The following is a 72,089-nucleotide window of genomic DNA, read 5'->3' on the forward strand; positions in this document are numbered from 1 at the left end:
CAGGAAAATACAAAAAATAGAGAAAGAGTGATCCCTCGGAAGCATTAATCACAACAAAGTTGCATGGAAAATGCTGATATTGTTCTATTGAGGCTATTTATGCGGTTTTCCTGTTGAATATATCTGATTTAAGTATGTCTGATTTTGTTATATACTAACGTATACAATTTCTTCCGTGCTCAACACTTAAAACATTACCGATAGAACTTTATTAGACCTTCACAAAGTGATTGCCACTAAGTACCCTGGTGCATCATGGTGCAATTTGTTATTACAAAATTGTGGCCAATTAAAGCTCACATCATATACAAATTGGCGGAATGCATGTTATGTGGCAATTTTCTTTATTTTTTGTCAATTATTTTTCATATTTTTATATAAAAATGTATTTGAAATATTGTAAAGAGCATTGTCTATCACATTACTGTACCAGGGCATGACAAGACATGATACAATTGAAGATGAGACTGGTAAGAAACTACCGGCAATAAAGGTTTTCAAGCTATCTATTGATTGCTTAGTGAAAGATGTTCTTGATACTCTAAACAATCATGTTGACTCTCGTATATACGTCTCTGATATACACTGGGTTCTTACTGTTCCTGCAATATGGAACGATGCAGCTAAACAGTTTATGAGAGAGGCAGCAGAGAAGGTATTAATATTATTAGAGTTAATATATTGTATATGTGGTTATGTGCTGTGATTAAATTGATTAAATTGAAAAATTATTGTACAATATTATTATAATAGTCCAGCATTTATCTATACAAGGTGTCTTATTAAATTTCATTCTTTTTAATAATAAAAGTAGGGTGTAGCACTTTATCTTTAAATCTTTGAACAACCATTACCTTGACTTACACCTCTTCCATTTTAGTTAAATGTTATAGCACTAGATCTTTACGCAATTTTTGATTAAACACAATTTACATATTTTTGCCATACGTATTTGACATTAGAAACTATATAACTATTTTTCCTGCTCAAAATATTTGCTTCAAGCGGTATAATCATATTTTTCTTTTAAAAGGCAAGGATTCCAGGAAAGAACCTTTCCATATGTCTTGAACCAGAAGCAGCCTCGGTTTATTGTCGTCATCTTCCAGTTTCTAAAGAAGTAGCATCGCTTGGCCAGTTTTCATCAGGAACGAAGTATCTTGTTCTGGATGCAGGAGGTAATGTTCTAAAATGAACTACTGTAAGCTGTAATGTTAAACGTATTTCCAGATTTAGAAAAATATTTTGTTAATGAAATTATTCCATTTCGAAAGAAATTCCGTTTTGATTATCTCTCGAATGAGCGAAACACGTTGTTCCTAATCTTGAAATGCATTTCAATGATCTATTACAGGAGGTACAGTTGATATAACTGTACATGAAGTGACAGACCAGGGAAACTTAAAGGAACTTCATAAAGCAAGCGGAGGTGATTGGGGAGGAACTAAAGTAGACGAAGCATATGAAGCGTTCCTTACAAGTATTGTTGGTAAGCTCAAAAAGTTGATAGATAGAAATCATTTCTTCAAAGAATTCATCTTGTAACTTACCATTCGTAAAGAAATTAGAGGTATATTCATCAAATTATGCTTTATAGAATTTATACACTATAGGATTTATAAAATATGCATATATTGATACTTAATCAATTTAAAGTTGATACAGGTACTTTTCTACTATATTTTAAACATTTTGTTGTGTACGAACTATTCAATAATTCGGACATGTCACATGCATAATTTGTATTATATACAATGAAATGTCGATGAGGAAAATTTGCTACTACTTATAACAATAACATGAATTTCAGGTCCTAGTATTATTTCAACATTCAAAACGAAACATTTGGAAGACTACATCGAACTTTGCCGTAACTTTGAAAAAGACAAACGACAAATTTCTCCGACGAAACGAGACGGAAAGGTGACGATGCGTGTAATACCATCCCTTTCTAAACTTTGCAAAGACTTGGCAGGACTTGACTTTACAGAATTATTTCTTCAGTCAAAATTCAGTAGCAACAGCAAAGTTGTGGGTGACAAGTTGAGAATAAATGCTGAAGTCTTCGCTGAGTTTTTCAAACCAACCGTTAGCAAAATAATCAGTCATATTGCAGATTTACTGACCAAACCTGCTGTTCAGGGCTGTGCTGCCATACTCATGGTTGGTGGGTTTTCCGAATCACCTATGTTGCAAGAGAATGTAAAGTCCTCCTTTAGAAATATGAATGTTATCGTTCCAGACGATGCAGGATTAGCAGTTTTAAAAGGAGCTGTCATCTTTGGTCATGAGCCTACAACAATAATTGAGAGGATATGTAAGTATACATATGGGTATGCAACAAGTCATAGGTACAATGATAGATGCAATCATCCAAAAGGAAGAGTTGAAAAGGATAGAAATGGTGATCTACGATGTTATGATATCTTTGCTATTCATGTAAAAGCTGGACAGTCTGTCAAAGTGGATGAAGAACAACCAGAAAGCATCGGCACTCTTGTTACCGATGATCAAACTTCTTTCGTCGTCAATGTATATGCATCCTCTTCAACAAATCCGCGGCTTACTACAGAAGATGGATGCAGTCTCATTGGAAAATTAACGGTACCTATTTCTGACACAAGCTCTGGAAGAAAACATGAATTTGGAATACGTTTTATTTTTGGTGGTACAGAAATTTTTGTTAAAGTCGTTGATAAGGAATCCGGTGAAATTATGCTAAAATCTGTCGATTTTCTTGGATAGAATTATACCCAACTAAATCAGAACACATGACAGACATTAATATGTTTCATTGTTTAATTTGTTTGCTAGCATGAAAAAATATTATTCTTCTGCGTTCATATCACAAGCTTTACATCATATTGGTAAAGATTGCTATTTATATATTATATAACTTAACTCTGTAAAGCATTCCATTTTCTGTCGTGAGACGGCATTTGAATGCATTTGATATTGCAGCATCCATTAGTCTTACTAACTATTGCATGATTTTCTTATTATCATACTTGTAAGTTAGAAAATGCACTGAAACATGTGTACCAAATGATAATACAAACTTCTGAAATCATTTAAACTCTTAAATTGCTACTTATATACTAGTGAAATGCAATAGATAAGAATTTGTTTCTGAATAATTTTTCCATTAGTATGATTGAATTGTATTCAACATTTCCTTTTGTGCTAGAATATATGTTTATTTTAAGTCTTACATACATGTATTAATCAGAAGAAAGAAACTAACAAAAAATTATAAACTATTATATTATAAAAAAAGTATATTGTATAAAAGCAAAATAAAACAAAACAATTGTTTCTGTTGTACCTGCTTCGTAATGAATTTTAATTAAATTTTACCTGAATGTTTTCAAAGGATTTGCTCTGCAGTCCATTTCAATACCAAGGGGATTTCATTATCAAAATATAAAATTGAGCTACCAACAGTAAAGAGTCTGTTCAAACTGCACGAATGTGTAGCTAATTTGGCTCTTTAATATGGAAAAGGCTTTAAAGTTATCAATTTCAGTTCCAGTTGGTTATGTCGTTAACATTCATACCTTTGAAAGTAATCCATAGAGCGACCTTAGAACCGCTTCTTGTACGTTTATATATTTGTAATGTACACGGTCGTTTCGTAAACATTTCTGTAATATGACATTTTAATGATACTTTTAGCATTGACTTTTTTTTTATTCCTTTTTTTTGATTCAAACATAAACACGAAGCAAATAATCAACATACACACAGGATATTATTGAATAAGTAAATAGTATTTTGCGAACAAACTGGTAAATACTTCTTCATTACCCATGAAAGCTGGTTAGGTGGATTGACTGCCTAGATACGGCAATCTGCGTAAACACATTTTGAAAACATGGACCTACTTATCGACGACTTAATACTGTTGGAAGGTGTTTTTTTTTTTTTTTGGGGGGGGGGGGGGATTTAGATAATAACATCCTTTAATTCTTAAAACCATTCCAATCGCACAAAATTGCATCTAACGCCAAGGCCCCTTTGTAAAGGGGTCAGTGATAATCTCTAGAGTATCTTACAATTGCAATGCATTATATACGGTATGCAAAAAATTATGAATCATTAATATAAATACTTCTTAAACAAGATGTTTTTAAGTTTATAAACACCTGTAGTTCATAAACACCTGTTGAAAAATGTTCTTATTGATCATTATGTCATTTTTTACCCATAGACAGCATGTCTCCAGACTGACAGAAATCTTTTGCAAACTTTACGTACATGTTCAAATTGTTGTTGATTGTACAAAATAGTGTGGTTTTCGAGAAGTGAACACAATTTGCATTTAAGTATGAATATAAGCACTCTCTCTCTCTCTCTCTCTCTCTCTCTCTCTCTCTCTCTCTCTCTCTCTCTCTCTCACTCTCCCTCTCTCTCTCTCTCTCTCTCTCTCTCTCTCTCTCTCTCTCTCTCTCTCTCTTACACAATAACTAGAGTTTGGAATGAGATATTGTAGTAAAATTTAGTATATAGCAAGCTTATCTGAAGACTCTAGTTTGGATTGTATTTGGATTCCCTTGGATCAAGGGTCACTGTTACTTATATAGCAAAATGGTTTCAGGACAATGATAAGAGATAGGAATGAGACTTTTAATCAAACCTTTAATACAACAAGTTTATATGAAGAGCCTAGTTGAGATTACTTTTGGACCCCCTAGGGTCAAAGTCAATATCACTGTTTCTAAAAATAGAAAATTAGTTTCGGGACGATAATATTTGTTAAGAATGAGTTATTGTCATCAAACATAGAATATAGCAAGCTTATGTGGACCCCCTGACGACAAAGGTCACTGTAACTAGAAATAGAAAAATGGTTTTCGGACAATAACTAGAGTTAGGAATGTCATATTATAATCAAATTTAATATAAAGCTGGCCTTTTTGAAGATCATGGTTTGAATGGTAAGTAATACTAAATAGCTCTTTTTACACAGTTCAAACTTCATAAATTAAAGGTTGAGTTCAAATTTTGCTTCAGACCAATTCTTTTTCAAAAAGTCAAGGTTGCTGGTTGGGGTATTTTTCACGTTTAGTGATAGTTCTAGTTTGTATGTTGGTTTTTTTCTTGTGTTTTTTTTTCCTTCTTGGGATTTTTCTCGACAATTTCTAGTGTAAATGTAACAAACAGAAAATATCAATATTGCTGTCTGATGGTAATAATCTAACTTCATGTTACATTTTCTCTCATGAGCAAACTCAATCAATTGTTGTTGTTATTATTTCTTCCGATACATCACTCTTTTTCAGATATGTATACGATTAAATAGTTCTCGGGTATTTAAGATAAGCCATCACCTTTCATGACCAATTGATATACATGTATCAATACCTACTTTTTGTTATTTTGTTACATTGTATGTTCTTGTGCTACTTAATGAAATATTTACATTTGTTTTCCTCACAATTGTCGAGAGAGAGAGAGAGTGTGTGTGTGTGCTTGTTTTCATATTTTAATGCAAATTATGTGAGCTTCTCAAAAACAACTCTATGTTGTACAAAAAAAACAGTTTGAATATTTACTTAAATTTTGCAAGAAATTTTCTGACAGACTAATAACATTTTGTTTTATAGGTAAAAATAGAAAATATTGATCAATAGGAAAAGTTTTCAATAGGTGTTAATGAGCTTAATAATATCTTGTTTATTAGTGCTTTGCATCTATGTGTCATATACTCACACAACTTATATTTATGCATATCCTATATACTAACACTGCGAGTGTTAGGTACATGAGGGATTATCACAAACCCCTTTACAAAGGGAAGCTACGCCACTCGTGAGAATACTGTTTTTAATAAAATAAAATTTCATCTTAGTCACAAACAAACAAATATCATCTATGCAAATACACATTATTGTTCGAAAAATTATTTTGCATATATGTGTGACACCGAACTTTGAATTACACAAGTGTTCTTAATGCCAGATACATCGGTCCTTATTCAAAATAACATTGTTATATTTCACTTTTTTCTTTAGACAAATGTTGTTCTTATTTCCCGTTTCACAATTTTGAACAATCATCCTGTCAAGCATAATTTGAACGGACGTAGTAATGCATCCGTTATATGTCTTTTAACATGCATAACTCTTCCATTATAAAAAACTATGTCAAGTTAATCACAAGAATACTCACCGAGATAAAAAAAAAAATATTTGTGTATTGATTCAGAACGAATTGTTATGAAAAAATACCCTAACAATGGCTAAACATATCATACTTCTTTAGCTATTGTTCAGTATACTTACAACAACAGTAAAAACACTTCTCCTGTTCATGCCTGTATGAGAACGCTCATCCAAAGTATGTTGTACCTAAATCAATGGCCACAACAACTTGTTTGTCCATCGCCTGTTTATACATAAAATTATCATGTAGTATAAGTTTAAATTGAGGAATGAGTATCTCAAAGAAATAGTGATTTTATATCAAGGTAGATATTTTACAAAATTAAATCATGATGCGAAATGTGAGTAAAAAGGCATGTAATGAACAAGTCATGAAGAATTAATACTCTGAGCATTATTTGTACTTTCGTTATTATTTGCATCTACATTTATCATATTGACATAGTCTCATTATATAACCATAGTATTTTTATCAAAATCATGTTTACGTATATATATTTTAAGCTAGCATCACCACTACTGTTTGTGATGACAAACGCATCGCATTGAGTAATAGAACTGAATTGAATGAAGAGTCTCACTGCAAAGAGGCGTTCAGTACGAATAATCATTTATGCGTATTGTATTACAAAGAAATGATATTGGTACTAATATTGTTCATTGTCTTTTTAAAACCTAAAACACGTACTGAAATATATTGGACGAGTGCCTCTCTTGGTTCGATTTTAAGTTGCATCAACACTGTAGAGATCATATGACGACTTTCCTGCCTTATTGATGAAGGAAGACGTCAGATGCAGTGGTAAGGGGAAAATGGTTTGAAGTCAATGACATTAACCACTCGGCCACGGACGCTCACGGACAAGTACACAGTTGCACATCTTAAACTTTTTTAGACGAGGCACTTGGCTATTTGTATTTGATGTTGTGTACGAGAATACGAAATTACTAAACATCAAATAACGACTGATATTCTAACATCAATACTAGTAGCCATTGGTTACATTAATTTATATAATTTGTGAAATAAATGATATATCAATCGATAATTTTAAAATTTAGAATTCTATTTAAAATCACACTTATATTCAATGGTCTTACAAAGCAACTGTTTTTAGCTGCTTGAATCGCAAAAGTTTACTTGCTTCAAATTTGTGACAAGTGTATGTGTAACAATTTATAGAAGACAAAGCGTATTTCAAAATAACAAATACATGTTTTCTTATTTTTAGTTTGTTGCAGATTATCTCGGATATCTATCCCGACAAATTCACAATGTCAGGACTCAACAAAAAACCAACAACAGTATGTGAAGAATATTAAATCATCGAAACAAAATTTGGATTATTTATATTCAACATGTATCATCTTATTTGAAAAGTACAGATCAACGTTAGCGCAAATTATCAGATAACGTTAGTGCAAATTATCAGATAACGCATTGTATTTATTGTCTGCACTTAAATATGCTGATAAAGACAAAGTTCAACTTCCTTTCTTGGTATTTTGCATCACGCTGATGTAAGATAATTTGAAGGTCAAAACCATTTGAGATATGATAAAATAAGGGCAAAAATATCAGCATGTCTCGTTTGAAATGATCGTGATCATATCGTATCCAAACACTTTATACTAATGATAACATATCGCTTAGTAATAATTTTATACCAAATCTGAAATTGTATAGATTTTCAAATGGGTCAATGTATTATTTCTATAGTTTCACTAAGATCCTACGTAGGCAAAATTATCGGTTATCATGTTCGAAGATTACAGCTAATAATTAATACGTATCGTCTCATCAAGTGACCTTTCACTTGAACCTAAATATGGACAAGAAAAGAAAATTTTAGCACCATGTGCTGTGTGTTATTTTCTTAAAACAGGGTAAATGGAAGTGTTTTTTTTTTCCCAAGTATTGCGTTTCTAAAATTAGTCGTTGCAAAAGAGAATTTAAGCGTTTGCAAAATGTCCACAAATATAACTTACTAAAGTATGACTATATTAAAAATCCTTGATAAATATTAATGAAATTTACGTTGAAATTATTAAATATAATTTCCACAGTAGCTGAAATATGTTTGAACGCTAAAGAAAGGAATGTAACGTAAACAAGAGAAAATATCGGCAGAAATACACGCCGTCCTGAGTAAAATGTTTTTGATGACGAGAAGCACATAATATTTTAAAACTGTAAAGTTTACAGGATTATTTTTTGACAAAAACAATGTGACGTCATGATTGATGACGTCATTTATGAGGGCGCAGATTTTTATTAAGATCAAATCATATTTCACTCGTAAAAATGTTGTATCTGCTATTCACTCTGTGAAATATATTTCAATCTAACATGATAAACAAACAAATATCCTCTATACATTTGTTTGCTATTTCTCTGTTTACAATAATTATGACGCTATTGTTGCTATAAATCGAATAATATATCAAATATTGTATTTAGAATCCCCGAACAACAAATTTAAATGCACAAAAAATATATGACTGTAAATAATAATAATATTTTTTTGTTCTTTTTTAATTTACTTAGGTTATTTCTACAACTATATACATGTAGAAATATATAATATAATATATAATATATAAATATATTTTATAATATGCATCGTAGAAAGTCATTTAATAAACTTGAGGATCTTATACTAGTTTCTTTTCATTTTTCCTAGTTTAAAAGATACAAGGCAAATGTATGTAACTTAAAAGGGATAAAAAAAATGAGTGTAGATTTATTGGCGTCCGCGCCGAAGCGCGGCGCCCTTATGGAATGAAATCAGATTTTGTGAAAGGGGCGACAGCAACTTCTCGAGCCTTATAGTCGGTCATGATAAAAGCCGATCATTCCGATCGGTATGAGGGCGCTTGATTAAAAAAATGTCTCGATATGTACAATGAATAGCGAACTGGAGAATTTCGCAATGCATGAAATAACCTTTTCCGTCTCTTCGGTTTTTTTATTTATCATTTTGTAGTACACAGTGGGTTATTATGGTATGTTAAAATAGAATGATGAGTTGATGACCTAAACATTCTGAAAATCTATTTATAGAGGGATGCACTGCTATCGGTAATTCCCGGTCTCTTCCGGTCTATTTTGACCGGGATTTACTAGTGACCGGCGAATAGTATCACACGTTTATTGTCCGGTCTCTCCCGGTTTTGGAGTAGATGTTTGATATCGTTACAGAACAGAACAAATATTTTACAGATAAATAAGTTTTTTTCCAAAATGAATGTTTGTCACTTAGTTTGGTTACAATAATTAATAAACATAGATTAACTCTCAAATTTATTGATTATTATTATTATACATAAACATACAATTCGAAAAAGCCCCAACAACAACAACAATAGCATGTTTCATTTTATCTATATGAGATAAAAACAATAAATATGTACAATAATTGAGAAAAAGGTACATTGTTATGGTATAAATATGACACTATCAACTTTGAAACATTTTATTTAATTTGTTATTCGTGTTTAGTAAAGATGCCCAGGAATTATTCAAAGTTACAAATTAGATTTTATGAATTATTCAATTGATTGATAATTTAAAAAAAATGATAAAGAAAAATACAAATGTACATGTACATGGTTTAAGAATAAGCAATATTATATATTGAAAGATTAAGCATAATTTACTGACTTTTTCCAGTTAAGTTTTGACTTATAATAGTCGGTCAATATGACAATTGAATTCTTAAAATTTATTTTACAATTTTAATAAAAAAAAGAGTAGTAAACGTGAAAACTTAGTATTAAAATAGCACATAAAACACGAAAAAAGAGAGGAAAACAATATTAATAAAATCTGTATTTTTTATATTAAAATAGATATTACAATTATTGTATAATAAACAATTATGCTCAACATGATCAACATGGTAATATAACCAGTGTCATATTTTTGGGAGCGATAACATAATAAGAGACAATTCCACAAGTGTGGTGTTGATCATGCGTTACACATGTATATGGATTATAAATGATTGCATACATGTATATCCGTTGCTATTAATAATCAAGATCATAAAGAAATAACAAGTAATATTCTAATCTCTAGCATGCCAATCAAAGTTCATAATGAACAATGTCTTTCGTCCGTTCATTCTGGTAAAAACCAATTAACCATTGAAAAGTTTATAAAAATATCTTGTCATCATATGTCTACTAGTTCATCTTCACTTTCTGCATTTCTTGCTTGGACGCCCTTTGATGCTTTGCATCAATGCTTTTCTTGTATATTTTAGTTGTACGGGTCGCTAGTGAGATAAGATAGACGTTTAAACATATAGAATGTAAAGTGATTCTTATAGGTTGATGTATAAATCAACTAAGAAATAATGCTTATAAACAAATCATAAAGTGATATAGTATTTCCCATTGGTTGTGTTATAAATAGAAGACATTGACTCGATAAAGTAAACTGTTTGAGTTATATTGAACATCGTATCTTTATTAATTCCCATTAATTTTACTGTTATTTAAATCATTTGAGAATCATTTATACCAATCATAACGCAAACTAGCCTGAGGAAAATTATATATATTATAATAGTCAAAGCTATAATTTTGCATAGTTCAAACGCTACCTGAATTATAAGACAGAAGCTCGGACACGTTAAATATCTGCCGAACAATGTCACTGAAAAACATTCAGCACGAAGTTAACGCATTTCTTTATATTTTTTGGGTTTGTACTTATTTAACGTTAAGGCTTAAATCACCGTTAAATAATGTGTATAACTAAATTTAGGATTCGTTATCTTTAATCGTAGAAACTCAAAATAAAACTGATAAAAATACGTTGACAATTTTGAAAGATTGAAAAACTTATACATGAATCTATTATTTAAATGACAACCCAAATGTTTAAAATACGTAAAAAGGTTAGCAAAAGTCTTAATATTTTACATTCAAATGACAGCACGAACGGTCATTCAAAATTCTACCAAATTACTTTTTTCGACATGTTCGAATGGGCTATTTTTTCATATTCTGACATGTCGTGTGTAACTTTGGATAGTAAATGGATCACACTTGGTGATCATTTCTTTTGATAATCAAATTTGTTCCGTAAAATTGCGAGACGAATTAAAGCAGAGAAGAAAAAAAAGTTTAAAGAAAAAAAAGTGGTTTTTTATCAAGATAATTAAAGGTACATTTACCCTGTTAAAACTGCATGTGTAATAATTTATTATGAAAGTAGCAACATGTAAATAAATTATATATACATTGTATTTACTTTCAGACAAAATATTTTAAATCCCTATAACTGTACTAAATTTAAAAACGCTAAATTTGATGGAGTTACTTTTTTTAAAAACTGTAATATGAAACAAAGGCTTTTAAAAATTAAACTAATATGTTTTTTGTGGGGGAGGGGGAATTTGGACTTTTGGCAACAAAAATCAATGGTAAATTTTATTAACATTAATCAATGCTTCTAAATAATGTGTATTCATACATTAGTCAGTCATATTTGTGCATACTATGCATACGCTTAAATTCCAAAAATCCATAACTATTTTGCAACGACATTTAATATACACGCAATTCTTGGAAAGGAAGTAAAACTTACGTTTGACCTATTTTCTGAAAGTAATCTCCAAGTACATGTAGCTGAAATTATCAGTAATTGTCAATATTCAGTTTCAATGGAAGGTCACTGGATTGGACGATACTGATAACTGTATTAACTGTAATCTTCAAACATGATAACCGACATCTCTGCCAACGTAAGATCTTGGTCAAAGTATATAAATAATTAATAATGAAGTTTTTGATTTTTGCTTTAAATCTGAGAAAAGAGAAAACCTTATTAAGCAATGCAATTAATGTAACGACAGTTGTCGGTAGGACAGTGCACCAGACCATTTACAGTATTGATAGTAAAACAAAAACTAAGATAACGAAGGACTTAACCAAAAAGGAAGATGACTTTAAAAAATAAATGACAAGTTTTTATGACATTGACCGAAGACTGTCTATGTTTATAAAAGGGCCGTTGACAGTGAAGTTATGACGTATGACATATTATGATCCGACAAAAAAATGTATTACGTTAATTGTAGATATCTCAGTAGTTTTAAAGTTGATGTTGCATGTAATTGTATAAAGAACTTTAAAAATGACCACAATTTTGTAAAGCTCCGTGTCAGAGTAATTGGCCTTGGAGTGTGACTTCTTTTAGTTTTATTGTGTAATGATGATGCCGTTTGAATTTCGTTATGACAATAGTGTTGATGTAAATGTTACACTAGTCTGCTTGCCTTTTACAAACAGTATAATGTCTCAATATTTGTAGATATGTATATCAAAGCAATCAATTAAAGGGTAAAAAGGACAAATTAAAAGTATGCGTGCTTGTTATCCAGTTTGACTTAGATTGATAAATTAAATATTTACTGAAATATGATCAACAAGAAGTCAGTTTAAAAACAAGACCAAAGTAGCACGCTACTTATAATTATGAAATTTATATCGATTGGTATTTTTGACATAACCTCAGTATATGGTTTGCAGCCGTAAATATTTCACGTTCAAAAAACGAGAATGAGTGAGGGTGGGGGGGGGTATTATGATTCGCGTGAGGGATCGACCATAATTTCACTACAAAAGAAACTACAAATAACTTCATGTCTGGTTCTCAATCATTTTATTAAGTCGAAATCAAACTAGGTTTTACTTCCTTTCTGAGTATCACTCGATAAAAAATTATCTTAGGAACACATTTATCAATTTTAAAGTGGCTCATGGCAAAACAAAATTAATAAGATAACAAGTTTATGTTGCTAATTACCAATAAGATATGAGTCCTATTCAGCGATCTAAACTTTTTCAGAAGAAACTGCTTTAAACTCTTAAAGTAATTCCATCATAGGGGGACTGAATGGCAAAGAAGACAAGGTTGTCTAAATGAAAGTCCGCGTAAGAATCTACACTTACAACAACAAATTGGTTGCAACCATATTGTCATTCCAAAACCAAATCAGACTTAAAAGTACAAAAACTGCTTATGTAAACCAAATTTGTATACACGTCTCTAAATCTATGTACATATTTGATCCTGATCGTGAAAGCGTTTATGCTCACAATACTATGCAATTGCAATAAAGCGTGTCGTTTAAGTTAAATTTCGTAACATCTACTAAAGCGTAAGCACGTATCTTATTGTAACGATCAGATACATTTCGTCTCGTTTGAAAATGATCGTGATCATATTGCATACAAACTCTACATACCTATTGATAAGGTATCGCTTAGTATTATAATTATGAACAAAAGATGACATTTCCTCGATGGTCAAAAGGATCAGTCGTGTCCTTAAAGGATCAGATTAAAGTGGTAAACTAGTTGTTTTGAGATCCGTCTAAATTTTATAAAGGTTAGCATCTAGTACAGGATGTTCAGTCAAAAAATGAATTGTCATCTAAACGTTTATGCAAAATAGTGTGCTATAAAAGTCTGATTCAATTTCGCGTATTTGTCATTTTCAAGTTTTTGTTAGCTTACTCATTACTAGCCGATATTTTTGCAGGCGATTTTAGTATCTCTCGAAGGTTTTCGACCTTCAAATTATCTTACGACAACATTCCAAGAAAGGAAGTTTAACCTTGTTTTGTCCCTCTTTATCAACATAGACGAATATCACCTGAGTCGTTATCGTTATCCATTGCTTAAGCCACTTGATACGGTGTATAAGTTCGATATCGGCCTAATACATCGTTCTGAAATACCTGGTCACCAATATAGTGAAACACCTTGTGCGTAACGTGCTTTTGATATAACATGAAATAAATAACCAAGTTTTTCCTGAACTAAAAGTATTCGGTCGATATCCTTTGCATACATGGTGTATGTAAAGGTTAAAAGCATTTGTTTTATTTGTAGACAAAGTATTTAATTTAAAAAGAATAAGTAAATGACAATGAGTAAAAAAGTTTGATAAGATATAGAATATAGTATATTCCAAACAACCAAAGAAGATTTCTAAGATATAATTTAAAAAAGGCTGCGCCCTATGTCCTTCCACTTTATAAGTGTTGTTCCTAATATACCTGTCTGCATAAGCTTTATGTGTATAACATTAAGACCAATATGCCATGAAAATAGTGGACAGTATTGGAAATTGCTCTTAAAAAGAATAAAATATTATTTTTCTCAATTTGACTCGCTGTTTGTACATTGATTTCAAGAAAGCGCTATTAAAAACACGATATAGTTGAGTTTAATTCCATCAAATATGAGAGTGACGTCTTGAACGGAAAGAATCAAATACAACATTCGACAGTATGCATACATCTGATCAGGCTCAATAAAATGGCATCCTTTTGGTACTGTACGTAAACGGGGCAAACGGGCAAAGCAAACAGCACCAAAAGGAAAGCTGAATATGGTATTTTCAGTTGAATCAAAGTTATTCCTGTAAACTGATGATTACTGATGTTATTGCAATTCAAAAGTGACAGCTAGCAAGCCAATCCGCACTTCTGAACTTAGATGGTTTCAAGCCTTTTGGCCTTCGTATTATCAACATCCTATGATTACAATACCAAGAAAGAAAGATAACAAGATATGCTCTTACAAGTACAGACAAAAGTTTTCGAACTGCGCCATTTGATAATTTGGGCATAGACAGTGCGGATCGATCGTTAAGTAAGTAAACTTTATTACACGTTAAGATAACTTTTAAACTTTTGAAATTTGAAAATAATATGTTATATTTGAACGTTATCCTCTTAGGTGTACGTATTTCCTAAATGTATATGGTTTGCTTTCTTAAATAGTAAATATATTGTGAGAAATGTGAGAGCAAATCTTAAGTATACAACTGCGATGTAAGAGGATTGAAATTAAATGGCATAAAGTCATTTCTGTCTTCTTTTAAAACTTGCTGGGAAAAGAAATGGATTTCAAATGAAAGCAATCGGCTCTGTGAAGTGTTTTTCAGACTATTTAAACTTAAAGACCAATTGGTGGTAAATTAATTTTTGAATGAAATTTAAGTTTCCAGGGTGTTTCAAAAATTTGTAAAACAGAAACATTTTAAAGCGATATTTTTATTTCATGGTTTTACGTAGAAGTTGTTTTAGATAAAATTGAAGTTAGAAAACATTTCATATAAAACAATACTGAGATAAAATTACAACAAAATACAATAAACTGGAAAAGATGGCTTGGAAAGGCATACATTTTATTGACCAACTCTTTGATTTTCGTACAAAGCCCTTTATGAAAAACAAATTCTTAATCTTGAGACACAAGATAAAAAACTATTTCTTAGCAATTTTTTTCTTTAGAAATAAAAAAAAATGTTCTCACAGAAGAACTTGAAAAAAACAAAGTCACCAAATCAATCCTTGTATAAACTTCATAGGAATGCAAGAATTGTTGAAAAACTAACCGGGAAAACATTTTAGTGACAATGAAATTGATTGGAAATCAATATTAGATATACCTTTTAAGTCTATAATAGACACTAATCTTCGTAGTTTTCAATTCAAATTTCTAATGCGTTTAGTCCCAATAGACAAGTAGGAAATTTTGAAATAAAAAGAGGGTCTTTATTTATTTTTTAAACACCCCTAAACTATATCATGTGACCATTAACTGTTAATTCAACTTGTCATCTGTTTGGAGTATATGTTAGTCAACATTAAAATATAAAGAAAGTTAACACTTGAATTGCTGTTGAGTTTTCAATGGATTTTTTATGCATGTTAATCATTAGTAGCCATACAGAATCGTCCGGATTTCGGAATTCAAAGGTCCGTTATTGAGAGGATTTTTCAAAGAACTTATCAGGAGGATATACAGGACTTTTAAAATCGTCCAGTTTTCAGAGGATTCTGGTTTTCAGAGTTTTTACGTTACTATCAAATTTAACAGACAACTATTTAAATTAAAAGGATGCCTTTATGTCACATGATACAGTTTTACTTTTGTTTTACAGTTATACTTTGAGTGCAATCAATTATCAATTAATTTCTCCCTTACAGTTAAAGTTTATGTAATTTAACTGATTACAGAGGTAAGTCTGAGTAATTAATTATAATCAATTACAATAAAATCTGAATGTAATTAAATCAATTACTGTGTAATATATAATCATCCCTAGATCTGCTCATAATTCATGCATCTTTCCTCTCTTTCCGTACGTTTGTCTTTTCTCTCTCCTACGTATTATGCACTAGCACTCCTCACTCCTTTTCGTCTTGCAAAAACGTTTTACTGGAAAATCTTAACATACAAATATACTTGTCATAATTAAGATATTATCCTTTTATTTATCAAGTTATGTACTATGATATGAATATTTGAATATTATAATTGAAAATTAAAAGAGGGAGAACATTCCTATGATAGGTTATTACATTTTTATGTCATAGTAATTCTATTGCGACAGATTAAAGAGTCTAATGGATTTGTAAATATATTGTGACAGATGCACTGAATTACCTAAACACGTATGCCTTGAAATAGGTTCACTTTGAAAAAATGTTTTTGAAACAACACGAAGCAAGTCAAGTTAAATATTTCAAGCAATAATGTTTATTGAATATTTTTTCTACTGTATTATAAACAGTTTGTTTTTTAAGAAGATCTGTTTCATTATGAAACAATTGTCAATTTCAATTGCCTGAATTATTATTGACATGTCTTTCTCAATACTTGCTATTGAAATGTTATATTTTGCAATGCTTATATCTCAAATTTAAGATAGATTTAACATTTTATTTTTTAACAACAGGCAATGAATCGATTAGTTGTTGTTGCCATTGATTTCGGGACAACTTACTCGGGATGGGCGTTTTCATACAGGCATGAGTATGAACGAGATCCCCTCAAAATATCAGCAAAGATGTTTCAGGGAAATACTTTATCACTTAAAGGTATCCTACTGTTACTGTCAGTTAACACAAATTTAAGAACTAGGATGTGTACATCATAACCTGATGTTACTTTTTAACAACATTTTCTGCTCGATGTGATATTCAAGCCAAGTGAAAATGGGTGAAGACAAATATCAACCTATCATTGGTTAATATGATGTTATTATAAAAAATCTAAAACGTTTTAATTACTAATAATTTGTTCCTTTATTCATTAATTTGTTTGTGTTTAACGCTGCACCAACACTGTAAAGGTCATATGTCGACTTTCCAGCTTTACTGGTGAATGAAGACCTCATATGCCCCTCTTTGCACGGATACTTTACAGCGATGAGCAACATTCATTTGAAGTCAACGACCACGGGCGCCCTTACAATGTTCATCGTAGTGTTTCAGTTTTTTTTTGTTGTTTTGTATATTTGTAACTATATGGCTTCTATGTATGGCAAAAATGCTTATAGATATCATATGATATGTGATTTTAACAACGTTTATCCATAAAATAAAGCTTATGCATTAATTTGGAAGATCAGGGTCCAACTTGGAAATCAAAAACTGTAATTTTTATTCATTGAGGAATTCTGAATAACAATTAGGTTTACTATTATCATCATGTCAAATTCGATCTGCAACAAATTGTTTCGATCATAATCAAAGGATTACTATGATAAAACGGTTTTTTACAAATTTGTACGTACAATCAAAAAGATTGTTTTCCAGTTCCAACCTGCATTCTAATCAAATCTGACGGAAAAACAACAGACTCATTTGGTTATAATGCTGAAGATAAATATGCAGAAATATGTGAAGAGAAAGAACAACATCAATGGTTTTTCTTTAAAAGATTTAAAATGATGCTTTTTAAAGATGAGGTTAGTGTGAGGTAACATAGATTGAAACATTTACCTACCTTTATTTCATGCTTTCCAGTGTTTTACTGAGTGTAATGTATCAGATGATTATATTCTGATAAACCACTAGTGAAATTTATAAAATATAATTTTCACTGTAGCCGAACTATATCTGAATGCGGATGAAAAGAATATTATAGCTAAATGGAATAACAGAAAACATGAATGCCGTCATACGTAAATGTTCTTTCTTTAAGAAAGAAAATCGATGTCATCATTTATCATGCTTAAATGTAACAAAATTTGAGAGATTTATCAGAACTATATTTTAAAATTGATGATGTGACGTCATGATGTTATGACGTCTTAAAGGAGAATGCGCGACGTTGCGCGGCGAAATCAGTAAAAAAATCACTAAAAAAGCATGAAATAAAAAGAAAATTTATATGTTTTACATATAAGATTGAAATATATTTCATTCATAAACACCTGCTATTCTATTTTTACTCATGGCTACGCCACTCATTTAAATATTGCATCTGGTGTTCGCTCACTTAAATATATTTTCATCTTACATTCAAAACAAAGAAATATAATAATGTGGTGTGTATGTGCATAAAATATGAAAGAAAATATCAACAAGGAAAAGGTACGTTCTTTGTACGTAGCCCCTACGCTAGTCAGACAGGACAATATGGAACATTTCTGAAGAAAGAGTGATCCCTCGGAAGCATTAATCACAACATAATTACATGCAAATTACAGATTATGTTTGATTGGGGCTGTACTTCCTGCGAAAACTTCATTGTTTTCCTATGGATATATCTGGTTTCAATCTTGGTATATGCTTACGTCAACAAATTATTCCGTGCTCAAGTCCTCAAACATGTCTCATAGTGCTGGAATTAGACTTTCACAAAGTGATTGTCACTAAGTACCCTGGTGCATCATGTTGAAATTTTAATTTGAACATTTGTTTTCATTTATTGCTTACAGCATGAAACATTAGCGGAATGCCCCGGAGGTGACAATTTCTTCACTTTTTAAAGTTAATTAGACTAACCATTTTTTACATAAAAATGTATTTGAAATCTTGTAAAGTACAATGTTTACATTTACCTCACAGGGCATGACAAGACGTGATACAATCGAAGATGAGACTGGTAAGAAGCTACCGGCACTACAGGTTTTCTCGTTATCTATTGAGTACTTGATGAAGGATGTTCTTGATACTCTAAACAATCAGGTTAGCACGCGTATCGATGTTTCTGATGTACAATGGGTTCTTACTGTTCCTGCAATATGGAACGATGCAGCTAAACAGTTTATGAGAGAGGCAGCACAGAAGGTATTTTATTAGTGTAAATGTATTGTACATGTGCTATTTGTTATGAGTTAATTAATATAAATGATTATGCAACAGATTGAAAGTACAGCATGTATCTGTACAAGTTGTCTTGATAAAATCTCATTATTTTAGATACTAAAAGTAAGGTGTGGTACTTTAACTTGAACACTTTGAAAAACCCTTACCTTGTTTTAACACGATTGGTTTATATATTAACCCCACATATCAATTATATGCTATACCGTTTTTTTTTAACCATTTACATATTTTTGCAATATTCTAGACATTGGAAATTATATAACTATTGTACCTGCTTCCAACATTTGCTCCAGACGGTCTAATGATATTTCTGCTTTAAAAGGCGTTGATTCCAGAAGAGAACCTTACCATATGTCTTGAACCAGAAGCAGCCTCGGTGTATTGTCGTCATCTTCCAGTATCCAAAGAAGAAACATCACTTGGTCAATTTTCATCAGGAACAAAGTATCTTGTTTTGGATGCAGGAGGTAATTTTGTGAATTATACTTCTGTAAGCTCTGTCGTTTAACACATTTCCAGATTAAGACAATATGTTTTTATAAATGAAATTATTCAATTTGGAAAGAAATACCATTTGGGATATTCTATCGAATGAGAGTTGTATTTCAATGGCTATTACAGGTGGTACAGTTGACATAACTGTTCATGAAGTGAACGACCAGGGAAACTTGAAGGAACTTCATCAACCAAGCGGAGGTGCTTGGGGCGGAACTAAAGTAGACGAAGCATATGAAGCGTTCCTTACAAGTATTGTTGGTAAGCTCAAATATTTTATTGATAGAAATCAGTTCCCCCAAATAATTCATCTTGTAATAAAAAATCTCTACAGAACTTAGAGGTGAAATTATAAAATAATGCTAAATAGAATTTGTAGAATATATGATTTATAACATGTATAAAATATTCATAAATGCTACTTTTGATACAAAATCAAAACAATTAAAAGTTGTTACAGGTACTATTCTACTATATTTTATAGTTTTTGTCGTGTAAGACCTATTTAATATTTCGGACATGCCACTCTCATAATAGGTGCTACATATGAAATGTCAAAAGACATATTTGATACCACATAAAATTAAATTAAAAAACATGTATTTCAGGTGCTAGAATTTTTGCAAAATTCAAAACAGATCATTTGGATGATTACTTCGAACTGTATCGTAACTTTGAAAAAGACAAACGACAAATTTCTCCGACCAAACTAGATGGAAAAGTGACGATGCGTATAATACCTTCCCTTTCTAAACTTTGTAAAGATATGGCTGGACTTGACTTAAAAGAATTATTTCAACAGTCAAAATTCAGCAGCAACATCAAAGTTGTGGGCGAAAAGCTGAGAATTAATGCTGAAGTATTCGCTGAATTTTTCAAACCAACCGTTCGCAGAATAATCAGCCATGTTGCATATTTACTTACCAAACCTGTTGTTCAGGGCTGTGCTGCCATCCTAATGGTTGGTGGGTTTTCCGAATCACCTATGCTGCAAGAGAATGTGAAGACTTCCTTTAAAGATATGAGAGTTATCGTTCCAGGCGATGCAGGATTAGCAGTTTTAAAAGGAGCTGTCATCTTTGGTCATGAGCCTACAACAATAATGGAGAGGATATGCAAGTATACATATGGGTATAAAACAACTCATACGTACAAAGATAGTTGCAATCATCCTAAAGGAAGGGTTGAAAAGGATAATAATGGTGAATTACGATGTTATGATATCTTTAGCATTTATGTAAAAGCAGGGCAGTCAGTCAAGGTGGATGAGGAACAACCAGAAGAAATATGCAATCCTATAAACGCTGATCAAACTGTCATTGCTTTCGATGTATATGCATCCTCCTCAAGAAACCCGAAGCTTACTACAGAAGATGGATGCAGTTTGGTTGGAAAATTAAAGGTGCCTATTTCTGACACAAGCTCTGGAAGAAAACATAAATTTGGAATAAGTTTGATTTTTGGAGGTACCGAGATTGTTGTAAAAGTCGTTGACAAGGAGTCCGGCGAAATTATGCTAAAATCTGTCGATTTTCTTGGTTAGAATATAACCAAACTAAATCAGAACACAAAACAGACATATATACTTTTTTTATTGTTTAATTTGTTTGGGAGTTAGAGTAATCATATATACAGAATGCATGTAACATAATTATTGTTTTGTTTTATTGCTTGAAGCTCATTGCGTTAATATCACAATCCTTTCATAATATTGCTAAAGATTGCTTTTGTATATTATATATCTTAATTTTGTAAAGCATTCCGTTCATTTTCTGTCGTGGACAATCAACATTTTGATGGCATTTGAATGCAATTGATATTGCAACATCCATTAGTCTTACTCACTATTATATAATAACTCTTATTATCATACTTAAAAGTTAGAAAATGTACTGAATCGTTGAAAAATTATGTATGTTCTTAATGATTACATAAACTTCTACAATTATTTTAACTCTTTAATTATCTAGTTAAAGCAAAAGATCAGAATTTGTGTCTGAATGATTTTTCCATTAGTATGATTGAATTGTATTCAACATTTCCTTATGTACTAGAGTATATGCTTTCATTTTAAGTATTATATCATGTATTGATCAGGAGTGTAAACTAACTCAAATTATCTATTAATTTATCATGTGTAGTGAATAAAAGCAAAATAACACCGAAAAACGAGCGTTTCTGTTGTACTTGCTTTAAAATAATGTTTAGTTAAATTATCCTGTTGAATTTGTGTAAAAGATTTCCCTGCTTTGTATAAATAACTGTCCATTTGAATACCAAGGGAGTTTCCTTATCAAAATACGAAACTGAGGAACCAGCAGTGTAGAGTCTGTTCAACTTGCACGGATGTGTAGCTTGTTTGGCTAAATGCTTTTCATTTTCCGTTCCAGCAGGATGGTGGTTAAAATTATGACCTTTGAAAAAGTAATATTATCTTTAGCCATTAGTCTGTCGAACTCCGAACCGCTACCCATACGTTTATATAGATGTAATTTACTCGTTCGATACGTAAAACTTAAAGTAATTAGTGAACTCAAAATTGGTACGATTCCCTATTATGAGAGTTTAACAATACGTTAAGTTTCGGTAGTGTTTATCATTCTTAAAAAGCATAAAATCAATCTTAAATGATCAACATTGACAGAGAATGTTATCGAATTAGGAAATGGTCGTTGGTGGAGGAATTTGTGAATACTGGTTCATTATCCAGTTAAGCTATTTAGACGGATCGACTGCCCTGATACGGCCAAAATATTTAGTACAATCGGCGATAATTCAACTGACAAAAATCCAAATGGGACCTTCTTATCGACGGCTTTATACTGTTTGAAGATCTTTTTTTATTAAGATATTAAGATCCTATGACTTTTAATTTGATTTCAATTTAATTCCAAAAACAACTAAAATATATCTAACGCTTAGGCCCCAAAGTCGTTCAACAGTGCTTTTTGCTACTTCATCTCGGCGCACTTTGAAATTTTGTATCAATAGGTTTCTTGCTTTCTTTTGTAAAGGAGACGGAGATAATCCCAAGTGTACTTTTATGCCCTAAATTTTGTTTCACTAAGGTTGGATTGAATCACTAACACGATGTCGCGTTTTAGTTAAATGGTCGTTCCTTTATGGAATATCACAAATAATATATAACATATGCGCATAACTTTTACAAATAGGCATTATAAACAGTAACAAATATTTTAGTGGAAAGTCACAATGTTATCTCTTGGAAATCCAAAGTCTATCTGTCCAATTTTTCTATCTTTACAAAAATTCTAAAAATGGTTTCGTTTTACACTGACCAATAGAATGTTAACTTTTTGTTCCATAAATAACAAAATGATCAATCAGGTTTCTATACAAAATAATGTAACATAGCAACATGGAATTGATAACAACAATCATCACTTGCATATTTTATCAGTCATAAGATTTAACAATTTAAGTACAGACAGCTTATTTGACATTATAACCTACTTAAATTATAATAAAACTTTTAGCATAATTAACTAGACAAAGAGAAAAAGTCACATTTATTCTGCCGGTAATGACATCTGTTAATATTAAAAAATTAGACATTTGTAACTTTAACATATTTGATATTTCACACATTCTTTTGAAAATATGGTCTTTTAGATAATAATAACAATTTTCAATTAAAGCGTGCATATTCATTTGTTATTGTTGTAAAAGAATTTCGCTGATTTTCTGCTGCACAAAACTTCTCCCTCAGTAGTTCATAAACACCTGTTGAAAACTTATTGATCATTATCCATAAAACAGCATAGTTTTAGAATGACAGACAATTGCTTGCAAATTTTAAACAGGCTCAAATAAATGTTGATTGTACAAAATAGATGATTTTAGAGAAGTTTACACAATTTGCATAAAGGTATAAAAAAATTCACTATATATATCGATAATTGGCTAGAAACATTGTTTTAATAGTTCACACGGATGATTTATCAAAATTAAATCATTCAGTTCAATTGTATTTCTAAAATTGGTATGTAGGCAGCCATCTTATTCTGCAGACTGTATGCTTTAATCAACTTTTTAACACAAGTATCACTCAAAGATAATTTCAAATGAATTTAAACAAAATTTACCCAACGGTCCAGAAAATGTTGATTAAAGTTCATTTCTGTTTTAAGATATAGCAGCCATCTTGATCAGCAGTCCTGAATATATCTTTTTTGTTTTTGTAAAAAAAAAACACCAATAAATGATATTACCTATCCATGTATTTTTCAGTGTTTTTATAAGTCAAAAATCAAAATGCTTGCAACTTCTTGTCTCCCTTTATTCTACATTAAAATTGAAGCAAATTTACAAAAAGGTACGGATATATAATTCAAAACTATGATAAGTGGGGTGTGCATTCTTTTGAAACAGTCACAATGAATTTTCATTCCGAATAAGTTTCAGATCAAGTCTTGCAGACCAGAATAAATAAATCAATGTGTTAATAATATTTCATTCTGCATACATACTTTTTTTTCTGACATAAACTTTCTTAAGAACTTCAAAGATATTCAAATTATATGAAATCGATTCTTTTTTCTCCTGGAGATATCATGCTATAGGTTAAACCTACCAAAGTAAAAAAAATAATTTTTTTGACTCGCATTTTCAATACGTATTCTTTTCAAGCGCTATTCTTTTTATAGAAAAAAATTAGGCGATTAATTGTACAGTATTATCATTCACTTTTTTACGCTGTAAAAACAGCTGCTGTCAATTGGAGAGTCAACAAAAACATTTGCGAACCCGTCAAAATAGTTTAGTTGTCCGGCAAGTGATAATCAATCAGAAATACAAACATCAATAGTTCTCTAGTGAATGTAAAAATGGTCTTTCCGAGTGGGTCGCGCAATCGGCACACAACTATCTCGGTTCTATGACACTATTTATTATAATGATCAATACGGGCCATTCAGGCTTTACCTGAGATATGCAAACATTTGATATCGTAATTGTTCCTCAACTGTTTATACAGAATCGACACCCTGGAAACTTATCATCAAACCTGTTATGAAAGTGAATTTAACCCTTCCGCCACTTAATATCTTAAATGGACTTGTCTATCTTTTAGTATTGGCAAAACCACTCATCATTTTTAGGGAAAAATTCCAAAATATGTCCTGACTAAATTTAAAGAAAACAGTGCAGACTGGATGTGCCATCATTGCTGATATTGGTCTGCACTGGTTGCATGGGTAGATTAAATCACTGCTTAGAGATTAAAAGTTAACAGATGAATTATCTTAGGCCCGTTGACTACGGGAAGAATTTAGAATCGATAACTCCCTTTCACTCCCATCATTGTAAACGACTGAAATAACAAGCAATTATCATAGTATTGCAAGCAATCCATAAGTCCCCTACCGGTTAGAACCCCATAAACATTCTGAAGGGCCATTGGCCATTCACTAATGTTTCAATTTTTCTATATATTAAGTAAATTTGTTGGAAAAGTTCTTTAAAAATGTTCACAGGAGAAAAGCCCAAATTTGGAAAAAAGACTTATTTAAATAGTAAAATTTTTAAGTAAAAAAGTTTATGTTTTTCCTTTTGAAGGGCATGTAATTGTTTAAGATAATATTCTCCTTTTTGGGTCATAGTAATTTTTTTAAGGGTTTAAATTTTCCCTCTAAAAACCCCTTTATGAATATTTTTAATTTAAATAATTGTTCTCCCTTTTTGGTCATATTTTATAGTTTAGTTCCCCTAATTGATCATTTTTTAATTTTTTAAAAGATAATATTCTCCTATTGATCATAGTAATTGTTTAAGATTATATTATTCTATTGATCATAGTAATTGTTTAAGATTTTATTATATACTTATAAATGAAATATTGAGAAATACTGATGAAATAAAATTGGTATTTTCATTGCTGTATTTTCACTGTAAAAATTCTATTTTCCCCGCAGTGAAACATATTTTCCGTTATTTCACTGGTGTCTTGCCGGACTACTTTCTTTTAAATTCTACCAGTACACAAAATTTAAGGGAAAGTTTTTCAAATTTTATCGCAAAAAAGAGAAAATGTACATAATAAACAGAAAATTCAAGTTTTTTTTTCTATAAATACATGATTTATTTTTTTCATCTTGTGGCATGAAAAAAATTACCATATTTCACTCGTGGCTACCGCCACTCAGGAAATATTTTTATTTTCATACCACATCGATGAAAATAAATCATGTATTTATAGAAAAAACTTGAATATCCTCTATTATTATTTCTATAAAATCATATGAATAGTTTTAAGTTATTGTTCTCCTATTGATCATAGTTATAGTTTTTGTTCCCCTATTGATCATATTAATTGTTTAAGATAATATTCTCCTATTGATCATAGTAATTGTTTAAAATTATATTACTTCTATAAATCATATGAATTTAGTTTAATTATTGTTCTCCTTTTCCATTTCATGTATGACTATAAACAAAAGTTTCTTAATGCTATTTAATATTTACATTATATACATTATATACACAAAGGATTTCCAGCTCATCAACAGTCATCATTTTAACACACTTTTAGTTACTGTCACTTCACTTTATCATATTTTAGCATTGCACTTTAGCATCGTAAGTTCATGAAACCGTCTATCAGTCAGACAGCATCTATCAGGACGGAAAATTTTACCCGCAACACTAAACAAACGCTCTACAAGGGCCAATGATGCAGGAATGGTCCTCAGTCTTCTTGGTGTAGGTTTCATAATGAACTCTCTGCAACAGAAATTTTTAAAAGTGTCAATTGTACAGTATGCTGTATACAGGTGTAAAACAGGTGTGAAAACAATAATTTTTTATACGGGAATTCAAAGAGACAATAGACTTTACAAAGAAATTATCAGTTTTTTTACAAACACTTAAATGGTACAACAGTATTATAATATAGACACATTGTCTATCACCTTACAAAAGAACTGTTGCATATAATTAAAATATGGTTATATGCATCTGACATAAACTCTAGAATATACAAAGTAAAGAAGTTATCCACATTGTTTGAAACTTTTTAAAACAGGGTTTTTCCCCAAAAAAAGTAAAACAAAATTTAAAAATTCCCCCTTTAATTTTGGGAAAACAAAATTTTGGGAATGTGATTTGGGGTTTCCATAAATCTTAAATGGGGAACAATTTGCACTGTGCTGTAAAATTTCCAGATCTTTTTAAAGGAAAATTAAAAAACTCAAAAAATAAATAAATTCAAATTTTTTTGGTTTAAAATCCACCCAAAAAAATGATGTCTATTTTTTCATTAAAATTTTGGTTAACTGTATGGTTTAAAAACTTTTTTTTCATTGTGGTGATGTTTAAAAAATGTCTCACTTGATTTTTTAACTCCCTTTAGTTAAACTGTAAACATGTGTAAATAATAAATTATTTGAATTTTTAAATATTTTTCAATGTCAAATCTGATAGAAATTTCATCATAAAATCTAATTCTAATCAAAATTTAAACTGGAACTAAATTTAAAGCTGTAATTGATTAATTACAATTAATGTAATCAATTTTGAGCAAGGTAATCAATTACATGATGATTACAGTGTAATCATGTAATCAATTAAAAAATCGATGATTACGATTAGTGATTACCCCAGGTCTGGATGAGGGGGACTACCGCCCCCCATTCTAACCCCCAAAACAGAAGGGGGCACATCATAAGTAAGTGTTTAAGATAATATTTTTCTAGTGATCAAATGAATAGTTTAAGATAATATTTCCCTATTGATCATAGCAACTGTTTTAAATAATATTCTCTTATTGATCATAGGAATAGTTTTAGATAATATTCTTCTATTTCTCATAGTAACTGTTTAAGATAATATTCTCCTGTTGACCATAAGAATAGTTTAAGATAATATTCTTCTAATGATCATTGTTAAGTTTATGTCCTCCTCTTGATCAAAATAATAGTTTTAGATAATGTTCCTCTGTTGATCATAGTTATTGTATGAATCAATCTTACCCTATGGATTATAGTAATAGTTTAAAATAGATTTCTCATATTGATCATAGTCAATGTTTAAGTTATCGCTCCCCTATTGATCATAGTAATTGTTCAAGTTAATGTTCCCCTATTGATCATAGTACTAGTTTTAGTTAAGTTTCCCTCTTGATCATAGGAATATTTGAAGATAATGTTCTCCGTTTGATCATAGTTATTGTTTACGTACATGTTCCCTTATTGATTTAGTAAATGTTCCCATATTGGTCATAGTAGTAGTTTAAGATAATTTTTCCCTTTTGATCATAGTAATAATTTAAGTTAATGTTTCCCCATGGATCGAAGTTATAGTTTAAGTCAATGTTCTCCCATTGATCATGTTTTTGAGTCAATCATGAATCCCATGAATAGCTTTAGAGTTATACCTTGACCAAGAAAAAAAGGATATAATTAAAACCTCCAGATAAGCCGAAATATACTTTTTTTTAAAACTTGACAAAAATGTAGTACAATTTTAAGAAAAGTAAAATGGTTCTAGATTTAACTGATAATTTACGTGTTATGTGCAATTAATGACTGACTTTGCAGTATTTGTCACCACATTTATACTGCTTGACTGACCCAGTAAGGGCTAGTTTTGCATATTTTGACCCCTCCAAAAAAGATTTTTCCCTTAAACAAATGTTGTTTTTTTGTACATTTCAATTAACCATAAAGTGAAGTGTACGTACAGACAAAGAAGAATGCTGTCACAGGAGAAGAAATTATGCTGTGAGATTATAAGGGATCACGGTGTTCCTGTTGCAGAGATTGCACGCCAGCTTAGAAGGTCAAGGTATGTCATTCTAAGTTTTTTAATATACGTTTTTGTCTTAAATTAAAGTGTCTGTTATTGTTGCATTGTTGTTTCAGGCAAACAAAAGTAAGAATTTTCCCATTTTTAAGACTCTCATGGATTTTGTATTTCAGGTCAACAGGTCAGGTCTACGAGACCCTACAACGTCTACAAGAGACCGGTTCCCGTGCTCCTAAACCAAAATCTGGACGCTCCCAGGTCTCCAACGTAAGGACTTACAGGCTACTTGCGCGAACCTACCCCCAGAACCGAAAATTAACTGTTCCTGCCCCGAGGCTGGTCCGGCAGGAAGCTGGAGTGAATGCTTCAAATTCTACTGTGAGACGCTGACTTCTACTGAGTGCCGCTGGCCTCAATGGACATTTAGCAGTTAAGAAGCCACTTGTAACTGCCAGACATAGCCAACTGCGTCTGGAGTTTGCTAGACGTTATGAACACTGGTCTTGGGTTGACTGGTCATGCGTGTTATTCGCAGATGAGTCAAAATTTAACATGTTTCAAAATGATGGCCTATTTACATCCGTAGGCGTCAAGGTAAAAAGTTCAGGGATAATTGTGTGATTCCAACTGTGAAGTTTGAAGGTGGTGGGGTGATGGTGTGGGGTGCCATGACATACAAGGGGACATGCTTGCTAGAGTTGATAGACGGTTAAATTGAACAGGATATGTGAACATTCTGGAAAATTTTGTAGTGCCATCAGCCCATCTCCTTGAATATGGGGACAATAACTTGCTACAGGATGACAATGCATCAAGTCATATAGCTAGATGAATTCATGACTGGAAGGAGAACAATTGCATAAGGTGTCTTCAATGGTCCTCACAATCACCAGACATCAATCCCATAGAAAACTTGTGGTGGAATGTCAAATGTTGACTTAAGAATCGATTAAGTCGCAACATGGTTGAATTGGAGGCAAATGCAGTGGCATCATGGGAGGCCATACCCAGAGAAAGGTTTTCTCGTCGGCTTGTGAGAGGCATGTCTAACAGAATACAGGATGTCATTGAAACCCACGTAGGGCATACCAAATATTATGACGCACAAACTGTAATGTATGAACGAGGACGTTTTGGGGACAATTAAACTGCTACCGATACTTTTGACTGATTATTTACATGTATGGCCTGAAGATGTTGACAAGTGTTGTTTTTGCTGATGTTTGATGTTATTGTTGAAGATAGTTTTAAAGAGATAATTTATTCCCTTAACTGTTAATTTATTGATATTTCTTTCATTGTATATGATTTGTAAATATGTCCAGAAACTTTTGGAGGGGACTGTATTGTAAGTGCTGTTTACAATGTGTGAATTACTTTCTTGGTTTTCTTCATAATATTTTACTTTTAAACACATTTTCAAAATCGCCATGAAAACTAGAATGAATTTGGAGGCATGCCGCTTTAAACAAGAGTTGTCACTGTAATGTGACCATTAATCATGAGATGTTCTTTTGAATTTAAGTTGGCATAAATATTTCCTTGAATATGCTCTAGAATATTTATATGGAAGAGCTTGCTCAACTTTTATTGGTGTAATAACAGCTTCAAAGGGTCCATCACCAAATTCAAGATACGATGAAATAACATTTCATCTGCTGTATGATTATTTTGCATCAACCTATTTACATTTTACCTTTTGGAAAAATAAACAGTCCACAAATTTAAGTATCCATGAAAATGATATTTATCAAAGAAAACACAAAATTTCATATTAATGACACTAAGTTGATTCACAGTTATTATTTGCATATTCTTCTTAAACAACCATGTTCTTCTCATTGAATTAAGAATAGTTCTTAGCCCTTTGACATACGAAAGAATTATCACTAAAATTGCATATTACTGGAAGTAAAAAAAAAGAGCGCCATGATGGCCCTGGGTCGCTCACCAGAAACAACTGTGTTTCAGTGTAAATGAACTTACCTAAAGGCAAGTCCAGCTAAACTTTAACTTCCCCCTTTATCTATATACTTTCACAACACTAACTGATTTTTTCTTCTTCTTCATTATTAAAAATAGGGCCAAGATGGCCCTTGATCACTCATCTGACTCGTCATTTCATTGTTCACTATATAAATTTAAATATTGTGTCAAACTTTGTTAAAATTATCTATGTTGCAAGAGTGTTCCTATGAGACTACATATATGTAGAATAAATGCAGAATAAATGACCAGGGTATATTTTGATGGTAAAGTGTTAATGTTTTAAACTTTTTATACATTCTATATGGTATCATAACTGTACCTCAAAATAATGACAATAGGTTAAGCAATGTACAAAATATCAAAAGAAGGCCAGTTGATATAAATATTCAATTAAGCACCAGAAATTACAGCCTTGGTCCGAATTTCATGTCTGTATGTCAAAAAGCAAGAAATAAAGTCATGTGGTATCAAAAGAACAAGAGGTTGGTCCACTGCTTTCAAAAATCAATTTGGCATCACAAATAACACCAAAGATTCAAGTATGTATGTCAAAAATCAAAAACGTAGGTCAAGCGATATCAAAAATATCAACAGTATATCAGATTATATCAAAATTTGATTTGACATCATAAGTTACACCCTAAGTCCAAATTCTGTGGTGTCCGTACGTCAAAAAGCAAGAACGTAGGTCGACTAAGATCAATAATATCAAAAGTAGGTCAGCTGAGATCAAAATTCAATTTTGGCATCAGATATTACACCCCTGGTCTCACTTGAAAATCTGTATATCAAAAAAACAAGAAATACCTACAAGAAAAGTGTAACCTTAACCTTTAATCTAGACACATGATTAATGCACGTGACACTGCTTCTCAAAGTGGTGATTATTTCTATGAAGTTTCATAAGAATCCACTATGCGTAGAGGATATATTCTCTGGAAAAAAAAACAATATTTTGTCTTCATCTTGAGTGACCTTGACCGTGCAAATATTAACCTTAATTATTTGTTTCACAACAGTAGTCATGATAATGACCATTTGTGTTCAATCCCCCAATAAATGATTAGTAAATGGTCCGAATATACATTTCATATTTTAATCTGAACTTTGACCCTATTTGTGGTTTGATCTTGGCTGCAGGGACCTAAATTTTACATGCAACATTCCACCTTTCAGAGGTGAACATTTGTGCTTATTATATTAAAATCCCTTTATGCATGTAGAGGTATTGCTCCGGCAAGTGTTTTTATGACCTCTAAGTTTGACCTTGACCTTTCACCTAAAACTCTAGTTTATGCACATGACACTGCTTCTTATAGTTGCAAACATTTCAATGAAGTTTTATATGAATCCCTAAAAATTTGTAAGAGATATACTCTGGACAAAATCTCTATAATTTATCATCTTGAGTAACCTTGACTATCATATTTAATGACCTTGATCTTGCATATATTAACTGAAATCACATGTTTTACACCAGTAGTCATAATAATGACAATTGTGTTTCAATCCCTCAATAAATGATGACTATATGGTCCAAATACACATTTTCATATTTTTATCTGAACTTTGACCCCATATGTGTGACCTTGACCTTCGCCGCAGGGACCTTAATTTTGCTCGCAACTTTGCGGCTGACAATTGTGAGCATATGTGCCAAGTTATATTGAAATCCCTTTATGCATGTAGAAGGTCTGCTCAGGACAGTCAAGCGTTTTTCAATGACATCTTAGTGTGACCTTAACCATTTACCTGGAGATATGGCGAGCGTTCACTAACATTCCGTCAATCTTGCGTACCTTTTTACGTAAATTTGGACTTACGCAAAACGTAAATTTACGTTTGTTGCGTTTCACTTATCAAAACGTGCAATTTACGCTAATAATAAGTGAGCATGACTTTACGTTTAAACTTATGCAAATGCGACTTAATGCGTAGCTAAGAAAGTTCAGTGAAACGAAAATAAATACGTAAGTTTTTCTTTCACAAAAGTAACGATCAAACTCGAGTTACGATAACGTAAGTACGTTTGTGGAACGCACCCCTGATTTATGTGCGCGAAACAGATTCTCATATTGGTGAACATTGCTATGAAGTGTCATTGGAATTCCTCCTTGCGTGTAGGATATATGTTCCGGACAAAATTTGACAACGTCCGCCCGCCTGCCAGGGGAGGAATTAAAATTTGACCCATGTTTGAAACGGACGTATGAAAAGAAATAACACATCTACCCTAAATAAGATATTGAACTGATTTGTGAATATGTGATATAAAATTACCATCAATGTAGTTAATATAACATTATAAAATCTAATAAAGTCAATGTAAATGTATTTTTCAGTTATTTAAAGATGGACATATAGCATTAACTGTTTTCAAATGCTTTTTTAATTTGTAAACAGTCTCACATGTACATATCTTGTCTTTATAGTAATATTTTGTTCTTTATTCAAATGTTGTTTTTTTTGTAATAATAAGATATTTTCATCGATTTGCCGCCATTTAACATTTTACTAGGCTCCTTCCTTATGTAAAACATGATTTTCGTCAAGGGAAAGGTATTGGTTAAACAGGGACTTATGATTGGTATATATACATATCATTTTGGATTTCACTGTGCTTAAAGTATAAATTTTAAACTGTGTCAATAATAATGCATTTTGTTTTTCACCTTAATATCCATGCATGAACGTTCATGATCCTTTTATATTAAATTAATTATAAATAGTCTTAAAATAACGATTTCACGGGCATTAAAATTCAAACATTATTATGAATGACAAATTATTTTATTTCATACAATGTTAATTAAAAGGGTCACGTTGAAGAGTCAACTCTTTCTGTGTTGGCCGTCGCATATAATATTGGTTGACACCGAGTTTTGCAAAACGTATATAATAGTTTAGTGTATGCTTTAAAAAGCTAGTGTCCTTATAAATGCCAGAGACATAGTTTGTTGAAATACACATGATTTAAATTATTTAGACAAATAACGATTTGTACGTTTGCAAATGAATTATCTATGACAAAAAAACTAAAAATCGATATGGCTTTGTGTATGCTACCTTATGCTGAGTGATAACTATTGAGTACCGTGGTTAAATTGTGGAATAAAACTTGATCCCAAGGAAAGTCTCTTAGTTACCAACAAGATTAAACTCGCCTAATTGAGCAATCTACATTGTACCAGTGCACATCTCGAGGGTTAAAAGGAAAACTGTCGTAAGTCACTTTTATACAAGTGTTGCTTTGCTACGTTTTTTGTACGTTTTAAAGTCATAAACAGGTATTTTAATATTCTTTGTTTAATAATTTTATAGCTGACATCCAGAAAAAAGTATATATTTTGAATTTTAAATATAAATCACATCATATTCACCAAATTATTGGAAATTTAGAAACTGCAACAAAAAGTTCATTATTTTACAGAGTTGAACAGTATTCTAGAGTCAAAGTTTAAGTGACCTAAAATAATTATGATCCTGAGGAATTGTTTTCAAAATCTTAAACTCTAGAATACTTTTCGCCTCAGTGAATACATTGTGTTTGCAAAGAAAGACCTTGCGCACATCTTAAACAGAAACATTCAAAGTTCACAAAGTGGTATTATTTGAGTCCATACTACTTTAGTTATTGGTTTTAGGGTAGTGAACTGTAATTGTGATTATAATTTTAAGTTCAAATGAAAATGCCTATAAATTTCAAATGTGTATATGTCAGTCAAAAACCATGCTTTAGTTATGGATATTGGACATTGACCCGGAACGTATTTGTGAAATTTTGAATGACTACCATCAATGACTGAGGATATGGAGCCAAGGGGCTCAAAATATTTAACCAAGAAATCCTTAATACAGAAAAGGGTATTTTAGTAAAAATTCATTCTAGAAATAAAGTTTTTTTTTGACAGTCACCTAAAAAAATGATTTTAGAGACAAAATAATTATGAATTTTTGGTGAGTATGTTAAATGGTTGAAGAAATATGACTATAAGTGCCAATGCATACAGGGTATGGTATCCTCTCCATTCTCAACATCATAAATCTTTTGATAATTGAAAAACATTAATTGGACCTTAATCAATTTATTTCTTATTGCACATCTCATAATTGCAGCCTACCGTCACCTGGTGATAACAATTGTTAATACTGGTCAATATTAGTTGCATGCACGCTTTCACTGGTAAGATGATAAACCGCTTCCTGATGTATCGCTAGTTTTCTTTGCTATGCCCAAAAACAGCAATAACTATAACATGATAAATAGGGGGTAGATGTTTGACTTTGTAGTTTTGCAATACTTAAGTCTTTTAACACATAAGTGTGATGAAATTCACTAATAATTGTTAATGAATGATCTTGCTATCCAAAGATTAATCAGTATATATAAATATTTCCATGCAAAACTTTAATGTATAACTATCCTAATGCAGTAGTTCTACAACGTGGTTTCAGATGTAAACAGAAATAGTGATAATGTAAAACAAATGTATATATTTGACATCTAATTTCCCGGTACTTTTATGCTTGAAAATATGTCTGACAGCAATTTGTTATTTAAATATGCCCATTGATGTTCAATTTTAAACAAATCCGACTAAATGCCAACAGGTTGTTTTTTTTGTACTTTCGGTTTCTAAAACCATAATAATAAATATATAAATAATGTATTGTTTGATTTTGTACCTGTGAATTCACTTATTTTAGGTGGACTTTTACTACATATATTTGAAAAAAACTTGTCAACAACTCCCAGCATTAAATTACTTTTTGTTTAAATGTTTAGTTTATTAACTAGGTTAGACCGAAATACCGCATCCGTTCTGTGTATTCAAACTATTGTGTTCGAGGTCCTTATCCGAAGACTGACGGAAAGGGCCGAGTAGTTGCAATTGCATCCTAATGCATTACCTCCACTTTGAAGAGTATTCAAATAGGCTAGAACTACTGTTAACTACATTGAAAATGAGGGCCGTGGCTTCAATCCGCAGAAGGGTCAACTTTTTTTCTTTCTTTTTTTTCTTTTAACATTATTTATGTATCTCTCATGTCCCATGGTTTTTTTAATTTATATAGGTATTTATTAGCTAAATTATGCTAAATCTAGTAATTTATATGGTACATGATATTTTCAACATAACTAGAAGGTAAAAGTATTTCATATTTTACAAGATCAACCAATATACTTCTTTAAAAGTTTAGGGAAACTTTGAAAACAGGCACTCATCTGGGTAAATTTTAAAGATTATTCAACTACGGCTCCCTAAGTAGACACGTGGTAAAAATGGGCGGGGTAGGGTAACATTTTTATACAGATTTCATAAATTTCAAATAGAAAACCATAGTTTTGCTTATGTGGATTGTAAGCTGAATGGTACATTTTGTTTCTTACCAAAAATTAATGGGAAACATTTTTCATTAGAATGTTATTGCAGATTATTTAAAGGTTCCTTATTTCTAAAAAAAGGGGCCCTCATAACATATCCTAGCTTGAGTTCAGAAAAGTGGCCATAACTTGATTTCCGTACGGTAAACCTTTTTAAATTTTGCATACAGGTGTACCACCTAAGGGTTCTGAATGAAGGAAGGTAAATTATTGTCCATTACCAGCCCAGCAAGTTTCTTCAACAGAAATAGGAGTATGAGTTCAAAAATACTACCAGTCAGCAGAATCCAATACAGCAAAGATAAGGTAGAAAACAATTTGAATGTGAGGCATAATAAATATATATATTTCATCACTGTCAACCTGTAAACATGTTTTGGCTTTAATAAAGTGAAGATCTCGAGAGAAAATTAAATGCATTGTCAGTTTTGGTCTTTCTATGTCCGCCGCTAAATTCCATTTTATGACTCCGTTTATTTGTATGCAATATGTCGGGACATTCCTATTAGGCCTCACATCTATTTTAAACAATTTTAATTGCACTGTGCCGCTATGATAATGTGAGAGTGATGAAGCATTTTTTGTGTACACAAAAGTTTACAATCTTTGTCTGAATAGGTAAAGCAGGTTTTTAGAAGAGAATATAGTACAAGATAAAAAATAGAATTTTAAATGTCCGGATTGGCAAAGTTGGTAAAGTCAGTGATATGCAATACAACTTTTTTGTTTCCCTATTTTTTCTGTTTTACTAAAGATGCAAATGAATTTGAAAATAAAGGTAGTTTTGTTATAATATCTAATAATGTTAATATACCAGTAAAAATATCTTTTATCCTGTGTAGTGTGTAGTATGCAGTAGTCATAGTACTTGTGCAGTGCTAGAGTATTTCGTGCTATCTGAAAGATAGTTGAAATAATTTGTGTATATGTAATCATTCCATCTTGTATTCAGTATAATGTTGCACCAAAACAAACAAAAATGTGAAGTGAGAAGTTAATAGAAATTACAAACTTTATACTTCTTTACGTCAAGATGATATAATTCTATTTGATTGTTTATAATAATATAAAACTTATTTTAAATTTGCGAAAAAAAGTACAATACTCACTAGTCTTGCATTGATATTTAATTACAAGATTATCTGACAAGCTTACCTACTGCATTACGCTGACAGTTGATTAATTTGTCGATTTTTTAAATTTTTATCGCAAGCCTGCGTGCCTAAAGATAATATACACAATATGATAACACCGTTTAACACCGTAAAAGTGGACTTGACCACCACGTCACGTACTAAATTATTATCCTAAACGTACAGTAATGTACCTCAATCATAATTGTCATCAGTTGTATCATCGCATCACGTTGTTTATTTCATTATCACAAAGAAGAAGAAGAGACTTAGAATGTTTTATTTAACTCGTTATACATAAAACTAATATAGAAAAAGTTAGTCTCACAATTTAACAAAATTAATTATTATCTGGAGAATAAGCTCTAATGAATATGAAATTAGTGTTGAATACAAGATTCTATGTCATTAATGAAGTATTTAACAGTGAATATATTAAAGACTGTTATAGTCTTGCATATAAATTCAATAAATCTTTTATTCTTTTTTTTCACGTGGCGCAATAGATAAAAGTGTACGTTTTTTAATTGATCTATTATTTAACTAAGCATTTATATACAATTCTACATACTAGGTTTATAATTGAAATGAAGTAATAAGTAGTCGAACTCTTAAATCACGGTCAGCATTGCTTATAAGAATAAAACTATTTTCTTCTTCTGTCTCGGTGTATTGACAGAGTTCGCATAATATTATTCAAGTAATTAGTTTAATTGATATTTGTACTTATTATAAAATACATTTGACAACTATGATTGGTTCGGTGTAATAACTTATAATAAGAAACTAAGCATAAGTAAGTCATTGTGATAGAAATATTAAGGACGTGGGTACTTTTGCTGCAGGTTTTAAAGTTTGATGCTATTAAAACTAAGCGGCTATTACCTGTAACTTGTTCTTATAGTTACTTTTAACTAACAATTCACCGTGTTGATAAAATACATTTTGACAGATTTAAAACCATGATCTCACAAAGTTTGCAGAATTCTCAAGTTTATATATGGAACGCCGTGACTGTCTTATGTTATTAATGTTTTTGCTATCTTGTGAAACGATAATATTATTTTGTCGTTTGAGCATGTTAACATGTGCAAATTACATCACGTCTTGTCAAAGGAACATGCTGACTTGTACAAACAGCATGTTAACTTGTCAAATTATTATGATGACATGTGCAGACAACATGCTAACTTGTCAAAGTATTGTGATGACATGTGCAAACGACATGTTAACTTGTCAAAATATCATGATGACTTGTGCAAACGACATGTTAACTTGTCAAGATTTCATGATGACATGTGCAAACAGCATGTTAACTTGTCGAATTATCGTGATGACATGCTCATAATACCTTAACATGTAAACATGTGTTTTGCACAAGTCATCACGATTCTTTGCAAATTAACATGTTGTCTGCACAAGTCATCATGATACGTTGACAAGTTAACATGGCATTTGCACAAGTCATCATGATACATTGACAAGTTAACATGCTGTTCGCACATGTCATCATGAAATGTTGACAAGTTAACATGTCGCTTTCACAAGTCACCATGATACTTGGACAAGATAGCATGTTGTTTGCACATGTTATCACGATGATCTGACAAGTTAACATACTGTTTTTACATGTCATCATGAAATTTTGACAAGTTAGTATAGCATTTGCACAAGTCATAATTATACTTGGACAAGTTTACATGTCGTTTGCACAAGATGTCATGATACTTGAACAAGTTAACATGCTGTATGCACATGTCATAACGATAATTCGACAAGTTAACATGCTGTTTACACATGTCATCATGGAATTTTTACATGTTAGCATGGTATTTGCACAAGTCATCATGATACTTTGACAAGTTAACAGTACGTTTTGACATGTCAGTATGTCATTTGCACAAGTCATCACGATTCTTTGACAAGTTCACATGTTGTCTTCACAAGTCATCATGGTTATTTGACATGTTAACATGCTGTTTGCACAAGTCATCATGATACTTGGACAAGTTAACATGCTGTATGCACATGTCATCACGATAATTCGACAAGTTAACATGTCGTTTTCACAAGTCATCATTAAACTTTGACAAGTTAACATGCTGTTTGCACATGTCATCACAATATTTCGACAAGTTAACATGTCGTTTGCACAAGTCATCATAATACTTTGACAAGTTAACAGTACGGTTTGACATGTCAGTATGATACAAGATAACATGTCATTTGCACAAGTCATCACGATTCTTTGACAAGTTCACATGTTGTCTTCACAAGTCATCATGGTTATTTGACATGTTAACATGCTGTTTGCACAAGTCATCATGATACTTTGACAAGTTAACATGCTGTTTGCACATGTCATCACGATAATTCGACAAGTTAACATGTCGTTTTCACAAGTCATCATTAAACTTTGACAAGTTAACATGGCGTTTGCACAAGTCATCATGACACTTTGACAAGTTAACATGCTGTTTGCACATGTCATCACAATAATTCGACAAGTTAACATGTCGTTTGCACAAGTCATCATTACATTTTGACAAGTTACCGTGTCATTTGCACAAGTCATCATTATACTTTGACAAGTTAACATGTTGTTTGCACAAGTCATCACGATACTTTGACAAGTTAGCATGTTGTCTGCACATGTCATCATAATAATTTGACAAGTTAACATGCTGTTTGTACAAGTCAGCATGTTCCTTTGACAAGACGTGATGTAATTTGCACATGTTAACATGCTCAAACGACAAAATAATATTATCGTTTCACAAGATAGCAAAAATATTAATAACATAAGACAGTCACGGCGTTCCATATTTATACATAAAATTTATACAGAAGGAATTAATGAACTTTTTTTTCATAATTGTTTAATAATAGTGAGTTATCATCTGCAAATAATGTGTAATTTCGTTTTCATCACTATTTATAAGTAAGTGTATCCCTTTAACACCATTACATTGTTATATTTTCATAGCTAATATAACTGCAAATTAAATGAAAATGTAACAGTCAAATAGGATCACCTTGTCTACAGTCTTGTTTACTTTGTAGAATGTAGATAGATAAACATTAAATTTCCATACCATAGATTTCCGTATTGTATCATAGCTCTTGGTTATTTGATGAATCATAACTCACTTAACTCATTCTGAAAATTATGAAGTCTGTTGTCAGATTATGCTTTGTAAACAAACTTTCATTCCTCACCCACTTTTTTTTAAAAAAAACTTGTATTTCTTAATATATGTTTCTTAACAAAGTTCATTATAAATAATACGTTAATGTGTTTATTTCTAAACAAATACGTAATCAATATTACATACTGGAAAACAATAGTGTATTTTTTAATTTACTCAATTTTTGTTCTTCCTCGAGATTGATTCTTGAAAGATCCCACGCTATTAATAAAGTTCTTTCTCATTATATAAACGTGTTTGATCGAGAACGAATATCACTTGTGGTAAACCAATCAATCGCGACAATCTTATAAAAATAACACATGGCCGTCGGTGTGATGGAGGATATTGTCAACCCGAGAATTGGTATATTACCCCGAAGCGCAGCCAACCTATAAATATAAGAAATAAAAATGTAGACAGGAGAGATATTGTCTGCTTACTAATTTAACAACCCTCTTTTAGGGTTATAACTTGTCAAAAATATAATTAATGTTATAGCTGATTTATCTTTTTCTTAACAAACACCCCTCTATAATCTTTTTAACATACTGGTTACCGGCAAGAACCAAAGCCGGGGTCACACGTCTTCGCAAAACATGTTCCTGTTCTCCCTAACAATAAAAACATATTAACAGAAATTTTCTTCATATAGGCAATGAGCTCGTTAGTTGTTGTAGCCATTGATTTTGGGACAACGTACTCAGGATGGGCGTTTTCATACAAGTCTGACTATGAACGAGATCCTCTGAAGATAACAGCAAAGAATATTCCACACTCAACTTTATCACTTAAAGGTACAATATTATCCACTTCAGTTTACTCATTTGAAAAAATAGGATGACTCTATTGTCTTAAATTATTATTAACGAACTTGTTCAGTATCAAAATTTTCCATCCCTAGTGAAACTGAGAGTATATATAGTCTATTATCAAAGCATATGTATCATTTGATAATACATTGGTTTTCTAAAACATATACATGTATCGACAATTTGAGAAAGGGTATTTGAAATGAATCATTTCGTATTTAAGTCGTTCATTACGTATTTTAGTCGTATTACAGTCGTATTACAGTCATTTCGTAATAAATGTACATGTACTTATCAAATTGCGGTTTCCGTTATGACTATTATATTTGCCCGCGCGAAGCACGTCCGGATATCTAAGTATAGATATAACTATTTGGTAATATCTCGGACAATCATAAGTGTAAATGTCTTACACAAATTGTACGTTAGGTGATTGGATGGGGAACTTTTATCAACTTTAAACTGATGTTCAATATTTAGTACGATGCATAACATATATTTAATTGTTATGCTTAAAGTTTATTTGATGAGTTTGTTTTTAAATATTTATCATTTTGACATGGTATGTTGCCCATGAGCAACCTTTCACTGAGGCCGCATTGAGCGATATAAGATACATGTTGTTATATATAATACGTTACATAAATGTGTTCTTCCTTTAGTTTTATTTAAGTGTCAGCGGGACTTTCAATAATATATAATTCACGATAACACAATCTGTCCGACAAGAAAGTATTTAGTTTCCGTCTGAGCAGGTTCTAGCAGGATAATGACGGTACTAAACTTTAGTGGCGTGTACAAAACATGCAATAACAAAAGTTATCAGAATTTTTATAGAAATGTTGTTAACTAAACAATATGATTTCCTTCTTCGTTGAAATTTTACCATAATTTTCTAGAAAAGTGCTGTAAAATATGAGTAAGAACACACAGTACTTCGAGTGTCAAAGCATCATCGTGACCTCACAGTCAGCTCTTTACATTGAACTGGCCTTCAGTCCGATAAATGTTCGCGTTCTTACTGATCGGTCACAGTAATTCAATGAGGCCCTTAATCCTGTATACTTTTTTGTCATAAATTGAAAATTACATTCCAAAATTCTATTTAGTAGACAAAATATCGGCGATGCGATGTTACTCGATCGTCCTATCGTTTATTTTCAATTTTCAAAACATGATTTGATAAACTAATTAAGTCATTAAGTTTTCAAGTTTTAAGTATGTCTATTGTCCTATTCGTATCATATGCACCGTTAAATTTCTGAGAAAAATTGTCTTTCTTACAACAAGTCAAAACAATGGGAATCCATTGCTTTTAAAGGCCTAATGTGTATGCTTATACATGTAATTATGAACATGAATTGGAAAAATAACTAATAACGAAAATAATAATTTAATGTTCGGTTATTTTTATTATAAATCTCAATATGATAAAAGTTATTATTATTATTATTCAAATATCAATCTCACGCAAATGTCCTTGACAACTGTGTGTATTTTGTTTCTACTGATGCCAAATCAAAACTAAAACTGTATTGGTTTCAGTTCCGACGTGCATTCTTATAAACTCTGATGGAACAACGCCAGATTCTTTCGGTTATGATGCTGAGGACAGATATGCTGAAATATGCGAGAAAAAGGAACAACATGAATGGTTCTTCTTCAAAAGATTTAAAATGATGCTTTTTAAAGAAAATGTATGTATAAAATGAATGCCACATATTAAATAAATACGTACATAAGTACGTGCACGCATTCAAACCTTTATCTATCCATGTCTTTCTCCCTCCCTGTCTGCAAAGACGAGGGCAAAATGTGACATTCCCTGAGTTATTAAGAATTTTTCATGTGACATAATTACTCTTCCCTTAAAACTTGAACTGGTATATTGCTAGACAATTAATTTCGTACACACATGTGAAATTGTAACTGCATTTTTGTAGTATGCAGCGAGGAGGAAATTTCTTACATAATTCAGAATTCATTACATGTACGAGTTATTATATAGTGAAATCTCTAATTAGAAAGTGATCACACGTAAACAAAACGTACATATGAATAAATGAGTGAGTTTGTTATAAATTAATCGTACCAAAGGTATATAAGGGCAAAATAAAACAGTATGGGTGTGGGAAATTGAAATTGTGATACTTAAATGAAGAAATTGTTTTTAAGTTAAAATGCCTAGTTTAAAATCATAGGGATCTTCCGCATCGCAACCTTAATTAAACAAGAATTACCTCAGCAAAATGCAAAATGATAGAGCTGATCCCATATTAAAAATAATAAATTCATTAAAGTGCCTGTGCATACTTATGAAAATTTGTTTGAAATATATCTGAACTTAATGACGAAAAAAGAATGACATGAACGTTTAGTTTTGAGATTTATTCTTTTTATAGTTACTGTTCAACTTTGACCAACTCATTGTTTCATTTTACCCCTCGCCAGGGGCAATGTTAATCACACAAAAATGTTTTGCAGTAATTTATAAAGAAAAGTAAAGTTAAATTGAAGTAAAATAATACAAAAGAGATTCATAATTGAGCTTGTAATAATGAAAAAACAGTTTCGATTTGTCACGGTTTCCTTATCAAGCTATCAATTAAGATAATCTATTTCCGCTTAAGTACGTATAAAATAGTATACATTAATCATTTCGCGGGATTTTTCAGACAGTGAACTTGAAATTACTAACAAAAACATGTATCGAATATTTAAGAAATTAATTGAATATTGTAGCTTATGTTAAGGGGAATACCGCTGATACACTAGAAGATGAGATGGAAAAAACTATGGGAAATGGGGGTTTTCTCCTATCCATTGTTTTATTAAGAAGGATTTTCTATACTCTAAAAAATCACATTGATGCCATTTTTATTGCTTGAAAACACGGGGTTTCTTACTTTCCAGCAATTTAGGGAAACGATGCACAAACTTTATGAAGGGAGGCACAAAACAGGTATATCGCATCAGTCATATTTAATAATCAAAACGGATAAAACTATTTAAATTAGTTAATGCTTTTAGTGTAAAGAATCAAGCCATTAATAATATGCCTATAGATTCATACTAGTATGTTACAGATTTCAGAACCTGATCATTTACGAACCTTTACTAAAGACGGGAACTATTCATATAACCGTATGCAATCACTGCCCCTCGATATTCGCGCATGTAATAAAAATATATTTACATAGTTATTTCCATTATTTTCATATTTTCTTTTCATACGATATTTATTTTACGAATCTAAGCTAATTTGAATATTTACTTTATCCAGTCTTATTAACCTTTTGATTTTATAGGCTAAGATTTCAGGAAACCTAAGGTTATGTCTTGAACCTGAAGCCGCATCTATTTATTGTCGACATCTTCCAGTGTCAATAGGTACCAAACAAGAAGTTACATCTATTTCCCAGTTTTCACCAGGAACAAAATATATTGTCCTTGACGCAGGAGGTATTCTTCTTAAATGAATAACTAAAACGAAACGCGAAAACAAACTGTTTTCTTATTTTATAAACTTTTGCATACATGTATTATCTTGTCTAAACCTGTCAGAAAAAATCCTTTGTATTTTCATTTGAATGCAAGTAATATGCTTGCTAATTTTCTTTTTAATTTTTAAGAGAAAAGATTTTGGGGTTAATTTTTTGTTCTTTTAACGGGGGAACATTGACATAATTCATAAAACTGACAATGGAATTTGAAGAACCCCAAAAGCAAGGGGCGGGTGCTGGGGGGGAACTAAAGAAATAAAGTTTTTAAAGGGTTCTACAAGTATTGTGGTAGGTTACTCATATTTGACACAAAGAAATATTTGATAGTGAACCATTTTTTTAAATCATAACTTACACAGAATAAGTGAATATGTAACAGTAACGGTAACCTTTACGAAAAAAAAGTTTTCGAAATAAGCTTTTAGAGCTTCCTACGAAAGCCGTAAAATTATTTTTATGTCTTATTTCGTGCAAATGCAAAGAAAATAAAAATTCTTTTAAAAACCTTAAGTTTGGATAAATTATCGAAGGTGTTAACACAGACTTCTTTAGATTAGGACTTTTTATCGTAGTATGAACTTAGATATGTTTCACTTTGTACTTACCAATATAATAGCAATGATATATCAGATGAACCAGGGTTTAATTTACTTTATCAATCAATCATATTACAGGACCTGTTGTCATCTCAAAGCTCAAAAGTCAATATTTAGAGGATTACATTTACCTTTTCCGTGAATTTGAAATCAAAAAACGCAACATTATTCAAACTACAAGATCCATGACTATGCGTTTTCCAGCTAGCCTTTCTGACTTATGTCTAGAAGTCGAAGAAACGGAATTAAGTGAATTAATACGACAGTCTAGATTTGAAAGCAAAGTCCAAGTTTTACGAGATAAATTGAAAATCGATGGTGCTGTTTTCAACGAGATTTTTGAACCAACCGTTCGCAAAATAATAAGTCATGTCAAATATTTATTGACGACACCTTCAGTTGATGGTTGTGCTGCTATTCTAATGGTTGGTGGATTTTCTGAATCATCCGTGTTGCAAACGAATGTAAAGTCCACATTCAAACACCTGAAAGTAATCGTTCCAGACGACGCAGGATTAGCAGTCTTAAAAGGAGCTGTCATCTTCGGGCACAAACCTACAACAATAACTGAAAGAATATGCAGGTTTACATACGGGAAGAATACTTCTCATAGGTACAGTGAGAGCTGCAAACATCGGATGGGAAGAGTTGAAAAGGATAAAAATGGAGATATCAGATGTTATGACTTATTCGACATTCATGTTAAAGCAGGACAGTCCATTAAGGTGGATGAAGAACAACCAGAGGCAATATACACACCTATTACCGATAGCCAAACCCGGATTACCGCCGGGGTATATGCATCCTCTTCAACAAATCCGCAGCATACTACAGAAGATGGATGCAAACGCATAGGAACATTGATAGTGCCTATTTCTGACACAAGCTCTGGAAGAAACCACGAATTTGGAATAAGTTTTATTTTTGGAGGGACCGAGATTGTTGTAAAAGTCGTTGACAAGGAGTCGGGTGAAATGATGTTAAAATCTGTTGATTTTCTTGGATAAGATATAACCAAAGTAAGTTAGAACACTAAACCAGACATTTCTACTTTTTATTGTTTAATTTTGTTAGTATGAAACAATGTTATTCTTGTTTCATATATACTAAATACATGTACATAATTATAGTTTTGTTTAAACACTTACAGCACACTGCGGTTATTACATAAGCCTTACATAATGCTGGTAAAGATTGCTATTTACATATCATATACCTTAGTTTTGTAAAGCATTCCGTTCATTTTCTGTCGTGGACGATAAATATTTTGATGGCATTTGAATGCAATTGGTATTGAAACATCTATAAGTCTTACTAACTATTATATAATAACTCTTATTATCACACTTGTAAGTTAGAAAATGCTTATTTAGTTAAAGCAATAGATCAGATTTGTGTAAGAATGATTTTCCCATTAGAATGATTGAAAAGTTCAATATTTCCATTTGTGCTACAGCATATGCTTTCAATAAAGACTTATACACATGTATTAATCAGGAGTGTAAACTAACACATAATATGTACTAATTTATTATAAAATCAAGTATATTGAATAAAAGAAAAATAACACAACACACACAAAAACTTGTTTATGTTGTATTTGCTTTAAAATGAATTTTAATAAAAATTATCCTGTTGAATTTGTGAAGAGGATTTGCCCTGCTTTTAATTAGCAATAGTCCAATGGCAATTGAATACCAAGGGGGTTTAATTATCAAAAAACAACATTGAGCCAACAGTATAGAGTCTTTACAACTCATATGGATGTTTAGACTAGTTTGGCTTTTATTCATGACAACGGCTTATCATTTTCAAGTCCATCAGGTTATGTGGTTAAGATTTTGACAGTAAAATGTATCTTTAGCTATTAGAGCGACCATGGAACCGCTACTATTTGTAATGTATACGGTCGTTTCGTAAAATTTTCTGTAATAAAATATGTTAATGATACATTTAGCAGTGACTTTGATTGATTCTTAAAACATAAAAACAAGCTAAATAATTGACATATCGAACACATGCACGGGGTATTACCGGATAAGTAAATGGTCGCTTGTGGAGAAATTAGTAAATACTGTTTCATTATCCAAGAAGGCTGGTTAGGTAGATTGACTACCTAGATACGACCAAAAATTGTGTTTTAATCGGCGTAAAAAACAATTTGAAAAACATGGATCTATTTTTCGACGGTTTGAAGGTCTTTTCGTATAAAAATCCTTTAATTCTTGATGAACCATTCCAAACACAACTAAACTGTATCTAACGCAAAGGCCCTTGCATTGTTCAACGATGTTCTTTGCTACTTCATCCCTGCGCCCTTTGATGTTTGTATCAATGGTTTTCTTGCTTCCCTTCGAAAAGGGGTCGGGGATAATCCTCAGTGTACTTAGTATACGAAGATGCAAAAATGTAAATTGTGTTAGTTTTTTAAACATTTAAATAAAGCCTTCATAAACAACATTTTATTAAGTTCATAAACGCCTGTTGAAAATGTTCCTATTGATTATTTATCCATAAAACAGCATGCCTTTGGACTGACAAAAACGTCTAACAAATTTCAAGTAAATATTCAAACAGTTGTTGATTGTGCAAAAAAGAGTGGTTTCACACAATTTTCTTAAAAGTATAAAAACAAGCAAAACCTCTTGAAAACTGGGTGGAAACATTTTTAAAAGTTCACTCAGTTGGTTGCAACCTGAACGCAACTCCACGGTTAACAAATGAAATGCTGATGGTAATCGGAAGACGTTTCGAAATAAATTGCATGATTGTACAATGTCATAGGAAGTTGATTCTTTCCAACATTTTTTTAATGTACCGCCCGCAGAATCATTTCCTCCAAAGTGGGCCTGGAACAAAGCTGGATAGAGTAGATGTTTCTGAATCACTGTCATATTAGCCTTTCCTATTACAACTGTAAATGGTATTGCGACAAGGCTGCTGAGATTTGAATAAATCATTCTTGATCTCAAAGAAAACCAATGAAAACACTTGGATTTTACACAAGTTTACTACTATGTCATGCCTACTATATCTCTTGGTCTGGAAATAAATGATAAGTAAACGTTGAATTTCTTGTTAAAAAATCAGACCAAATTGTTAGATATATATTTTGTGAAAAAAATACGACAGCTAAAATATTCGATTAAACATTCTATGATCCATTGCCGATTACACAAGTGACAGTTGTAGGGATTGACAGATGTGATACTTAAGAAGAATAAATTGTGACTCCTATTTGCGCTCCATGCGAGGCTTTCATTTTGAAGCGCCCTCAACGGAAAGTTGAACAAGTTAAATTTCTTTTAAGTTTGCAAAATGCTGCATAATTGACGACGTCAAAATCTCATACAATTGACACACAACTCATAATAAGAATTTTAGACAACCGAAAATGGCTGACCGTCGCTCAGCCATTTGCAATTATTGAAAAGTTCACAAGAAATTTAATTTAGGGAAACTTCGCAGCTTATTTTTTATAGGTTTCGGTACATTGTCTATCCTGGTTAGTTTTAAAATTTATTGTACAAAATGTTCTTTATTTCTGACGTACTAGGCAGTAACTTTGCCTAAAAGACCCTCACCAAATTTATTTAAATTCAAACCTTAGAAACAAACTAAAACGCGCCCGAGGAAGCACTTGATATTACAAAACTTTTAATACTTTGAAAACTATCACTTTAGGTGCCGCTCAATACTACAGAGCAACAATTCAAACTTTAGAAATATGTTTAAATTTTTTAAACATGCCATTTCAAAGATTGTCAAAATACTGTTAGTTAAATTTATTAGATTTCCTATATTGTAGCTGCCATTTTTATAACTGCAAGTTAAGTTAAAATCAATTTATTTCATAATCTACACAATAAGTACACATAATAATTAAATTCAAAACAAGAAAGTCGTGATGGCTCTTGATCGCTCACCTGTGGTGTGGTTTATATGGGAACAATTTCATTATTTGCCTAATCATATAAAGTTGCATCAAAACTATTTACTCGAATCAATCACTTAAATCTTATTTCTATATTGAGTGTGCAGGCGGCTATCTGGCTTTTCAGATAATGATTTAATCAACATTAATTTAATTTAAAATTGTATCACTAAATGTTTTTTTTTTATTGAATTCATTTAATAATCAAAATTTTGACCTAGCGGTCCAGAAAATATTGATAAAAGTTAATTTCTGCTTTTAGATATGGCAGCCATCTTGATCAACCGGCTTGAGTCTATCCTTTATTTTGGAAAAGACCATTTAATGATATTTTCTATAGTTTTATTAGTTAAAATGGATAGAGTAGAATAATAGCTCCTTGATACGCAACGTATTGCCTCCTTCTATTCTAAATTAAAATTGAAACAAATTTACAAAAACGGGTAGATAATTTAAAACTATGACCAAACTGGCTCGATGTTATTGCATTCTTCACCTTTAGTAGTCACAATATATCATATTTCCGAATAAGTTCGGGGTCAGTCTCTAGCATCCTACTGGAGGTAATGGGTGAGAAAATTGCGTAAAGAGTAGACAATTTGAAAAAAGACTAGTAATGTTTTAAGATAATGATCCCCTGTTGATCATAGTAATTGTTTAAGTTAATGTTCTCCTAATGACATGATTGATCATAGTTATAGTTTTAAATAATGTTCTCCCATTGATCTTAGTAATAGTTTAAGATGTCATTGTCATATTGATAGTTTAAGTTAATGTTTTCCTATTGGTTTAAGTAATAGTTTTAAATAATGTTCTCCAAATGATCTTAGTAATAGTTTCAGATATTATTTTCCTATTGATTATAGTTATAATTTAAGTTAGTGTTCCCCTATTGATGTAAGTAAAAGCTTTAGTTAATGTTCTCCTTTTGATCATAGGAAAAGTTTACGATAATGTTCTCCTATTTATTATAGTAATATTTTGAGACAATGTTTTGTTTTATTATTTGTAGTAACAGTTTCGGATATTGTTCTCAGAGAACTGTTCCTATTGATCGTAATAATATTTAAGATAATGTTCGTCCATTGATCATGTATTCAAGTCTATTATCAATCCTTTAAAAAGCTTTAGAGTTATGCCTTCAACAAGAAAAAATGCAGCCAAATTGCTAAAAGGGATATAATTAAAGCTGCATGCCTCCTAATGAGCCAAGATAATTCAAGAAAACCAAACTTAAGAAAAATGTACCATGCTTTTAAGAACAGAAAAATGATTCAAGTAATTATTCATTTGTTATGTGCAAATTATGACTAACTTTGTAGTATTTAGCATTATGTTTCTATTGCGTGAATATCGCAGTAATAATTTTACCTCGTCCTTAGGTAATTTACACGAATCCCTACCTGAACTTTAGATTCTTTCATATGAGGACGCTTTCCAGCTAGCTGACAGAAGGTCGGTGCCCGTTCGTACCTGAAATAATGCACGGAAGGGTACCTGAGGTCTTCCTCCACCAGTATAGTTGAAATGCCTCCATATGACCTATACTTGTCGGTGTGACGTAAAATCCAAACAAACTTTCTTGTTAATTTTTATTGTTAAAAAATGGTGGCGTATTACCGGTTCATACATGATATCGGAATTTTAGGGTATATTGAGGTTTGCATACATTGTTGAGTACAATACTCATTTAATTTGACGAAGCTGTCAAACCTTGATTGGACCTGTGCACGAAATAACGTCGAGAAACATTTGATAGAATACGACAATTAAAAGATGGAACAAATGGTCGAATACGACAAAGTATAGATCTGAATTAAAATTATATAGAAAAGAATATAATGTCTAATATTGTCGACAAGATTTCGAAATAACTCCAAAAACACAGGAATATACTAAAACGAAAGTAGGCGGAAGTAAATGGATGCACTTGATTCATAATGTATTCTAATTCATTCTGATCTATGTAATCAATATAACAGTAGGAGACACCTCTGCGAGACTATGTCGAATTATAATGCACTTCATTATTCGGTCAAGTGCCGTAGATTAAGATATTTTTCGACCGTTTGTCGCTCTCTATCATTTGTCCATTCTCTTATATGTCTCTTCAATTGTCGTATTCTTAAATTAAGAAATTAATATCCACATCTTCTGAAGTCAATATGATTTATCATCATCTACTATTGGTTTGCAGAAACAGGTATGTCTAGAAAAGAACTAATTATAGTTACGTACATGGCGTAGGTCACATTAGTTAGTCATTGTCCCTGGCATTTCATTTTTCATCTATTTCTTAAAGATAACTTACAACTTAAAGCAGATAATCAGAATTCAGGTTTATTAGATTAAATAATATATATATTCACTTGGTTTTCCAAATGACGATTAATATCATACAGCGCGTTCATGTCATGGTATTTTATTACCCCTCACTTTTTTGATATAGTTCATTTCCTGTAGGCCTCTTGGAGTTATTTTTAATGTTAATGCAAGATACAACGTGACTAAGAAATTTGTAGTGTTACTTAAATAACTTTTTATTAGTATGAAATCTGGTAACTTGTGTTTTTAGGGTTTTTTTTTTTTTTTTTTTTTTTTCCAAGTTGTTGTTTTTTGTTTTTTTTTTTTTTTGGGGGGTCCTAAAAAAATAAATTGGCCGCCATTTTATTTTTCGATTCAGCTTATCTTTTCAAAGTTAACCACGAAGAGGGGTTAGGGGCTCGTGGGGCAACATTAGAGTGACTATGACACCCAAAACATGTAGTTGTTTGTATCCTACAGTATGCTTTTCGCGTCTTAGATATCTGTTGATTGAAAAGTCAAAAAGTAAACATCCGTTTTCAGCAGAAGGTATTGCATCGGTATAATTACATGTCAAGTATGTAAGTGTCAAAATGGACGATAAAATACAAGCGGTAAAGATTTTTTAACGAATGCTATCCGTGAAACATGACATATGTGGTATACAGATTGATGTAGGAAATGTAAATGCACATCGTCAAAAATCATGTGATAGGATCATATTTCACAGATCATACTAATGCGTTCCAGAATAAAAAAGGAAATTCCAGATGTCCTTTTTCCGGGGGTCTACCTTTAGGCACTTTTTCAGCAACAAATTTGCATGCAGAGAGAGATTCATAGTGAGACTAGAAAGATAGGGGAATAATTCCCCTATCTTTTAAACCTCAGACGAAACGCATTGTATCTGTCCGTTCTGCGGATAGTATTCCACTATCTTTTTATAGGGGTTCTAAGGATAATTTTGTAAATCGTTGTTCGGAGTTATTTGATAAATATGCAAAGAAGAATATTGTTCATACTTTAAAATGGGTCTTGTTGCTGGGTCGTATGGGGTTGCGTTCATTCAACGCCGCCTTTCCTTGTTGATCTTGTTTATCATATTTTAGTATTACTGTCATTTATGCAGTTCATTCTCCGGAATCGCAAATGGTGTAATACTGTTTAACGAAATGATATTTTTTCTCCATATTCCTCGTGCGTTAGTATGATCTTTGCTTATAATTGTTATTTGTGTAGATGAAAATGTGTTCGGGATATATTTTTACCCCCGTTAATATGAAGATGATATGATCAATGACAAAATGGAGGGTCATAAAATAACGCAAACATTTGTTTGTTTTTTTTTCTTTTTCTGTGAAAATAAGTTTCTTTATTTAACATTTTCCATCATACATCATGTTGTTAAAATGAAATATATAGTAAATAAACAACAAAAATAAAAATAAAAATGTTTAAAAAGTTATCTACAACTGATATTAATATAATAATTAATAAGCTAGTGGTAACGTATTTTTGCCAACTAATCCATTTTAACCAACTATCTTTATATCAAAATACGTATCCATTACCTATAATGTATTCATTATACAGTATTCATTTACATAAATTATCAACTTAAAAAAAACTAGTGAAAAAATATAATATTTTAAGTGAAAAATGAAAAATAATAATAACAACAAAAGAAATAATAAATGACTTCAACTGATTTTTCTATTTATTTTTTTTTCAAAAAATTTGTTATGTTTATTTGCCCGGGTGCTATGAAAATTAGGCAAATAAGCTAATGTCAGTTATTAATAAATAAATAAAGGGATGAAAAAAATAAGTAAATAAATAATTAAATAAATATATGAATGAATAAATAAATATACATATAATTCATTCATGTAATATAAGGTGATTGAAAAGTGATAAAAACATCAAATGGTAAAAATGTAATAAAAATGCGGTATATCATTATCATTTATATATGCAATGATGTGATTGATTGCTGTCATGAAAATTTATTGTTTGAATGCTGAGTAAATAGCTTAATCATTTAACCCGGTTCAGAGAGAATACAAAACTCATGCAACCAAAGTTATATTTTTGTGGTTATATATTGACACATCTTCATCTGTTAATTCTTTTGAAATAATAGCCAAGTTTATGCGGACAAATAACATATAACTGTTTGTTATGCATGTATGTTCCAAAAGTACCAATTCAATGTTCTAAAATATCTTTACTCAAAGAAGTAGTAAATCTTTTAAGCTATCGTACAGACTCTAGTTGTAAACAAATGTCCATTTTACTGACAGTCGATTCCACATTAATCATTTCGCTAGTAGTCAATAAATACACTGAAGCACTAATAGTCCAACCGCATAACGCGGAAATAATACAAGTTAAACATTGTGTTGATTAGTTACACAATTTGTAAGAAGTTCTTCATCAACTTTAGGCATTTCTTTAAAACAATAAATGCGTTTTTAAAAATAGTAATAATATAATATAATATATAATATTTACCTTATGATAAATATTATTAGTTCAGTTAAACTTAAATAAATACAATCAAAAGAGACAATATGAATACATAACTGAAAATGAAAGTATTTTTTCATCAAAAACAAAAGTATCTCAAAAACTGTTCGGCCGTGGTAAACGAAGTTGCTTTTATATTCATAAGTATTTTCAATGATATGTTTCTTTTCGTTTTTTCACTGTTGTTTTTCTTTTTTTCTATTTTATTGTTGTTGGTGTTGTTCCTTCATTTTTTTGAAGAAAAAAATTAACTTGCAATAACATTTATGCATATAAAGGGCTTATAGTTTTATGTTTTATCATACAATTTTATACATTATTACTGCAACAAACGTTAATTAAGGCAAATTTGACGTTACTGAACATTCATGGAATATAATAAAAATAACTAACATTATTTTTGGAGAATTCTGATCTCATATCTATTTTTCTAACTGATTATCGAAAATCAAACACAAAAATAAAAATCAATTTCAATATAATAAAGATAATAAACATAATAAGAAATAGATGTGTATCAAAGAAAGTTATTGGATGATAAAAGCTAGTACCAAAATGTTTAAAAGGTTAAAGGCACAATCTGTCGCAGAAATCCATAATAATTAAAATGTTTAGAAATGTCAAACATGTATAATCAACGATTTATGAGGATGTAAGGTGTTTAACAGATGAGGAAAGTATCGCTGAATGTTCAGTAATATTTCGTAAAGGTAGCAAAATGTAATCTAGGTAGTATTTTGACTTCTACACGAAAAACGTATTTACACTAATTATGTCAATCGCAAAATTAGTATTTAGAACATGAGATCGTACCACTTTTAAGAAACTGTAACAGGATACCAACTTTGAAACTTAAAAAACGTTTTTGAGAAATGAAACTGACCTCATGTTTGAGGCATGGTGTGCCTTTAATTGTAAATCCAAAAGATTATGAAAAAAACCAGATATGAGTAATATTATATTACACAAAACACAAAGCAATGACAGTGCAAAACATAATATTCATACATTTTTCTGAATATATTTTTGCGGAATCAAATAATGAGTTTCATTCTGTAAAGAAAAACAAAAATAAAACAAAAATAAAACGATAGTTGAAACATGATGAACTGAGAATACCAATATCACTTCAGCAACTTCAATGTTAAATGTCTATGTCTGATGTTTTCATCGCGCATTCAAAATGTTTGCGATTGTTCCGATGCATCACTTTTCTAAACAACCATTTTTTATCCGTATTTTATTGTTATTCCTTATTTGACGCCGTTTTATATTAAATCCAGTATACGTCTTATTGATTTGTTGAATATCAAATCACAATATTTTCTTTTCTTCTCTAATCTGTAAAATAAAATAAACAATTTCATTTGATTTTTTCCACATCAAATTTGTTCCTTAGATATGATAAAATAAAAGTCATACATTAATTAAAAAGTTTTAAACGATTAACTTCCTGACACAAATGAAACGCATGACTGTGTGTCTTTTATAGGAAAAGTATTACTCGCTTTAATACTAACAAAATGTGAATGTATCGCATGCTCAATCTGAAATGTTTATTTTTTTTCTTTCTAAACTTGTGATATAAGTCGTATAAATACATTGATTTACACTTTAAGCATAATGGGGTTTTCAAGTATATATAATTTAATGTATGTTATTTAATGCAAGGATAAACAATAATTTTTATATTATTTTCATCTAAGCTTGAAATGTTATTATGTTACTATTAATTCATAGACAAATTTTAACGAGTCAAAACAACATTAAAGGATAATTTTATGCAAGAAAAGCAAATATTGACACAAAAAAACAACAACTTATTAATTTGTAATAAATATTTTACAAAGTATTATAACATGCGTAAATTTATTATGCTTGTTTCAAATTTTAAGAATTTGTGTGTAAGTTACAATAAATATAAAATTGTTAAAAAATGTTACAACAATTAAAATTATCATCACACTTTAGATGTTATGTTTGTAAATTAAAATGCATGGCACATAAGTACATGAAAATAAAAGAGAGGTGCCTAAGCTAAAAGAATAGTTAAAAACCGCCAAATAACTCTTATGAAATGAAAGTGAAAATTATGTGATGCTAAAAACAAATACAAGCATCAAAATAGTACGATGAATGTATACAAAACATAAAAATGGTGAGTATATGTACCTGATTAATTAACAATTTCCCAAGCACTAATCGATCACCGTCATGTACTTCTGATAGCCATGTTTCATTGTTTGTTATGTTTAGCTTATTAGTTCGAATCAGTAATTCAGTGTTCTGTTACACTATTTTAGTACACACTGACACTTTAAATTTTACACAACACGTATGTACTTTTCCTTCAGACTATTTTCTATTTCAACCGAAACAGCCTGTGGTGAATCTCTCTTCTACTACATAGTCCTACACATAAACTTTTCCCCCCAAAATTTCCTATCTCTGGTCAGTGAATAATTACACGGCTTGTCACTGTATTACTGATAGCAGCACCCTTGAATGTTTTATGATCCTATCATGTTTCAAGAATGTATAGTTTTAAGCTGGAAGACATAAGTAATGTAAGGAAAAACTAAAGATTTAACTTTTTAGTGTAAAGAGTTACATACAATTTTTAATAATAGTTAAGAACAAAAAAATGGATTACATTAAAAAAAGGTTTTTAATCACTCACAATGAAATTACTTGTGTAAATTACTTTTATATTAAAGGCATAATATACCTCAGTGATTTACATTATTTTTCTCTTTTTTTTCAGAAGGAGCAAAATAATGTTTAGTAATAATTATAATTGATTTAAAGCATCATTGAAGCTTATCATTCAATTTAGTAGGAAAAGAGATGAATGTGATTTTTTTTCTAAAAAAAGGTACCAAAATGATACAAGCAAAAAGTAAATTTAGAGTTTAAAGTAAAATTCTAAGTTCAAAGGGGAAATATCTCTTGAAATAAGGATGCCAGAGTTATGAACCTTTTCACGTGATGTTAGTTAATGACAAAGGACAATTATCTTAAGTCTAGAGTTGATGTCATTAAGATTTTATAATAACAAAGATAATTTCTAGAAATATATTAATTTTCAATAAATCTCTAGTTCAAAAATGAAATGGAGATAATTCTAGAAATACAGGACTTGAGTTATAAATCTAATTGCACCTGATATAGGTGTTGATAAGAAAGATTTTTTTGCCACCGAAGGGAGGCATATTAAAAACGCACCGTCCGCTGTCTGTCAGGACATCCGTCTGTCTGTGCGTCCCCACTTCATTCGTGTCCGGACTATGACTTTGTCATGCATGGAATGATATTAAAATAACTAGGCATTAATGTCTACCACATCAAGACGATGTGTCGCGTCCAAGAATTACGTCCCTACCTCAGAGGTCAATGTCACACTAACATTTTGAAGTTTCACTTTATCACAATAAAAGTGTATAGATTCACTTTGTGTTCGGAATGTACCTTTGTCATGCATGGAAGAATTTTAGAATATTTTATATAGAATATTTTAGATATTAAAATAACTAGGCATTAATGTCTACCACATCAAGACGATGTGTCGTGTCCACTTATCACGCCCCTACCTCAAAGGTCAAGGTCAGACTACCATTTTGAATTTCACTATATCAAAATTAGAGTTTATAGTTACACACATTCGTGTCCTGACTGTAACTTTGTCATACATTGAAGGATTACAAAATAACTAGGCATAAATATCTTCCACATCAAGACGACATGACTAAGACCCATGTCCCTACCTTCAAGGTCAAGGTCATACTTATAGTTTGAAGGTACTCATTCTCTCGAGAAGAGTTTAAAGATACACATTCATGTCCGCACTGTAACTTTGTCATGCATGGAAAGATTTTATAATTACTTGGCACATTTTTAATGTCTACCATATCAGGACGATGCATCGCAGCTAAGGTTCATGTCCGACTGTCCGTCCGTGTGTCCCACTTACACAACAATCATGTCCAGTATGTAACTTTGTCAAGCATTGAGGGATTTTGAAATAACTTGGCACAAATGTCTGTCTCATGACAACATTCTGTCGTGTCCAGGAACCACGTCCCTTCTTCAAAGGTCAAGGTCACACTTATATTTTGGAGGTTCACGCTATCATAATTAGAGATTATAGGTACAATAATAAAAAGAAATATATTATGCAATTAGTTACTTTCATCATCTTTTCTTTTCATACTACCAGTCCTGCATGCTTAAGAAATCTTTTCGGGGGCATTCGTCACTCGTGTGACAGCTCTTGTTGAATTCTGAATTTAATAAGGAAAATTCTGAGTATAAAGGGATGATGATTCTGAAAATATTGATGCTAGAGTTATGAAGCTTGCCATGTTATTGTTTAAAGTTATCAAATATTAATTTTTATTTAAAACAAAAAGTTTAATGGGGGACATAATCCTGGAAATATTCATGCTTCAGTTATGAATCTTGTCACACATGATAAAGAAATATATTTGAAGTTAGAAGTAGATACCTTAAGAAATAAAAAAGTAAGTACATGTAAAAAAAAAGTTCATGGGGAGATAATCCTGGAAAAAATGGTGCTAGAGTTAAAAAAACAACATTGTCACATAGAGTTGATGATGAAGAACACATGTTTGAAGTTTAAATTCAATCATTTAAATACGCTAAGTACAATCCACTCTATCTAAGAACATACCATGACTATCTTGTTTACAGAAAATCAAGACATTAATTGTACTAATTGCCATACTAAGAATGTGACTGGGTCATCAAATATGAAAATGTTGTAATTGTATGCATACAAACAATAAACTTCTAGATTTACAGAATAAATGTGTATAAATCAAACGAATATTAAATTTACATACTCCGTCTTTGTAGCACGTTGTTCGATCCCTTTATCAATATTATAATTGGTATTTCTTAATTTTACCCATGAAATATGGTGCTATATCAGTCAAATATATTTCATATTTTTTAAAAATAAATATGAAATATAAATATGAAACTGTGCGGAGTCAAAACTCATTTTTATTTTCAGGGACTTCTTTCGCCATTTTGTTTGAAAAATCGGATAAACACAAAAACATTTTTTTTGTTGAATTTTGCTTTGAAAACTATCTAGAATGATAGAAAATGGTCTAACTAAAAAATTAAATCCGAGCACCTTTATCTTTAGTTCTGTCATTTACGCTGTACAGACGTTTAAAGAGTTGTTTACGTGACGTCACAATGTAGCGCTATATATCGCGTGCAAAACAAGATTACTGCGCGCTGTACAACTGCAGTTGCGTAGCAAGCAAGGTTCGTAACCGGTTTTCTTTGATAATGAAATTAAATAAAAAGGTTATTTTTTTCGTTTTTCATGAAATATGGAATATATTTTCACTAAACATGATAAAATGCCACATATGTTCACTCACGTCCCGGCTCGTGAAAATATATGGCATTTTATCATGTTTCGTGAAAATATATTTTATATTTAACTCAAATAAAAAAAATAATATCCTCTTAATACTTGCAACATCTTATTGTTTGAAACTTTGGGTTTTGAAAAACACCAAGCTGCTGTGAAACACTTTATTTATTCAAGCTTTATAAAAATACAATTCTTATTTGTGTTTTTGTTTCTTTTTAATAAGAGTTTTGATGCACTAAGTGAACTGTTTATTCTACTTTTCACTAATATGTGTTATAATGAAAAACAAAAAAAAAAAAAAAAACTATATTTTCTTTTTTACATGATATCCTTGAAACACAACCGCTCTTCACTATTTTGTTTAAGTACAGACTATTGTCATGATTATTTTAAATACACACAACCGGAATATACACAGACAGAATCGCACATATATGCGTACTAATATTCTGCCAAGACAAGTACAAAGTAACTGGAAATGAAAATAACATATATGTCTAATAAATATCATTTCAGGATTTTGGCAATTAGTTATAATACAAATATAATTACATTGAAATTTGAATTGGACCGAAACATTGAGATTGTGGTCAGTTTAATATGTTAACAGTGACAGGAAATAACAGCCACAATACTCTAAGATAACTAGCATACCTTTTGACTATCTGAAATAAAACTTTTTCACACGTCATCCAGATTTTAGTTGGTTTCAAGGAAAACTGAATCTAATATAATAATATACTGTATAATATAAAGTGTTCTTTTTGGAGGGATACCATTATCAACCGTTTATGAGCCTCTTCGAATTATGAATTATTGACGGTTATAAGTTGAAGCTGAATAACGCGTGTGCCTAATCTTTTTTCAAGATTCTTCTTCGATTTAACCACAAGGTATATATATCATATGATTTTAAATATTGTGTCACGTTATTACGCACTGCAATTTACAAGATTCACACATTGAAATCATTGAAATGTATATGTTTTATATGCAATCACAAGTATGTTTTAAACAATATGCTTATCGTCCAGTCAGGTTTATGTTCCTTAACTTGCTTTCAAGATGATCTGTAAGTTGTGAATATTTGCGGACAAAGCAACATAAGCAACACAATTATACTCCGTTGAAACCACATAGCATGTACACAAAAGTTTGTATTTATAAAAAAAATATTTTTGTGGATTGAAGACTTATTGAAAATATTTATGTAACTTTAATTGTTCGTATTTAACATGAAACAGCTTAAACATTATCTATACATATGTTTACACGAAAGCGCTTTCAAAAATGTTTAACTCGATATTGTTACACATCACTCGTTTGACAAAGTCTTTCAGTAACCAATATTTCTTGCTTATTTTCTGTCTTGTTTGTTATAGAACGTTTCTCAACATTATTTTTCAGTACATGTTATACAATATCAGGCTGCCACATTAATTAATGATCCTTTCAAGATTTAGATCAACTTGATCCTAATGGGGGAGTTTCCAACACTCTACTGATAAGCGGAAGTAGTAAAAACTACGGCTGCTTGATGTTAACACAGAGATTAAAAGAAAGTTTCAGAGTATTTTGACTGGTCATTTGTAAATTAAAGAAATAATTAATTACCAAAGGGGCTTCAGCAGCAGGAATAAAAGAAGATTTTATAATTTAATATAATTAAGGTTATTACATTTAACAAATTGAATATATTACATTAAATCTTAAACATATAAACTGCTGTATTTTTCAACTGTACAATGTAGACAATGCAGACTGAATAACATTATGAAAATGATCTATGAAATAATCAACACTTTCCTGTTAAAACTTTTAAAATAAAATGCCATTATATACACTTTATTTACGTAGAACTAATATCAGTGAATCATACAATCTGTTTGATATAATCTACTTTGGTTCGGAATCAATCTGTCAATTAATTGGTTAATTAAGTCATCAAATGATTTATTTATTTATTTCAAAAACGATAATGAAAACTACCAAAACAAATGGCTGCATCTCTTATAACCTCTTACTTATTCAGTTGTTTGAAAAAAAAACACAAAAAAAAACAATATTCTATGACTATGCCATTTGGTAGAACAATATGTCTTAGTTTCTGTTCGCCGCAAATGACAGTAACGGTAACACTATCAGCATATAATATAATATATATCATTAATTTATCTGCTATTTCTTCTTCAAATTTATAACATTCTAGTGATCTAAACATGATCCCTACATATATAATGACTCATCAACCGTAAATAGTCATTAGACATACCATAGCAGCCCTTTAAAAATTAATTCGTTTAATCCATTTAACAAGATATTAAAAAACTTAATCATATAATATACACATAAACATCGTAAGATTAACAGAATATTAACTGCAGCCACTGCTGTAGGACTTTTAGCGTTTGCTTCTTCATTGTAAGATTATATGTTCATCTCATTAACATCCAGTCGTAGAATTGTAAAATTATGAGCTTCAAATAAATAACAATAGAGTTTCTGCTTCAAATTCTGTTCTAGTAAATACTAGAATCTTAGTATATATCTTCTACAATGAGACGTCATGGACAGTAAATTTAGACTTTAAGGGAGAACCATTCTGCTACCAGGCCATAAGCTCAGTTTTACATACTTTATTACATGTATAAAGGCAAGATGTAATTGTATGTGCATTAAAACGTGACATAATCATGATAATGTGTGTCTGAAATGATAAAATCTTCACATTATTGTTAATATGTATCAACTACGAATTGTACGATTCATGATATTCCATTCTAGTATGTCAAATCACTTAAATATTTTTTACAATCAAGCTAGTTTGTCAACAATTTAGAATCGTGAAACAGACGTATAAAATATGTGACCCCTGTTTAATTACTTAGTATATCTGCAGGAAGTTCTGATTTCAGAATTTTCAATTGTTTTGCAAATCCTATTACCCATTCCACATGTATCAGTTTTTGATGCTATGCACCTGTCTCTGACTACAGGCAACAAGAAAATTACTATTACTACTGGTATATAAAATAATATATAATAAAAAGTCTGTATAGTAATTTTGTCTTTGATGATCATGTGATTATCTATATTAATGTTTAGCTAAGGTTTATGTATGTATCTAGTAATGAGGTCACTCCGCTGAGAGTGACAGTACCCGACATTCACCATTCATTCCTAATGTAACTATCAACCAAAAGTTACCTATAAATGAATAGATAAAATTTTGAATTTGAATGGTAATGCCAATCATTTGTTTCTTTTCATTTGGTCAGCTTAAAATTATCTAGAACTTTAGAAACTGATTATATCTATAACTCAGCCTAATGTCTTCAGCTTAACCCGTTTTATATTACTATGACATACGGAAACAGATCAGAGCCGCATCAGACTGAAAAACAAAAAGTAATAAGACGGCTTTATAATCTTGAAGGCCAGAACTAACATTCTTTATCATTATTGGCATGGCAAATGTGCGAGACCATAACTTCATTTTACTTCTTAACTGATACGCTACATTTATTCTTTAATATTTTGTCTTGTTGAAAATGAAACCCTCCAAACCCATTACATAGTGGAACACAACAGTAATTCACCATTTCTAAGACTGCAGTGTTAATCAGTTTACTTTGAAATATAAACTTTAGCTTATTTATTAGATCAGTTGATTACATACTCTGCATTCTCCCATTGAAATTCAATGTAAAACAGCTATACACAGAGATAGCCAGCAGAGGTGTATACCTCTTATTTGTCAGGGACGCTGCAGAGATTACTCTGCTGGATTATCTAGAAACTCTCCCATTACCCGACATGATTACGCAGTTAATTACAGGTCACAGTGTCATAAGTTCAATCTCGAACTGAAACTCACTCAATGCAGACTTTTAGTAAACTTCGGGGACCTATTTTGATTTTTTTAATACTATGCATTTTATTTTTTATGCACGACTCCATTTTAATAACGAACATTATGTACAAAAAAAAGCTTTGACGATAATTGTAAAACGCGGTTGTATTTACTAAAAGGCATTATGCACCGTATCAACCAAATATTGCATGTAATACACCAAACAATATAACAAAGCAACGATCCTACGAGAGTAGTTGTCTAAATGTTAAAATATCCTACACTCGCGGTTTGTAAGATCCATTAAATGTGAAGAAAGAAACATATTTTATCATTTGTGAACCTTGATTTGAACATTCCTCAAGCTTTAAGATTTATGACTGATTTATCGTATGTGTATAAAGCTATATCTTATAAAAACGTCTTTTATAATTTGTATACACGTTCTCAAAGGCTTGTGATTTCTTTTTCGCAAATGACCCTCTGATGAATTACTAAAACTGCGTTAATTGTGGCAATATCTCGTTTTGCTATCACTAAGCAATTTAAACCCTCATTTTACCCTAGTTTATACCTTACAATCTATCCTTACACTTTCACGGCTTTCGAAGATAATTTTTACAAACGTATTTGTTTTTAATATAACTGACAAAATAGAGTGATATAAGAATCCCTAAAGAAAGCCCAACGCGGCAAAATTGAAAAGTCACATTGAAGTCACAATCATTAAGAAACAATAACTTTTTTGACCATGAGGATATGAATATTTTTATGCATTAATGTCATTTTTTATTTCAAAGTTACAAACTATTTGTGCATTATTATTCATACTTTATTTAATCATAAAACTTTCAACAACAAAGTGTTTTTTTTACCTTCAACACTTATTGACGCGTTTCGTTAAATAGAGCAGCTTTAGACGGCAAAATAAAACGTTTAGTTTATTACATTTAACATTATATTTATTTTTAAACTAAACTTTAAAACATCCCTTAGGTTAAAATATTTTAAAAAAGTCGTTAAGGAAATCCAGATAAGCACGATGAATGATAACCTTTGTAACGAAACAATCAAGTACTGAAAATTAGTGCATAAAATGCGAAGAGGAAAACATATATCATGTGTTTTCTTTTTGTTAAAATTATTTAACAAATCGACTTATTTGGTTGGATGCACAATCGGTACATGTTTTGCTTTACAACGTCAGAAGTCATCTGAATGATCACGCAAAATAAAACTCGATGCTACATAATTTAGGTACCTATGATAATGATACTTTTAATTTACTGAATTAATTTTACATGCCTTTTCAATTTCCCCAAATATGGCAAATAAAGATTGTGTTCCTGTTGTTTGCATGCGTTTTGTTTTAAATTATTCGTCTATTTTATTTTTCTAAACGCTGTTTAAAACAGCTTTTACCTCGGTGCTAAAATTAATGTTTTTTGTTTTGTTTTGTTTTTTGTTTCCTGATATCATTTCAAGTCAGTTTCAATTTTACTTGTATGAATATGGATTGATAGAGTATCTTTTAATCTTGAACACTTTTATAATGAGTCATGAAATACATGTAAAATCAGATTATATTATCTTGATAGAGCAAAGTGAAATTGTACATCTCGTAAATATGTCCCTTAACTTAATAAAACATATTGCGAGGGCGGTAAATTTTGGTTCCGAAGAGTCCGTAAAGCTTTTCCAAATTATGATGCTGTCCCAACATTGATACATACACGAGTACATGTCACAATACAGGATGTCACTTGATCAAGGTAAAGGAAAACTTGCCCCTAAAAATGTTTTCATGCGCGTACGACACAACCGGAGACATGAGCTCTACTCTTATCATGTTCCAAACCAGGCATTTTTGCCAAAATATTTTTCTTCTTTAACTGTTAAATATTCAAGGTAAATAAGAGAATCAAAGTAAGGCATAATAGAAACATTTTATTTATCTTTATGTTGTTTGTGTAATCATTAAAAGGCAAGCGTTAATGCTTAACTATTTTAATAAAGTTGAAAATCTCTTATTTAATGCCAAGTCTGAGTGATGGACGTAAAACTAGCACCTCGCCTATTATAGATTTGACAGCTTTGTACTCATACTGCATAATTCAGTATTGTACTTAGTAATTATAACTATCACAAACATGACGAAAAGCTATAAGGTATATGTTTTATCAATGAAAATATCTAACTTACGTAAGGAGGAAACATTGAGGATTTCAGAAATGATAACGGGTGACATTCAACGACCGTGACAATATGAAGTAAATTAATATTGAAGTCATATTTGCAATTAAACATTTTAAAGATCATGATATTTTGTAGAAATATAGTAACAATATATTAAGCGAGGAACCTTTCATCAGTATCCAATGTCATTGTCATTGTTATGTAAATCTATAGCACCACAGTAAAAAAAAAACACACACACCAACAAAAAGTTCCGAAAATCTAAAATGGGTTTCATTTCATTAACATTTTTTTTTAATTGTGACGTTAAACGTTCAACGGCTACAAAACAAAATAATCATAGAATAAAGTAGTTTTTGGCTACAATAAAGTGATTTCAAACACACTTATCAAACAGACAGTGAAGTGCATTATATTTGATATTTATACGACAAAAAGGGATATTTACAAGCAAAAAATAATGAATACAACTATTGACGAAAGGAAAAAACAACACTTTTACGATAATTGTATTTAAACATATTTGTATAACTTATCTTCATATTAAAATGATAAATAGAAACAGATATTTTTTTGTGACATTATACAATAAGTGACAAGTGTGGCATTGAATATGATGTGATATTCACCGGCAGATGTCATATAGACCGAGGCGATTGCACACAAGTCAAACATTATTTGAATATAAGAATTAAAGAAATCAGACAAAGTACGTACAACTTTTGCCTGTTTCGTTGAAGCGTGGGAAAAAGACGCACGTGTACCGCGTGCAATAACTATGCGAATGCTGAACATACAAAAGTTATTCAAGTTTATACTCATCATTGCGGTGAAGCTTTTAACTACATGTATAATAGTAAAGTAATGCTTTTTTAATCGAGCAAATTACCATAAAGAACAAAACGCAATATTTCATTTTATAAGCACGCGTAATTAACAGTCATTGAATCATTCTCAATTTATTTTTAGCCAGTGAATATGACACTACACCCAGTGATTATGATTCTATAAAAGATTTTGTCGACTACTTTTTAGACCAATGAGACTGCAGCTATATTAAGATCATATAATAAAGTATAATAATGCACGATTAATGGTAAGTAATCCCTCTGGTATATCGGCTTATAGTACGGCTCCTTTCACTAAAATTAAAGTTTAAGATATTAAAATTTATTATTTGCTACATATATATTTTATAAAAGTAAAGTAAATAAAAATTAAATATATTATGACATATATATGGTTTTTGTGTCTGATAAAAATAACACCGACACAATTATTAATTGTATTACAGACCTTTCGTTATAGATCAATTCACTACATTGTAACAGGAGGTGCTTTACAAAACAGCACTACTTATTATCATAGGCACGGCTTACCTCTGTTGATAAAATAAATAAGTATATGACAATAAACGTTATAAATATGTCCAAAAATCATAAATCTTTAGGGCTGCATATTTTAATTAGCATTATGCTATCCAGTAACCTGTCAGAAGTCAACGGAACGTGATATGTGACGCTTTTAAAATATGATTATTGATAAACTTTGCTTTGAAACCTTGGGTTTTGAAAAGCAAAAAGCTGTTGTGAAACATTTAATTTATTCAAGCATTATAAATATACAACTGCAATTTGTGTTTTTGTTTCTTTTTAATTAGTATTTTGTCAATATAATGATGAAAAGCACTAAGTGAAATGTTTATTGTAATTGTCACTTATGTGCGTAATAATGAACAAGATTCACTAGATTTGTTTCGTATACTTGAAACACAACCGTTCTCTATCATTTTTTTATTACAAACTAGTGTCAAAATTATTTTACATACACACATTGGAAAAAACTACAAAGAGAATAGCACATATGAGTACTTAATATTCTGACAAGACAAGTACAAAGTAACAGGAAATGAAAAAAAAAATGTCCAACTAATGTCATTTCAGGATTTTGATAGTCTTAAATGGACTGAAACATGGAGAGTCATGGTCAGTTTTGTATGTTAACACTGACATAAAATAACAGTAATAACTAGCATTATCGCATGTTTCGAACTTAGTCTGTTCTTACTAACCCCTTATACTCAATACACTTCAATAAGCATTTGAAAACTGTATTGATATATAGGAGTCCTGTGTTTTCATGATTCAAAAGGGAAAAAAGACTCAATTGATACATAACAGTTGAGATTTTTATGCACCTGCTATATATCAAATAGTGTTTTCACAGAGGTTCCCATGAGGCATCGTAACGAACATGTCGAATAATATAATCAAAGATTATCAATGACATGAAAATAGTCTCATTAATACAAATGCTAAAATCAAAAGGTTTATCCACTAAATTAATTATTTCCACTATCCTGAATCAATATTACTTCTCCACAATGTATCAGTTTACAATCCGTATCTAACATTTGACGTCTTTAAACTTTCAACGGTTGCATATCTTGTTTTATTCTTGTTCTTTCTTTCTTTCTTTCTTTCCTTTGTTTTTTCTTTTGTTTTTTTTCTTTTGGCAGCAGCGAAAACACATCAAACAACTGCTATTTTATAAATAGTTGTAAGGTTGCTTATGACAGTATTAGATCGTGTTGGTTCAATTATAAATTGTTTTTCATATTAATAAAATAGTATCGTAAGCGTCCCACTTTAAACACTTATTTGACTATATTAAAAGCCTTATTCAAAATTAATTCCTAAAATTTACCACAATGAGGGACTCTTTTCAAAGTTTGCCTAAATTTTCTTAAAAGTATATTGGTTGATCATGCGAAATATAAAATACCTTTGCGATAGATTTTTTATTTAATTAAACTTTGAAAATATCTGGTATCATATTTGCTATTAAAGTTGCATTATTTAGCAAATAAATACCTACAATAATTATACAGTTAAAATCTAACACTTTTTTCTCCATAAGGGATCTGAGACATACATAAAAATGTTATAAAGAAAAGAAAAAAGAAAGATAAAAAAAGGCCGGTTCCCCTACAAGGGTTTGAACCCACACCTCTTAATTTCAATGTATACAAGTGATTCTAGCTACTTTGAATACTGTTCAAAGTGGAGGTGGTCTAAATCTATATTTAGTGTTAGATGAAGTGTTGTTTTTAAAAGAAATTTTCGATAACAACGGCCGACGAAACCACTGACACCACCTCTGAGCACTCTCTCCAGGTGTTGTAAAGATAAAATTTATCGTATTATGTGCAAAAACTAAACGCGCACGTCCCATTTTTAATAAATCTTTGTATGTGCTTGAAGCAGTCTGAGTGCTCGCTAATCTTAAATTATATCCATTAAGGAAAGCCTTTTATTATATCACCAAACACTTGACTATTTTTTTTTCTTAGAATATGAGTGCTGCGAAGACTCAGATTCTTCGATTTACTTTTTTTAAATACACTTTTTTTTATCACAATTACAAAATTTATATACGAAATTGGAAGAAATACTTTACCAAATAATTTTGCTTAAGAATTTACGAATCTCGCGCGGTCCAGTACAGCTTTGTTCCCTAAAACATATATTTGTTTGAACGATGAGTGCATTTCTTGCAGACACTTTTAAATCGTGAAAGAGAAGACTAGTAAAAATTGGCGTTTTTTACCTTTTTTATTTTAATGACATATACTCGGAGGAGGAACTGATTCACACGAACATGAAGTTCTTGTGAAACTATGTCAAGAGTTCTTTATCCTTACAGACATTGAAGCATAAAGTTGCTATCCACTAATTCGTTGCGTTCTTTTATTCTTTTTTTATAATGAAATTGATTATGAACACATTTGTAAATTTAATATTCACTTATAAAGAAAGGAAAATTGATTCAACAAACTAATAATTTTTTTATAGCGTTTATACACACCACCAATAACCCTAGAAATTGCATGTTGCATTGCACTACTAACAAAAATATATTATTCATAGTCACTTGCAAATATTTCGATGCATGGGAATACTCGATCTAAGAAACCTAGTAAATACTGCTTAAAGAAACCGATACACAGTCTCTTAGACAGATATGCTTAAAGTTTGCTTCAAATTTATGGTCTTAAGTTATAAATTAATACATCTTAGATCAACATATTGCTTCCTCTTTCGATTATACTTCTTTAACCATTAAGTGATATTTTTCTTAATTATTACAGCGCGACTTGATGCTTAAGCAATCAAAACCTACATTTTGAATATGAGCAATTTTTACATTTACTCAGCTTTAATTTGACACCACATGGCGTATTTTTCTCAGCGCTATCCACTTTATCCCTGATAATATCTCGATTGGTTAAACTCCATTTACCCTTTTAAAATGTACAATCTCTACGCAAGACAATCATGATCAGCTTATAGTATATTTATCGGTTCAAAGGCTAATTAGATTTTTAATTGGTTGTTTGTAGATTGTGTTATTTACTTTAATTAATTTTGATAAATTTTCTTTCAGATCATCTTCCATTTTATTGCTCCATTTTTCATTGTCATAACTTATCTCTTTTTATTTCCATACTATCGTAATGTGTTTTTTTACGCATGTATCATATCATTAACTTTCTTAATAAAGCCCAAAACTAAAAAACAAATCTAGCTTTTCTCTGATTCAGAATTAGAAAAAAAGATTAATCACTCATAACGGATGACTGTACGCACAGCAGTTTAATACAATTTCAGTAGAGTTGAGTAATGTCACACACGATATTATGATAATCGCAAGTTTCATTTAACATTTCCACAGCGGTGCTCAAAAGTGTATCGCTTAAACTTAAAAAGAAAAAAAAATTTCCAATAACAACAATAAATTGTAAGGAAGTTCAATCTATAAATTCATAAGTACATTTCTATCAAACATATGATCTTTAATTCGTAAACGGTATCATTTCGTTCCCTATCACTATGTACAATCACTTAGGGAACATAACCAATAGGCATCAGACTGTTGATTAAGTAAAATACAATAACTTCAAGTATATACAATTATTCTTAACCGTCTTCATAATTCTTATCAGACATCTACATCTCCAAAACTGTTTAAAATTAATCTTCCAACATTTAACGCTAGGTATAATTCTGTAAAAAAAGATAATAAAAATACTTCATTACAGGTGCGAAGCCGAAACGAACGTTCATTCATATGAACCAAATGAGCTACAAATATAGCACACCTTCTTACATTATCATTAGGAATATTTATGCTATATGATTTAGCTGCTAAATTAATAAGTCAATTAACAACAAGTAGAGATTTTATGCTAAAGCATCAATTCGCCGGATTAAATATATTATTATATCATAAATAATTTAATACAGTTTAATGTCCAGGTTATAAAGAAAAAAAAAAAAAAACGGAACAATAAGTTGATGTAAGTTTATTATAACACTTTATTACATGCCACAATTAAGCTTTCTTGTCTGAAAGTTTTATGCAAAAATAAAATCCTCCTATGTTAATAATAAATATCATATTAATCTAACTTGCTACTAATTTGTTCAAAAATTTCATATTAATAAGCAAGTATTTTTTTCAATATGTACCCGAGACTCAAAATTTTCGGGAGCTGTTTTGTTTGCTTACATAACTTTAAAATTATTATGATTAATGTTAACACTTATCGTATGTGTAATTAATGTATAATTATACTTCAATAAAACTGCTCGATTTGGGCCTAGTTTGGGAAGTATGACAAAGTTGTAACCTACATGTAGTAGGCGCAAGTTTCGAAATGCTCGGACAAATCCTGTGTGTAGTTTTCATAAATTGATTTTATCATTATCTTTAACTTTTGAAACATAAGTTGATAAATCTTGTGTTTCATTTCTAGCACTTTTTTTATTTCATAATTTTTGATAAACGGTCAAGTTTGCCAAAATACAAAAGTATTTATAAAAGAAACATAAAAAAATCACTTTATCGAACTTACAGTCTTCAATTTGAACTAACTTTTAAAATCAACACCTTGTCATCGAGGCTTGTAAAGCAGTGGTATGATTATGATTCTATTTGTAATTCTACTTTTATACATAACCGTTTACGTTATGGTTTTTCTTCAGCATCCGATAATTACCGAAAGATTATTCCCGATCATGAATATTTGCAAAGTGACTATAAAATATATATAGTTTAATTATCTGCATAAAAAAATGCAATCTACTGAAAAGTGGTGTTTGCATAAACAAATTATTCTTATGCACTAGTCGAAAAAATATATCATTTAGCTGAAATCATATTCCTGTCGTTACATAGAAAATTTAAATGTTTAAATATTCCCTTTTCAGTCGATAAATATCAACACAAAGATAGTTTTTTCTTTTTTCTTCGTTTCCGACCCCTCCCCGTCATCCCCGAGTTTTTTCATACAAAATTAATTTGATTGCATTTTACCATTCACATGTTCCCTGTATATTATTTTATCAGCCATTTAATTGTTACTATTAATAGATTCCATAAAATAACATAAAACGTGTACTAGTAGTCACGTGATTCTGGGAAAACTGTTTAAAAAAATAAATAAAAAATAGAAAAGGTTCATAAGATACAACCAACCAGATAATTTAAAAGTGTCATTTCAAATATCAGCATGATTTATTTATCAAAAAATAGCAACGCTTGACACTTTAAAAAAAAAAAACCCCTAAATTCAATGTTTTAAAGGGATCGTCATTATTCTTTTTAAAATATTGAAT

At 30.8% G+C, this 72,089-nt stretch overlaps 4 protein-coding genes across 4 annotated transcripts in view; all 4 read left to right on the top strand.

Moving 5' to 3' along the window:
• Positions 1–3,245, top strand: part of LOC132729002 (heat shock 70 kDa protein 12B-like) — a 7,355-nt gene extending 4,110 nt beyond the window's left edge. The window contains exons 4-7 of the mRNA XM_060714726.1: positions 434–655; positions 1,034–1,178; positions 1,355–1,489; positions 1,811–3,245. Coding sequence (XP_060570709.1) covers positions 434–655; positions 1,034–1,178; positions 1,355–1,489; positions 1,811–2,745 — 1,437 coding nt within the window. The 3' untranslated portion in view covers positions 2,746–3,245. The remainder of the gene's footprint in view (positions 1–433; positions 656–1,033; positions 1,179–1,354; positions 1,490–1,810) is intronic.
• Positions 3,246–14,796: 11,551 nt separating this feature from the next.
• LOC132729001 (heat shock 70 kDa protein 12B-like) lies at positions 14,797–21,970 on the top strand. Its single transcript, XM_060714725.1, has 7 exons — positions 14,797–14,840; positions 16,936–17,077; positions 17,798–17,949; positions 19,055–19,276; positions 19,638–19,782; positions 19,937–20,071; positions 20,419–21,970. Exons 2-7 carry the CDS (start codon positions 16,939–16,941, stop codon positions 21,351–21,353), a joined length of 1,728 nt encoding a protein of 575 aa, XP_060570708.1. The 5' UTR covers positions 14,797–14,840; positions 16,936–16,938; the 3' UTR covers positions 21,354–21,970.
• Positions 21,971–28,520: 6,550 nt separating this feature from the next.
• Positions 28,521–28,963, top strand: LOC132728998 (uncharacterized). Its single transcript, XM_060714723.1, has 2 exons — positions 28,521–28,612; positions 28,747–28,963. The coding sequence occupies exons 1-2, from the start codon at positions 28,521–28,523 to the stop codon at positions 28,961–28,963; spliced, it is 309 nt and encodes a 102-aa protein (XP_060570706.1).
• Positions 28,964–29,534: 571 nt separating this feature from the next.
• LOC132729000 (heat shock 70 kDa protein 12B-like) lies at positions 29,535–46,187 on the top strand. Its single transcript, XM_060714724.1, has 6 exons — positions 29,535–29,651; positions 40,925–41,066; positions 42,627–42,735; positions 43,995–44,043; positions 44,390–44,543; positions 45,259–46,187. The coding sequence occupies exons 1-6, from the start codon at positions 29,535–29,537 to the stop codon at positions 46,185–46,187; spliced, it is 1,500 nt and encodes a 499-aa protein (XP_060570707.1).
• Positions 46,188–72,089: the final 25,902 nt, after the last annotated feature.

This window comes from Ruditapes philippinarum, unplaced genomic scaffold, assembly GCF_026571515.1.
Source record: "Ruditapes philippinarum isolate M1 unplaced genomic scaffold, ASM2657151v2 ctg3172_1_1_1_1, whole genome shotgun sequence".
NCBI classification, from domain to species: Eukaryota; Metazoa; Mollusca; class Bivalvia; order Venerida; family Veneridae; genus Ruditapes; species Ruditapes philippinarum.

Excerpts from the sequence above, each read along its gene's own strand:
- LOC132729001 (XM_060714725.1), top strand. The coding sequence starts at position 16,939 with ATGAATCGATTAGTTGTTGTTGCCATTGATTTCGGGACAACTTACTCG. Across the intron at positions 17,078-17,797 it reads AAATACTTTATCACTTAAAG|TTCCAACCTGCATTCTAATC; the intron begins GTATCCTACTGT and ends ATTGTTTTCCAG. Across the intron at positions 17,950-19,054 it reads TGATGCTTTTTAAAGATGAG|GGCATGACAAGACGTGATAC; the intron begins GTTAGTGTGAGG and ends TTTACCTCACAG.
- LOC132728998 (XM_060714723.1), top strand. The coding sequence starts at position 28,521 with ATGCTGTCACAGGAGAAGAAATTATGCTGTGAGATTATAAGGGATCAC. Across the intron at positions 28,613-28,746 it reads CGCCAGCTTAGAAGGTCAAG|GTCAACAGGTCAGGTCTACG; the intron begins GTATGTCATTCT and ends TTTGTATTTCAG.
- LOC132729000 (XM_060714724.1), top strand. The coding sequence starts at position 29,535 with ATGGTTGAATTGGAGGCAAATGCAGTGGCATCATGGGAGGCCATACCC. Across the intron at positions 29,652-40,924 it reads AGGATGTCATTGAAACCCAC|GCAATGAGCTCGTTAGTTGT; the intron begins GTAGGGCATACC and ends TTCTTCATATAG. Across the intron at positions 44,044-44,389 it reads TGAAGGGAGGCACAAAACAG|GCTAAGATTTCAGGAAACCT; the intron begins GTATATCGCATC and ends TTGATTTTATAG.